This window comes from Lactuca virosa, chromosome 6, assembly GCF_052849685.1.
Source record: "Lactuca virosa cultivar CGN04683 chromosome 6, Lactuca_virosa_CGN04683_v6, whole genome shotgun sequence".
Classification (NCBI taxonomy): domain Eukaryota; kingdom Viridiplantae; phylum Streptophyta; class Magnoliopsida; order Asterales; family Asteraceae; genus Lactuca; species Lactuca virosa.
This window is the reverse complement of record NC_136431.1, coordinates 141,930,852-142,002,940: the sequence shown is the minus strand read 5'-3', so window position 1 is coordinate 142,002,940 and position 72,089 is coordinate 141,930,852. Positions and strand designations below refer to the sequence as shown.

Genomic DNA, 72,089 nt, shown 5'->3' with positions numbered 1-72,089 from the left:
ACGTTTTTATCAAATAATAAATCGACTTATTCCATCAACATTATTCTATTAAAATATTCTAAATATATACATAGGAAAACATATAACGTATAATATTATTATATTAGTAGGTCCGGCCTAATAGGGTGGGCAAGTTGAGCGATGGCCCCGGGCCTCATTACGATTTGGGGCCGCAAAATTAATTCTATTTCTTACTATATATATAGTTTTTGTTAGAGAAATTACATTTGAGTTAGTAGCTGAGGTGGTTGTAGGTTTTGTAAGTAGGCGTGTTTCATTTTAATGATAGACATAAGTTCAATTCTTGTTATAAAATGTTTTTGCTTTTTTACGTCCCTTTTTCTTTTATTCCTTTTTCATTATAAACAAACAGACTATTAAAAACTTACATTTGAATCATGTAGAGCACTTTATTCAGTTTTTGAATTGGAATTCAAATTACAAAAAAAGCCCCTATATTCTTTTTTGTTATTCACAAATCATCCAAATTATAAAAATTATCATTTACAATTTTTTGTTTTTTAACACACCATCCAAACATTTATTTCATTTGACATTTTAGTGTTTTTATGCTCAATTACCATGTATAATGTTTTCTGTTTATTTATGGGAATTTCACCTTCTTTTGATATATAATAACCAATCTTTGTAGATTTGTTGACAAAAATCATATTGATCTAATTTTTATTTTACAATTTTCACCGACATAGGATTTTTTTGTTTTTTTTACAAACATACATTTTTGTTTTTTTGTTCCAAACACCAATCCGACGACGGGTTTTCAAAATGGTTTGATAGTTCGATTGTTCGGTTTTTTAATTTTGTTTTGTCATTGGTTTAACTGACATCTTTTAAACACCCTCCAATTTTTTTTCGTTGTATTATTGTTTGCGATTACTAAAATTTGAAGGGCCTCATTTTTTGTTTTTGCCCTGGGCCCCAAATCGACTTGGACCGACCCTATATATTAGACTATTATATATCTACTTATTATAACATAAAACATAGAATATTACTCTAATAGAATATTATACACACAAAGTTTAATTTTAATCTCATATAACATAAAACATAGAATATTACTAACATTACATTACATAAACTATAACATTACATCTATTATTCTTTAAAATACATAACACAATTGAATGTCAAAATTACACATCTTATATTCTAAAATTACAACTATATTGTCGTATATACTTGTTCATATTTTGTGGCGTGTATTTGATCAGTTGAAGAGCTATCTGATGAGGTACCATGAACTACAGTTTTTTATAGACCTTGTCGTACATTCTTTTCTTTAGGATCAAAAACTCATTTTCCCTTGATTTGGTAATTTTGTCATCTCATCTGCATCAAAAAATAAACCATACTTTTGTTAAAACAATAAACTAGGATGTAAACAATAAATTTTAAAAAATGTTCTAAAAATGTTGTTTCCAACTAAATCCATTTTGTCTAAAATCATATATTACACATTACTTAACAAAAATATTCAAAACAAGTTGCTTCAACAAAATTAAAATGTCTACAATAATATATTACATATTACTTCAATTTTTTTTAAAGAAAGTTGTTTCCAACAAAATCAAAATGTCTGAAATTAGAATATGACACATAATTTTAAAATATTTCACATAACTTCATAGTATATCAAATGCTCTCTGAATATTACACATTACTTCACCTAAAGGTTAAAATCAAACAGTTTAGACAAAATCAGAATATTTAGATAACAAAACCCATATCACTCTATTTGTACTACATCTTTCAATTAAATAATGCAATAACATTTGAACTTAGATTATACTAATAAGAATAAGTAGAATATCAAAACTGAAAAAACCTTTTTACTAAATTTACAGCAGAAGATAAATAATCAACATAATACCTGAAATAACTCATATATGGTCCTCATTGGAATCAAAATGTTACTTTGTTTGAGAACTTTATTTGAATCATTTATCCTCAACTCTTTGGTATTGAATTTTCTAAAAATCTGAAATTCATAGCTAAACATGTCGACAATAAAACTACATCATAAATGTAAAAGTATTAAAAAACAGTTAGACTTTAATGTTATAAAACACTATATCATCTAATGAAATAAAGTTATGAAGTAACATATGACATCATATTAGAATACTTATAATATCAACTTATGAAACATCAGATTATTAAACTTTTCTTCAATATCCAACTAATCAGCAAAGTAGCAATAACATCTAAGATTATATTATAGTTCAGACACCTGTAAAATCTTAGAAAATTCTAAAATTCATATCTAAACCTATATACAATAAACCTATATCATAAAATCTAAAGAAATCGTAAACAATTAGACTTTCAATGTTATAAAACACTATATCATATAATAAAATAAAGTTATGAACTGACATATGAAATCATATCAAAATACGTAGAGTAGCAACTTATGAAACATCAATTTATTAAACTTTTTCTAGAATATTCAACTAATAAGCAAAATAACAATAACATATCATATTAAATTATGGTCCAAACACCTGTAATATCTTAGAAAATCTAGAAAAAAAAATATATGATGTTATAAATTCATTGTTAAATGTAGCTAGAGTACATAATTTCATAAAAAAATGTTTCATAAATCATAATCGTTGAATAATCAGAATCAAAATCAAGGATAACTCAAGAGCATGTAGAATACAAATGCTTGAATTGTTGTTGATTTATAAATCAGAACAACCATATCATAAACCCCAACTACGTAAATCAGAATAATTTTATTACCAAGTTATAGTTGAAGTATAGAAAAAATCAATACCTGTTTTGTAAACTGGAGAATGATCTGGTGTAGAATCCAAATATGAATCTATAGAATGAAGCATTTTTATGACCGATTTAGTATTTATCGTGATGAAATCTGAAACAAATTATAATCACGAAAAACGTGTTGATTCAGAAATAGATGAAAGTTGATCTTGGTGATTATGTTTTCTAGGGTTTTGATTTTTTACAACAACACATAATATCAAGCATAATATATTTAATTTTATATTAAAGCACACATTTCAATTCATAGACTAACAAGATATCATGTAAAAACATTTCAGAATATATAGAATATTTTACTAGAACATACGTTATAATAATTAGAATAGTTAAAATATAGCATAATAACAATCAAGAATATATAAAATAAATATCAATCCAAAATATACATAGTATTCAACTAAAACATACATTATACTTCATACAAGAATTAGCATATCACATAAAACATTCCAGAATATATAGACTTTACTGGAATTATAAATGTTCATGTTTTGCAAAGTGGAGTTTCATCATGTATATAATCAGAATCTGATTGTGTAGAATGAGCCATTTTTGTGATCATTTTTGTGATCATTTTACTGGAATTATAAATGTTCATGTTTTTCTGGCCGTGATTTTGGGGATGTCACACAAGGTCTTACACCAAATGCCACAGGAACCCTCACATGATCTCAGTCTACTACCACAGGAACCCCTCGGGGTCTTCCTTGCAAATGTCATACTAACATAATGCATAATCAATCGACAATCCACATATCATAAAATGGGCCGGCCTTGGTACCTTAGACCCATTGGTATGGTGAGAAGACTCACCTCTCGCGAAGGCTGAACTGACAAGATAAATCGGATAAGTCCCACGCACTGCTCCAACTCAACTGCCTATAATCATCATGTGATTAACTTGTCACAAATCCCAAAATACCATAAACGCCCTCAATGCCAACCCTGGTCAAAGTCAACAGTCAACAGTCAAGGTCAACAGTCCATGTTGAGCTCAACTCGTCGAGTGCATCCAGCAACTCGTCGACTTCCTCCCGAGTCCATTCCACTGAATCTCGAGTCAACTCGCAGAGTCACCTAAGTGACTCGTCGAGTTCATCAAATGTCCAGAAAACCAAAAGTTCATGCAGACCAAAACTATAATCCTTCACTGCACTCATTCAGAATCTCGAAAACGGGTAAACCCTACCCGACTCGTCGAGTCGACTAAGGGACTCGACGAGTTCCTTCAGTCCTTTTGTGTTCAGTCCTTTCCAGTGGGATCCAAGGCCCCAAACTTCAAATCCAACCTCCCCTAGTGTAGTTACCACGTAAACTTGCAAACTTTATGTGCATACAAGGCCTCACAAGGCTAAAACATCAAAACTAAGCTTCCTACAAGGTTTTAGTGCATGGAAAGGGCCTAAGATGGATAAAGTGAGCAGCTTTATGTCATTAGGGTTCTATTTACATTGCCTACTCGTCGAGTTGGGTCCTCCGACTCGTCGAGTAGGTCTGAAGTCCCGCATCCTCATAGTAACCTCTACTCGACGAGTTGGAGCTCCCCAACTCGCCGAGTCCATGCACAAAACCCTAAAAATTAGATAAATTAAATAATACCTGGAACATGTGTTACAAATCTACCCCACTTGAACTAGACTTCATCCTCGAAGTATACTGACCCAAATAAGTCCGAGTAGTGGTCTCGCATCTAATCCTACGACTCCCATGTCCATACGGAGCCCCTTCGGTGCTGCCATTGCACCTTCACTAGCTTCACCTCCTTGTTCCGAAGAACCTTGGTCTTCCTATCTAGAATCACAACAAGCCTCTCAATGTAGTTCAGGCTCTCGTGCACCTGAATTTCATCCAAAGAAACAACTGCGGCCTCGTCGGTGACACACTTCCAAAGCTGTGACACATGGAAGGTGTTGTGAATCTGGCTAAGCTCGTCCGGCGGATCTAAGTGGTAAGCCACCTTGCCTACTCTGGCCGAAATCCTGAATGGGACAATATATCCTGGCCCCAACTTGCCTCTCTTCTGAAACCTGATGACTCCCTTCCATGGCGACACCTGTAGTAACACAAAGTCCCCCACCTAGAACTCAAGATCCATCCCCGCCGGTCAGCATAGCTTTTCTGACGACTCTGCACGACTCGTAGCCCGTCACACACCTGCTGAATAAACTCGATTGTCTTGAGCACCACCTCGGTGCTCCCCATGACCCGATGCCCTTCCTCACCCCAAAAAAGAGGGGTTCTACACCTCCCACCATACAACATATCAAACGGTGGTCGGTCAATACTAGCATGATAACTATTATTGTATGAAAACTCTGCTAGCGGAAGGTATGTATCCCAACTCCCTCCAAAATCCAACACGCATGCTCGAAGCATATCCTCAAGTGTCTGGATCGTCCTCTCACTCTGGCCATCTGCCTGGGGGTGTTACAGCGTGCTAAAATGCAATTGAGTGCCCAGTTCCTCGTGGAACTTCTTCCAGAATCTAGAAGTAAATAGAACATTTCTATCAGAGACTACCGACACTGGAACCCCGTGTCTAGCCACCACCTATCTCACATAAATATCCGCCAACTTCTCAGTGGATATACTCTCAGAAATCGGAATAAAGTGGGCACTCTTCGTCAATCTGTCCACAATCACCCATATGACGTCCACACCCCTCGCTGTCCTTGGTAACTTCGTGATGAAGTCCATAGTGATCTCCTCCCACTTCCACATAGGAAAGGGTAGCGGCTGAACCTTTCCATGAGGTCGCTGATGCTCAGCCTTGACCTTCATGCAGGTCAAGCACCGCTCCACGAACCAAGCGATCTACCACTTCTTGCAAGGACACCAATAACTCAGTCTCAGATCCCTATACATTTTTGTAGCCCCCCGGATGTATAGAGAACTTGGACTTGTGTGCCTCCTACAATATCTTCTGTCTCACTCCTCCAGTCACCGATACCCACACCCGGGCACACTGTGTCATAAGACTTCGGCTAACCCAAACAAACAAGGGATACTGACCCCGAATCCGCTCTATCTTCTAATTCTCTTTCTTCACACCCTCGACTTGTTCCTCCTTGATCATATCCAACAGTGGAGAGTTCACTTTCATCCTTAACCAAACATTCCCAACCGGGGAACCTACCGCCTTGCGGCTCAAAGCATCAGCCACCACGTTGGCCTTCCCTGGGTGGTATAAGATCTCACAATCATAATCCTTCAGCACGTCCAACCACCTCCTCTGCTGCATGTTGAGGTTCTGCTGATCCATCAAATACTTTAAACTCTTATGATCAGTATAAATAGTGAACAATACTCCATACAAGTAGTGCCTCCAAATATTGAGGGAAAACACTACTGCCCCTAACTCCAGGTCGTGAGTGGGGTAGTTCGCCTCATGAGGCTTCAACTACCTCGAGGCGTAAGCGATCACATGCCCCCTTTGCATCAGTACCGCGCCTAATCCTGAGATCGATGCATCAAAGTACACTACCAAATCATCCAACCCCTCAAGTAGTACTAGAATCGGAGCCTCACATAACCTCTGTCTCAGGGTCTCCAAAGCTAACTGCTGATTTGTGCCCCATCGGAATGTCACATTCTTCTTGGTCAAGCGGGTCAAAGGCACGACGATCTTGGAGAAATCCTGGATGAATCTCCGATAGTACCCCGCTAAACCCAAGAAGCTACGAATCTCAGATGCGTTCTTCAGTACTTCCCACCGCATCACAGCCTCAACCTTGGCCGGATCAACCGAAATGCCCTCCTGGTTGATGATGTGCCCCAAAAACTGCACCTCACGCAGCCAAAAATCACACTTTGAGAACTTGCCATAAAGCCTTTTCGTTCTCAGTGTCTCCAATGCCTCCCTCGGATGCTGCTCATGCTGCTCCTTGGTCTTAGAATAGACCATAATATCATCAATTAATACGATCACCGACCGATCCAGCATCAGTCTACACACTCTGTTCATGAGGTCCATGAACACTGTTGGGGCATTGGTGAGCCCAAATGGAATCACCACAAACTCATAGTGCCCGTACCGGGTTTTGAAAGCTGTCTTCGATATATCTTCATCCCGAATCCTCATCTGGTGGTGCCCCGACCAAAGATCAATCTTGGTAAACCAAGACACACCTTTCAGCTGATCGAACAAATCATTGATCCTCGGTAGCGGATAACGGTTCTTCACCGTTAATTTGTTCATCTCTCGATAATCAATGCACATCCTGTGGGACCCGTCCTTCCTTTTCACGAACAGGATCGGAGCTCCCCACGGGAAACTACTCGGATGGATAAACCCTCAGTCTAGCAGCTCCTGAAGCTACGTAGACAGCTCCTGCATCTCGGGCGGAGCTAGCCGATACGGTTCCTTGGCTATCGGAGCGGCACCCGACACCAAATCAATGCGAAACTCCACTTGCCTCTCCGGAGGCACTCCAGGTAACTCCTCGGGAAAGACATCTCGAACTCCTGTACAACTGGTACGCTGTCCAAATCCCTCGGGGTCTCAATTCTCGTATCCGAGATATATGCCAGAAATCTCGTACAACCCCGCTGCCGAAATCTCCTAGCCCTCGTAGCTGAACAGAGGGTTGGACCCTGTGAGGCCAACTCCCCATGAATAACCAGTTATCCCCCACTTGTAGTTCGGACTCTCACCAACTAGCGCTCGAAATCTATCATGGCCCCATTGGCCCCCAACTAGTCCATCCCTACAATCACCTTCAGCCCTCGCAACGGTATGAGGACTAGATCGACACAGAACCTCTCCCCAAGAACATTCAGGACATAGTCCCAATACACCCTTGCAGCACTCACAGTGCGGTCGTCCGTAATCTTCACCTCAAGAGGGGAATCCAAAGGTCCCTGGCGCATCCGGAAACTTCTTGCTAAGTGCAAGAGATACAAACGATCGGGTAGCTCCCGAATCGAACAAAACGTGGGCAGACATACCATTGACCAAAAAGGTCCCTATACATAAGCACAATATACACATAAGCAATGCAATAAAAATAGAGCAGGAAGATAAAATACTTACCATCCACAACGTCTAGCGCTGCCAGAGCCTCCTCGGTGGTCAACTGAAATGCACGGCTCTTCACCGCAGGAGCATCCGTCTTAGCAGGGCGGCCATCAGTAATCCTCAACATGGCGGGTGCAGGTACCGCCACTGCTCCTCCCCCTCCCTGCAACCTCGGACAATCGGCCTTTTTATGGCCAGTCTAGTTGCAGTGGAAACAAATTAGGCCCTTCTTCGGGTAGTCCCTGCTCATGTGGCCCGGCTGACCACACGTATAACATACCGGGCCCGTCCCCCGAAAAGCTTCACCATGAGATCTCCCACACTTGGCGCACCGGCCACGGCCCTGCTGGTCCCTACTGGATGAATCCGAGGTCTTAGGCTTTTTAGCCTGACCTACTGCTGCCGGTGCCTGCTCAGGCTTCTGCTTGGTGCGGAAGTCCAACTCCATCTCCCGCTCACGGGCCTTCTCCACCATCTTATTCAGAGTTTTTCACCCTGTGAAGCTCACAAACTCCCGGATATCATCCCTCGACATGGAATGATACCTCGTCCGCCTTATATCCTCGTCTGTAGCATACTGTGGGATCAACAGTGCTCGTTTCAGAAACTTGGCGGTAATCTCCGCCACAGTCTTGGTGGTCTGTTGGAGGTCCTGGAACTCCATCACGAACCGTTGCACCACAATAACTGGTGCAAACTCCAAATCAAATCGCCGAACAAACTCAGCCCATGTCATCTCAGCCACACCGGCTGCTTTTACCTAACTAGTCACCTCTCCCCACCAGTCTCAGGCTCTGTCTCTCGGCATACATGAAGCAAAACCCACCTTTTCCGCATCAGGGCAAGAACTTGTTGTGGGATTAGATGTCTAAGCCCATAACTATTATTGGTATGTATTTGACCCGACTTGGCATGGTCCATTTAGGTTGCATGGCATCGGAACAACTGGATAGACAAAATGAGAAAAAGGATACTTATGATTTATATTAATATATTATAAGTTCTAATATATTAATATGAAATCATATTATTTAATTAGTATTGATCAAGAATTAATTTAGAATTAATTTAGTGATAAAAAGGAACTAATTAAATATGGACTCTTATATATATATATATATATATATATATATATATATGTGTGTGTGTGTGTGTGTGTGTGTGGTGGGCCAAGTTCATTTAGGTTGGGCTAAGCTTTCATGGATAGTCCATGGAGTGTTTAACCCATGGATCCTATGGAAATGAAAGGTCATGGGTATTGGGGTTTACATGAATTTAACCCTAATCCTCCACACTATATAAAGAGGTCTATGGTTCATGAAATGGGTTGAGTGCTAGACACTAGTGTGTGTACACAAAGAGGGCAAACTGATTTCATGAGTGTGAACCTAAGTATCCTTATTATCTAGTTATTCCAAGGGTTCTTGGTGTTGTCTGAACCATTTGAGGTGCAACACTTGAGGTACTAGGCTCTTAAAGGTTCAAGACTTCAAGCTCCATTAAAAGGTATGTCATTCTACTAGATTCTTCTAGTATAGTTACTTCTTATTATGCTAGTTAGGATGAAACCTTGGAATATTGAATATTTGCATGTATAATAGAGAAAACATAGATCCAAGGTTTATAGGGTTGCATGTACACCATAGGAGTGTTTGAATGCTCAAAACCTTTCAGTGGTATCAGAGTCTAGGCTTGTTTTCAATTATACTTGATGCAACTTATTTTTCAAAACCAAGAATCTGCCCAGACTGAAAACTCGACGAGTTCTGGACAAAAAATCGACGAGTTCATGAGTTAAAGCATGAACTCGACGAGTTCCTTATAGAACTCGACGAGTTGGACTTCCAGTTTGCAGATTTTCGATGTTTTTGGCTGAAATTGGACTAGAATCATTACCCTAAGCTGTTTTTGAACTTATAAACCTGTTTTTTATGTGGTAATGATTATGGTAAACCAATTTCAAGGTTCTTATCAAAATTTCAAGTTTATGTGTGTTTATGTAATTCTTGAAATTGTTGATATGATTGTTCATACACTTATGAGTTTTGGTATATCATAGGAAGTATTTGCAAATTATTGTTAGTTAATTCTTGATCTAAATGTGTTTTTAATGGAGTCCATAATTTGTCCTCAAGTTATGGATTACCAAAAGTCATTGCTTTTAAAGATCCATTAAAATGCATAGGTTACAAAATTGAAGAGTCTTTTTGTTTTATGAACTCCATAACTTGTCCTCAAGTTATGGATGTTCAAGAGTCTCTTGATTAAAGTTTTTAAAACCTTAATTAAACTCATAAGTTATGAAAATCCAAAAGTTTTTGAATAGTTCAAAACTTGCCCTCAAGTTTTGGAATCTGTAAAGTTTTCCCTCATGAATACTTTAATTCCAAGTTAAACCCTTAGAATTTTAAAAGTTAAAATTCAACCCTTATACTTTATAGTATTATAAGTTAATAATATATATATATATATATATATATATATATATATATGTGTGTGTGTGTGTGTGTATAAGAACAAAGTCAGTCTTACCGTTAGTAGGTCTCATTCACGAAGCCGATTTATAAGGGGGGTATAAGGTTACTGCCTATAAAATGGCAGTTTAATGGGTGTCCACTCTCACCCACCGCTTCCTTGACTGGCGGAGGGTCGTTAGCCGAATGGGTAGGACAAGGACTATAATTCTCCCTTCATTATAAGTATAATGATAAATATAAAGTAACTAAACCTTTTATAAATTCTCAATCTTAGTTACTTTAGGAAAATGTGAATTTGGTGCTAACCCATTAAATTACACTTTGCACATTCCTTAAATCGTTAGTGGAGCGTGTGTGGTTAACCGGCACACTAACCTGGATTTAACAAGGTAGGCAAAGGGTAACTTAATGTTTATCATAGGATCGATGGAGCGCGTGTGGTTAACTGGCACATCGATTAAGTGATAAATATTAAGGGTACCAAGTATATTTGCATGGTTATTCACACCTTGTTTGTGATCCTCGGCATCCCAGTCACAAACTTGAGAGGGCACAATCGAGATTTAAACAAGCCATTAAAAAATTCAGTGAATCTCAAAAGATCTAGGAGTTTCAAAACTAATTAAAACCTAATTCCCATTTCGTTTTTCATGGTGGAAATTGGTGAATCGTCATTCACCTACCTTCAAATATTTTTTAGATTAGATTACGGCATCCCTCTTCCAAGTTATAAAATATTGTGTTGGGTCCTAGCCTTAATATTTCATATTGGGTGTTATATTAAGGACTTAAATCAACTAACTTGAATATCTCCCATTGTAGATGTCTGGTTCAGACAACTATGATCTTCCCAAATCCCTTGGAACAAGCTTTCCTAATGAAGATGATGTCCCATGGTTGGCTCGTGGAAATCATACTTCACTTCCTCCACCTCCTCCAATTATTCTCCCTAACCCACAAGTTCTTGAATAGTTCAAGGTCACTCAAGCCCTATTGGCAAGCAAGGTCTATGTGTGCTCACATCTTGGAGATGAAGTTGTTGGATAAGGTGTCTAAGTCCATAACTATTTCTGGTATGTACTTGACCCGACCCGGCATGGTCCATTTGGGTTGCATGGCACCATGCAATTGGATAAACTAAAATGAGAGAAATAACACTTATGGTTTATTAATATATTATAAGTTCTAATATATTAATAATATTATTTAATTAGTTTGATCAAGAATTAATTTAGAATTAATTAAGTGATCAAAAGATAACTAATTAAATATATGGGTAGATTATGTAAATCTTCCATATCTTATATAGTGGGCTAAGAGGCTCCATGGATTATCAAGTTGGGTTCTACCCATAGGATGCTCCATGGGAGTTACAAACCCATGGGTCATGGAAATGAAGAGTCATGACACATTAGGGTTTACATGGTGTAACCCTAGATGTGTCAACACTATATAAGAAACCCATTCTCCACCAAAATCGGTGACACATAAGAAACAAGAGGGCTAGGCCGATTTTAGAAGTGTGTATTCTCTCTAAAGTCATTCCAAAAGCATTTGGTGTTGTGTGAAGCATTTGAGGCATCACACTTGGGGTGCTAGGCTCACAAGGTTTCAAGGATCATAAGCAACAACAAGGTAAGTTATTCTATCTTTCATGCAAGTTAAAATTTGTTCCCCATGTATGCTAGATAGGAATATAACCTTGGAATTCAACTTTGCATGATAATTAGACAAACATAGATCCAAGGTTATTAGGGTTGCATGTACACTTAGGAAGTGTTAGAATGCTCAAAACCCATCAGTGGTATCAGAGCCAGGTTCGTTTGTTGTTTTTTTTTTGTGTGCAAACAGCTTGAAAAAAAACCGTTTTTCTGTTTTCTGCTCGTATGAAAGTTTGCACATTTGTTGCTGGAAATGGACTAGAAACATTACCCTAAACTGTTTTGATGTTTTAAAGCTTGTTTTAGATGGTGTAATGTTTATGCTAATCCATTTACAATGGCAATTATTAAAATTACAAGTTTTTTTTAAGTGTAATTTTTTATTCTTGAAAGTGTTCATATTCATGTTCTTGAACTTATGAAGATTAGATGATCATAGGAATTGTTTGTAACCTTCATGGTAGTTTAATTCATGATCATAATGTGTTTTAATGGAGTCCATAACTTGTCCTCAAGTTATGGAAAACCAAAAGTCTCACTTTTATTAAAGCCATTAAAAGAACACAAGAGTTATAAAAATGAAGAGTCTTCATTTTTATTACTCAATTAATTCATAAGTTATAAGAAATGAAAAGTTTTGGAAGTTTACAAAACTTGCCCTCAAGTTTTGGAACATGTAAAGTCTTGATTAAAACTTTAGTTCCAACCCTTAGAATTTTAAAAGTTAAAATTCAACCCTTATACTTTATAATATTATAAGTTACTAATATATATATGTATAACGTCAAGTCGTCTTACCGCTAGTACGCCTCATTCACGAAGCCGGTCTATAAGGGGGGTATAAGGTTGTTGCCTATAAAATGGCAACTTAATGGGTGTCCACTCTCACCCACCGCTTCCTTGATTGGTGGAGGGTCGTTAGCCGAACGGGTAAGACAAGGACTTATAAATTCTCATTAAAAGTATGATGAATATTATAAAGTAACTAAATGCTTTTATTAAATTCCCAATCTTAGTTACTTTAGGAAAATATGAATAAGGTGCTAATCCATGAAATTACACTTTACACTTTGTTTAAGTCGTTGGTGGAGCGTGTGTGGTTAACCGGCACACTAACTTGGACTTAACAAGGTACGTAAAGGGTGACTTAAGGTTTACCATAGCATCGGTGGAGTGTGTGTGGTTTACCGGCACATCGATTGAGTGATAAACCTTGAGGGTACCAAGTGATTTGCATGGTTACTTCACACCTCGTTTTGTGATCCTCGGTATCCCAGTCACAAAACTTGGAGGGCACACTCGAGATTGAAACATGCCTTTGAAAAGTTCATTGAATCTCAAAAGAATCTAGGAATTTCTAAGAACCAATTAAAAACCTAATATTTATATTTCGTTTTTCATGGTGGAAATTGGTGAATCGTCATTCACCTACCTTTCAAATATGTTATAGCTTGGATTACGGCATACCTCTTCTAAGTTATAATATATTGTGATTGGATCCTAGCCTTAATATTACATTTGGGTGTTTTATTAAGGACTCTCTTAATATCTAAACTAATCTTGTTCTCTTCTTTCAGATGTCTTCAAACAATGCTGCTTCTGGCTCTAATCCTAATGGCTCCTTTACCCTTATGAACTTCTGTGGGAAAGTCACTTTTGATGGATCCAACTTCAATGAATGGATCAGAAACATCAGGATGATTACCCGGTACGAGGACAAAGAATATGTCCTTGACAAGGAGCTTAAGGAGATTGATGAGACCACTGCAACTCCCCAGGAGATCGCTGACTTCCGGGCACATGAAAGGGATGCTACAAAAGTGGCATGCATCATGTTGGCCACCATGACAGCGGAACTCCAAAAGTCCTATGAGGACTTCTACCCTTTTGAAATGCACCAAGATCTGATGGAAAGATACCATCAAAGTGCACGACAAGAGAGGTATGAAATCATATGCTCTATCATAACAACCATGATGAAGGACGGGGAATCCGTCACGAGCCACATGCAGAAAATGCAAAGGTATGTGGATCGGCACGACAAGAGAGGTATGAAAGTTGAGATGTGAAAGTCTTCGATGCCATAACCAGCTTAAATCAGATGTAGCTTTCGAAAGAAGACATACTGCTGGTTTGCCTACAATTGGATTGAAGTCCAAAGTGAACATGTCACCTTTCCTTTTAGATTTCAGTAATATTTCGTTTGTGTTAACATTCAAAATAACACTTCCTTCTTCGTTGAAAGAACTTGATTGCCAGTGCCCACAACAAGTTGAGAAACACTAATCAAGTTATGTTGAAGACCTTCAACATATGCAACACGATTCACTGTGAATTGTCCATTTGTAATTTTTCCATATCCCATGACTTGACACTTTTGATTGTTCCTAAACTTTACTACTCCAGCATTTTTGAGACTTCAAAAATCTCTTAAATTCTCCTTCTTTCCAGTCATGTGACGAGAGCAACCACTATCAATGTACCATTTGTTGTCATATTGCTCGTCACACAATACCTGTAATCAATGAAAAATTTTAGGTACCCAAGGCTTTTTGGGTCCTTGGAAATTAGATTTCAATTTCGAATGAAATGAAGAACTTTTAACCCAATCACAAACTTTGGTTTTGAGACTATTAATTAAGTTCACTTCATCATCTAAAGGAACTGAAACATAAGTGTTTGATAGTTTCGAATGATCACTGACTTTTCCCTTCGCATCTTGAGTTTGTGATTGAACAATCTTCGCTTTTGTGACAGGTCTCCATGTTTTGACTGAGATATTCGAATCCTTAGATGATGAGCTGCCATTCGAAGAAGTATTGACATACTTTTCGTATGCTTCATGAATTTGCTCTTTTGAATATTTATTTGACTGATACATTTTTCCTCTTCCGTCAAGCCAATGATCAATGTTCTTCCTTGAAGTCATTCCTTTTTCCCGTGACGTCCTCATAGTTTCTTTCTTTGTGTAATTAGGAAAATTTGGCTTTTGAGGTACAAAATCAACTTTGGGTTTGGTAACATAAGAGTAAGCATAGGATGTATTAATTTTTGATTTAAAATGTTGACGTTGAAAAACTTTTTGATTTGAATTGGATCTTTCTGAAAAATCTCTTGTTTTGTTAGTTTCAGAAACTTTCGAAAACTTTGTTTGCTTATGTACTTCAGACCTTGTTTGATTTGATTGAGATGATTGTTGAGTTTTTGAAAAAGAATCATTTTTAACTTTGAAACCCTTTTTGATGGATTGTGATTCAGACATCGTTTGAGACTCAATATTTTGCCAAAATATTTTCTTTCGTGCTTGTCTTTTTGAAATGTTGTTTTCCTTCGAAAATTTGTCAATTTGATCTTTAAATTCCTTAGAGTTTAATTTGACAACTTTTTCATTTTCCTTTTCAACACGAATTACTTTCTCTTTTTCAACTTTTGATTTTTCAACCCATTGTTTTTGTGGTTTTTGTCGTTGAAAAATATATGAATTCTTTGTTAAGTTGTTTTCAACTGTGTTTTGATTTGCGAAAAAACCTTCCTCAGTTGTGTTTGAATTATCGTCCTCAACCATCTTCTTGAACTTTGGTTTGATATTCTCAACATTTCCGGTAGTTACGAAAACCTTATTTGGAAAAATGACATTATCTGTGCATTTGAAATTTGGAAAAACCACCGTGTTTGTTTCAAGATAATGTTCACCTTTTTCATTCATCACTTTTTTGAACTTTTGTGTATCACCATACACTTGGTCAACAACTATTCGTGGAATTACTTCTTTCTTTGAAGATTTCTTTTCTTTCGAAACTTTCTCTACATCTTCATCATCACTATCATCAGTTTGGTAATCTTTGAGATCCACGAAGTTCATTTCACTAACTTTCGAAGTTGTGGGAATATCAGTTTCTTTCTCAACTATCAAATCCTTAACTTTTTCTTTCCCTTTAGAATTCAAAGCAACATTAACAATAGACAATTGAGAACAATCAACATCTTCAAGCTCACTAATTTCACTAATATTGTCAGAATTATCTTCAATATCAGCAAAATTAGATTGAGAATCAGATGATGAATTCTCAGTCTTTTTCAAAATGTGAATTTGTTCAGATTTAGTCAAAGTATCATTTACAATGTTAACTAAATCATTCGAATCAAGACATTCATCAACTTTGACAATTCCATATCTATACTTGTCATTCGGAACTTTGTCAAAATCAGCTATTTCTTTTTCACAGTCATACGAAATGTTATCTACCTTAGCTCTTTCATAAGCTAAAAATGGCAGCAATTTTCTATGTTGTTCTTTACTGATTTCGCATGAATGATGAAGTTCAGTTATTTTCCCATATAATCTTTTAGCAGCATTACAGTAAATGTTTCTTTGTGCTAACAACAGTTTATTATCACTAGATAAATTGTCCCTATCAACCATGATATTCGTTATTTGAAGTTCTAGACAATCTATCTTAGTGATTTTCGAATCTAATTTCTTCTGTGTCTCTAGCAATTGCATTGACAGCTTCTTAGCCTCATTGCTAGCAGATACCACAATCGAATCAAAATAAGTAACAGTTTCATCAAAAGATACTAATTCAGAATTATAAGCATGTACTGGAATATTAAAAGATTCAAGAATGTTTCGTACCTTTGTGGTCATTGGTGATTTATCAGCAACTTTTGATACGAAGCATCTTCCATGCACTTCGTATGTTTCCTCCTCTGATTCTTCCTCCATTTTTGCAAACATAGCTCCATGGGTTGGATTTCGCATTTCCTCATCATCTGATCCAGATGACCAGATTTGATAAGTACCATCTTCATCCTCATTCGCATCCTTTGCAACCAGAGACAAATTCTTGGCTTTCGCACAAACCTCCTCCAACTTTTCAGCATAGTACGCCTCATCCTTGACCTTATTCTTTCTCTCATCCTTCTTTCGAAGCATACAGTCATTAGCAAGGTGATTAGCACCATTGCAATAATGACAATCAATCCCATCATCTCCCTTTAGCTTCTTCTCAGACTTTCCCTCAACAGACTTCGAATCTTCAATCTCATCTTTCTTTTTCTCTTCCCCAGCACTTTTACTCAGAAAGTTCCCTTTTGTCTCAGACGACTTTGCCTTCGGATTGAAAGGCTTTTTGAAGAACTTTTTCACACGATTGTTTGAATAAAAGGCAACTGCCTCATCATCTGAGTTCATGATGAACCCTTCATCTTCATCTGAAGCATCTTTCTCAGCATCTTTTTCAGAGATCTTCGAAACCAAAGCTAGTGGACCTCCCAACATAGCCTTCGATTCTTCAGCTATTTCGTTCACTTCGCTTTCATGAGTCTTAAGTTGGTTGTACAAGTCATTCAATGTTGACGTATCAAAGCTCTGTTGATTCTTCACCATCATGCTCACACTACGCCATTCCTTTCGAAGTCCCATAACAAATATCAGATTGAATTCCATGGCTGATCTAGTGATACCATATCGATTGCATCGATATATCAATTCATTAAGACGATCGTAATAAACTTCAATTGTTTCACCATCTTTCTGTCTGAAGTCCTTCAGCTCCACTAAACATTGCTTCACATAATTAACTTTCGTCTTCTCACTTCCCTGAAATTTTTCCTTGAGATTGTTCCAGATTTCTTTTGCAGTTGTACAACTCTTCACGTAGTTGTAAACAACTAGAGGCAAAGCTCCTCTTAGCTCTCTTACACACCTTTTCTCCATCTTTTTCAGACGATCAGATTGATTTTCAACTTCAGAGTTTCCAGAGGAAGAACCAATTGGTTGAACATTCGATGGTAGATTGAGATTGCCAGAAATGCAATTCCACAGTTCTTCATCCAATCCATTGAGATAATCCTGCATACGATCAGCCCACTGATCGTAATACTCAGGGATGAGCATAGGAATTTTGGTGGATGATCCTAGAAGATGAGAAAATGAAGTCATGGAATTCAGATTGAATGACGCCATTGTTGTACGGAATAGATCCTTGAGAATTTTTGAAGAAACTTTGAGAATTTGACAACAAACTGTATGATTCAAATCACAATCACTCTTAGAATACTCGATTCAATGACTTAAGTGCAGAATCGAATCACATACTTAGATCTAAACAATTTTTCACTTTCAAAAAGTGTGGAAACTTTTGAATCAAAAAGTTGACTCAAAAACCTTTTGAACAAAGTGAAAATCAAATCAGAGATATGATTCCTGCTCTGATACCAATTGATGAGACAATGAATCAAGTATTGAACGAATTAGAGAGTAAATTCAAAGTAGAATTGAAAGATTTGAACACCGATGTAAATATGATTTGTTTGGCTCTATTACGCTTTAGCAAATTTTACAGAGTACAATGAATATTCTGTAAAGACTTCGTTACTAAGACACTAGTAACCACTCCTATTTATAGAAGAGAAAAGCGTACAAAAAATATACTAAGGACTAAACATGAAGCTTCGAATATTATGCCCTAGTAAAATACATTATATAAATGTTCGAAGACCCTAAATACAAGCTTCGACTATTACAACATTTCGACCCTAACAGCTTGCAATAAATATCATTTTGCACTCCTTACCATCGTGCTATGATCAATTCAGCATGACATATCACATGAATAAGGAAGAGGTCACACTCAGCAAACTTCAGGGACTCCTCAAGACCACAGAAACAGGTCTTAAGGGTAAGTCGGATGTTTAAACTCCTACTTCAAACTCCGTCCCGGTTTTGGCAATCGGGAAAGGTATAGGGAAGAAGAGGAAGAGCTCTTCGAAGGGTACCAAGGCTAGGACCCTTGATGGCTCTTCTTCAAGTGGAACCAAGAAAGGTTTTGTCACTCCTTCTTCTGACCCTAAAGAGGCTGAATGCTTCTATTGCCATGAAAAGTCACATTGGAAGCGGAACTGCCCAAAGTACCAGCAAGATGTGAAGGATGGGAAAGTTAAACCCAACCATGCAGGTATTTACACTATCTTATCTAATAACCCACCCCATTCTAACTCTTGGGTCCTTGATACCGGTTGTGGTATTCATATCTGTTCTGATTTGCAGGGACTAAGAAGAAGTGAGAATGTGGAGCATGGAAGAATAAACTTAATCATGGGGAATAGGAAAGCTTTACCTGTCACCAAGATTGGAGTTTATACTTTATCACTAAGTAGTGGGTTTAGTTTAGATTTGAATAAATGTTGTTATTCGCCAGAAATGGCAAGAAATATTATTTCCTTTCATGCATTGTATAAACAAGGTTTCACATTTTCATTTGATAATGAAGTTGGTTCGATTAATGCTTTCTTTAATAATGTTCTTTATTTTAAAGCATTACCTTGTGATGGTGTGTATGAAACTGTATCTGTGGTTGATAACTTAGGAAATAATGTATTGTGTATTGATTCTGTTAATGATAATAACTTGGATAAAGCATCATTATGGCATTGTCGTCTTGGACATATAAGCAAGAAACGCATAGGCCAACTCCAAAAGGATGGAGTATTGGAGTCATTTGACCTAAAGTCATATGATAGTTGCGAATCATGCTTACTTGGAAAAATGACAAAGTCACCCTTCACAGGTTCTTGTGAGAGGGGTGAAGGTTTGTTGGATCTTATACACACGGATGTGTGTGGGCCCTTCAAACATGCCACAAGGGATGCTAATCGTTATTATTTGACTTTTATTGATGATTACAGTAGATATGGATATGTCTACTTAATCAAGCATAAGTCAGAGACTTTTGAGAGGTTTAAAGAGTTTAAACAGGAAGTCAAGAATCAATTGGGCAGGAACATTAAGATGCTTCGATCTGATCGAGGTGGTGAGTATCTTAGTTCAGAGTTCCTCGACTATCTTAGGGAATGTGGGATTGTCTCACAATTGACACCTCCCAGGACACCGCAGTTGAATGGTGTAGCTGAGAGGCGTAATCGAACCTTGTTGGATATGGTTCGTTCCATGATGAGTCGAGCTTCGCTACCAATCTTATTTTGGGGGTATGCCTTAGAGACTGCCGCCCATATCCTTAATCTAGTTCCCACAAAGAAAGTTGCCAAAACTCCTCATGAGATGTGGACTGGTAAAGTACCCAAACTAGACCACATTAAGATTTGGGGTTGCGAGGCTTTCGTTAGACGCGAGACTCATGATAAGCTCGAACCTCAAAGTGAGAGGTGTATTTTCATCGGCTACCCACAGAAATCCTTTGGTTACCTCTTCTACAGACCAAGTGAGAATGTGGTCTTTGTAGCTAGGAGGGCTTTCTTTCGAGAGAGAGAGAGTTCATAAGCCAAGGAGACAGTGGGAGGCAAGTTGACCTTGAAGAAATTCAAGAGTCAAGTGGTGAAGGAACTTCAAACCCTAGCACTCAACTTGAGGAGGAAACTTCTGTTGAGCCAATTGACAAGTCTGTACCTCTGAGGCGTTCCACAAGGGTTAGGAATGCACCTGAGCATTACTATGGATTCCATATTACTGCGGAAGGTGATACACTTATCAGTGATGAGACACTGATAGGTCTGGATGAACCTAACAGTTACGTGGAGGCCATGGCAGGCCCTGAGTCAGCCAAGTGGAAAGAGGCAATGGACAGCGAGATACAGTCCATGTATGACAATCAAGTTTGGAACTTGGTTGAGAATGTACCAGGTCGTAAGACTGTAGGGTGCAAATGGATCTTCAAGAAGAAGACCGACATGGATGATAATGTACACACTTATAAGGCACGACTGGATGCAAAGGGTTTCTCACAAACTCCGGGAGTTGATTATAATGAGACCTTTTCTCCAGTGGCCAAGATTAATTCTATTAGGGTTCTGTTAGCCATAGCCACATTTCATGACTATGAAATATGGCAAATGGATGTCAAAACCGCTTTCCTTAATGGAAAGTTGGCTGAGGATGTTTACATGAGTCAGCCAGAGGGTTTTATCAACACAGAGTACCCTAATAGAGTGTGTAAGCTTGAGAAATCCATTTATGGGTTAAAGCAAGCACCTCGCAGATGGAATCTTTGCTTTGATGAGAAAGTCAAGGAATTTGGCTTTTCTAGGAGTGAAGATGAATCTTGTGTATATGTCAAGGCTAGTTGGAGTATAGTTAGCTTTTTGGTATTGTATGTGGATGACATACTACTCATAGGAAATGACATCCCAACTCTGCAGGAAGTTAAGTCCTGGCTTGGGAAGTGTTTCTCTATGAAGGACCTAGGAGAAGCTGCCTATATTCTAGGGATAAGGATCTTGAGAGACCGGAGTAAAAGACTAATTGGACTTAGTCAGAGTACTTACTTGGATAAGGTGTTGAAGAGATTCGGCATGCAGGACTCCAAGAAAGGAGAGTTACCCATCCAGAGTAATGCCAGATTGAGTAAGACACAAAGCCCTAGTACTGAGGCTGAGATAGCAGAAATGAGTCGAATACCTTATGCTTCGGCTGTAGGATCGATCATGTATGTTATGACGTGTACTCGACCTGATGTAGCCTTTGCTTTGAGCATGGTTAGCAGATATCAGGGGAATCCTTGCAAGGCACACTGGACTGCGGTAAAGAATATCCTCAAGTACCTACGGAGGACTAAGGACTGGGTCCTTACCCTCGGTGGGAGTGAAGACTTGAGAGTTGTAGGGTATAGTGATGCTAGCTTTCAGACTGATAGGGATAATTTCCGCTCTCAGTCAGGCTGGGTCTTTACCTTAAATGGAGGAGCAATTTCTTGGAAGAGTTCCAAGCAAGAGACAGTGGCTGATTCAACTTGCGAATCAGAGTATATAGCAGCTAGTGAGGCAGCAAAGGAGGCGATATGGCTGAAGAACTTCATTGGAGACCTTGGAGTTGTACCAGCTATTAAAGAGCCAATGGAAATTTTCTGTGATAGTGAAAGTGCAGTTGCCTTAGCCAAGGAACCAAGGGATCACGGGAGATCCAGACACATCGACAGAAAATACCATTTCATCAGACATCGAATAGAAGAAGGACTCCTCGTGGCAAAGAGGGTATCATCGGATGAGAATCCAGCAGATCCCCTCACGAAGGGACTGACTCGGGTTAAGCATCTCCAGCATGCTCGGAGCATAGGGCTGAAGGATGATATTAGATTTAGTAGTTAGATAACCTTGAAATTTGTAAAGTGTAATTGACATTAGATGATGAATAAAAGGTGTTTTATTTATGAGTAAAGTGTTGCTATCTCTTGTCGATCGTTTACTATATTTCTTTTGCATGTTTTGACTTCCAGAATAATTATGTTTGGTATATCATATTATTCGAACCTCCACAGTCGGTCATATGTCGGAAGTAGGTATGAATCAAGACTGTCATGATTGGTTGCAGTGGTCTAAGTTGTTGGACATGGCTACAACACTCATGAGTGCTCATAAGTTCTGAGCATTGGACTCAACCCACGCTCATTGGAATCACTTCATGGAATTTATCTCGAGTGATCGTGAGACGGTAATATCATATAAGTCTTCAAACCTAGAGATATGATTTGTTACTTATGAGTTGGTTATGCATTGCTTGTACGTTAACGCATTGGTAACTCGATGTTATAAAACGTGCTTTTGTGTATAATTCAATGAGTGGTAGAACAAACATATGAGTCGAAGTTTATCTGTTCCTTCTTGGATTAGAAGCTGATATCTGGGCCCCTCGATGATTTTGTTTTGACCTATGTACCGGGCCCGGTCAGAACTAAGTTGATGTGTTCAATTGAGTTCTATGTCAAACAAATCGGAAATCGGGAAACAAACTGCTGGACAATAAGTAAGACACTGTTCCATGTATTTGTCCGGCTGATATCTAGAACAGAGGATTATATGATCACTTATCTTAAATGGCGTATCATCATCTTCTCAGTTCCGAGAGACCTTGAAAGAGCTACGATTGCCGATCGGTTCCTGAAGTATTGCAGTTATAGTTATTAGACTTATCCAAGTGGGAGACTGTTGGATAAGGTGTCTAAGTCCATAACTATTTCTGGTATGTACTTAACCCGACCCGGCATGGTCCATTTGGGTTGCATGGCACCATGCAATTGGATAAACTAAAATGAGAGAAATAACACTTATGGTTTATTAATATATTATAAGTTCTAATATATTAATAATATTATTTAATTAGTTTGATCAAGAATTAATTTAGAATTAATTAAGTGATCAAAAGATAACTAATTAAATATATGGGTAGATTATGTAAATCTTCCATATCTTATATAGTGGGCTAAGAGGCTCCATGGATTATCAAGTTGGGTTCCACCCATAGGATGCTCCATGGATGCTCCATGGGAGTTACAAACCCATGGGTCATGGAAATGAAGAGTCATGACACATTAGGGTTTACATGGTGTAACCCTAGATGTGTCAACACTATATAAGAAACCCATTCTCCACCAAAATCGGCTACACATAAGAAACAAGAGGGCTAGGCCGATTTTAGAAGTGTGTATTCTCTCTAAAGTCATTCCAAAAGCATTTGGTGTTGTGTGAAGCATTTGAGGCATCACACTTGGGGTGCTAGGCTCACAAGGTTTCAAGGATCATAAGCAACAACAAGGTAAGTTATTCTATCTTTCATGCAAGTTAAAATTTGTTCCCCATGTATGCTAGATAGGAATATAACCTTGGAATTCAACTTTGCATGATAATTAGACAAACATAGATCCAAGGTTATTAGGGTTGCATGTACACTTAGGAAGTGTTAGAATGCTCAAAACCCATCAGAAGTCACCTATTGACAAGTCGGGAGAGTTGGGTGTCAAAGTCTTGAGAAAGTTGGTTGTTCAATCACTTTCTAAGTCACATAGTGAGTTTCCTTTGGGACTACTATGAAACACACTATGACATGACCCTTAATGATCTTATCTATTTGCTTGGTGCTGCTGAATCAGCAATGATTTGGAGGACTGGTAAAGCAAATTTGATTAGAAGATCAACTTCCGAAACGTCCATGGACATTGACAATGGTAACATTGGATATCCAGAAAATCCTTCTCTTCCTAATGGAAAGGGATCGGTCATAGTCAACTCGGTTGACCAAATGGTAAAGAGAAAGGCTAAGTCTGAGATAGTCCCATGTACCATTACTAAAGAGTCCATATGGTTCTACTGCCAAAGGAAGGGGCATTGGTTGTGAAGTTTCCCTAACTACCTAAAGGATCTGAGAGAAGGAAGAATTAAAAAGTTTGACTATGCTTCAGGTAAGTCCACTATCTAACTCTGTTAAGTTCCTAATTGATGATTCTTAATAAAAAAATGTGACGCGGTTACATTTTGATGTTTGGTAGGATCAAGCAATGTCACACCTCAAAACCAGAATGGCAGAAACGTTCTGGGGTGGAGGACGTCATGTGTAGCATCACAACCAATGAATAATAGCAATCATAGCAACACAACCATTACATTGAATACTTAAATGAAAATGTTTACATCAGTTTGAAACTTGTTTGGATTACATCAAATAGATTGTAAAATATAACATAAGACTTATTGCTCCAGCTTCTCAAAATCCAGCAGGTACCTGTCTACTGATTTCCTGAGAATACAAGCAGTTTTGAAAGAATATCAGCATAAAGCTGGTGAGTTCATAAGCATTTAGTTTTTGTGGAAAATGTTTCTTTGATTCTTTTTGAAAAGTGTTCCTAAAGAAAATCCTATATTTTCTTATGAAAAGCAGTTTGAAAGAGTGCCTATTAGTAGAAAGTAAACCATCAGTTTTAGAAATGTCAGTGTTAACCTGGGAAAATCCCATATTTTCCCTAGAAGCAGGTTATCTGTCCTAGAGGTAGAGATGTCGGTTTAGAATTCCCCGATTACTATTAGCATATATAAAAGTAGTTTTATTACTCAAAATAAAACAATGAAGATTAGAGTCCGTAAACCAAAGTTAGTTTATACTTATTTGCGAGTCGTATAACCATACTTGATATGACCTAGAGACCTTTATAACGTTCTTCAGGCGTTAAGCTAAATGACATTTGTTCACCCCATGCGTGCCCGCCTAACTGTAGCTAGCAGTTCGGGTGTGGGATTGTCAGTCCCGAATAGATCTATTCACAAATCTCACGCTCTCCCTCCAGGAGACTCTGGTTATACTAAAAGGATTTATCACTGTACACCTAAGAGTACAGTATTGAAGTAGAGCCTCACAATTCTGTATAATCTTGTTTACAAGCTAGAAACAGTATAAAACAGTAATTATTCTTGAATAAATGTACTTTATACTTCTGAGAAAACATATAACATAAACTAAATCGGCCATAGTTTATATATTCATCCATGAAATCTGATTTGGTAGAAACTGCCTAGAGGGTTATCCCAAACTATACCCATTATAGTTTACTAGTGTTGTTATGGAAAATGTTTTGTAAAACCTTTCTGAAAGCTATGAAGTGAGATTTCCAAAATAACAATTTCCCTTATGCTCAACATATTACAGAAGGGATAAAATATCCGAGTAAGTTATTAAACATGGAAATCATTAAGTTGTATTAATAAGTTTAAAACTTAATAAAATACTTTGAGTTTGGCTTGTATTCCCCCCTGAAAACATTAAAAACACGGAAAATGTAGGGGTATGAACTCACCTGTAGTGAGTGGTTCTGACGTGTGGTTGGAAGAGGAGTGCAGAGTGTCAGGTGTATCCTTGAGCACACAATGATCCTATCAGACACATATAGACATGTATGTGTATGAATTTAGTGTATAGACGACTAAATAAGAAGGGTAACACCCTTATTGGCTAGGAAACTCTAAGATTTATGGAATACAATCACATATGATTGCATAACTAGGGTATATGGCCACCCTATAGAGCTTACGGTCAAAGAGGTATGACCATTGGAGTTCACGGTCCAAGTGTTCACGGTCTTGGAGTTCACGGTCTTAGTGTTTACAATTTTAGTGTTTACGGTCCAATGACCTTACGGTCATGGAGTTCACGGTCTAATGACCTTACGGTCATAAGGTTTACGGTCCATGGGTTTACGGTCATTGAAGGGTGTACGGTCTAAGGAGATACACTAGACCGTAAACTCATCAATCTTGCACAAATGATGGTTTTCAAGGGCTTCATTCAAAGGCATCGGATTCTAGGGACCATGCTTAGCCTTAGGAAGGGTAAAGGCTATAAGAACACCCTTTATACGGGTTTACGGTCTATGAAGATTCATAGGACCGTAAACTCTTTTGTTCAAGCAATAGAGGGATTATCTTAAGTCCAAAATGAAGGATTTAACTCGATTCATGAAGGAGAAGAGGAAACGTACGGTTTTTGAAGGCCAAGAAGGTGTTTTTGGTCCAAACACAACCATGTTCTTGAGGATCCCTTGAGCAAAACTCGAAAATTGTATAGAGAGAGAGAGAGAGAGAGTCTTTGGAGTGTTTAAAATGTGAATTGAAGGCCAAATACTCTATATATATATATATGGTAGAATTCTCGGTCAATGGGGGGGTCCACCTGACCGTAAACAGGTTCACGGTCTACACGAGTTTACGGTTACCTGACCGTAGACTCAAGGTCTCGACCGTAAGCTCCTTTTTGAGGAGGTTTACGGTTGCTAGGTAGTTTAGAACTTAGACTGGCACTTCCAAATGCTAATTCCTTGGATTCACTAGAGTTAGAATACTCAAAACAGGTTCCAAACAGAGATAACTGGAAACAAAATGAGTCTAACACTGATAAATTTGAATGTTTACACAAGTTAGAAATTTCGGGTTGTCACATCATCCCCCCGTTAGAGGGAATTTCGTCCCGAAATTCGAACATAGACTACAAATCATGAATTAGGAAAGAGATGCGGATACTTCTGTTTCATTTGATCTTCGCGCTCCCAAGTGAATTCAGGTCCCCGCTTGGCATTCCAGCGAACCTTCACTATCGGGATGCGACTTTGTTTCGTTCGCTTGATCTCTCTATCCATGATTTCGGCCGGTTCTTCTACAAAGTTGAGGTTATCGTTGATTTCAATCTCATCGAGTGTCCCATGATGTGCCGAAGTCGATGACGCAGGCTCTCAACATATCTTCCAATGTCTGAATTGTTCTCTCACTCTGTCCATCTGTCTGAGGATGATAAGTCGTGCTCATATCCAATTTAGTTCCAAGAGCCTTCTGTAGTGATTGCCAAAATCTCGAGGTAAACCTGCTATCTCGGTCGGAGATAATGGATACAGGTACCCCATGAAGGCGAACTATCTCTTGAATGTAGATCCTCGTGAGTCTCTCTATCTTGAAGTTTTCTTTGATTGGCAGGAAGTGGGCAGACTTTGTCAACCGATCGACAATTACCCAAATGGGGTCATGCCCACTCGGAGATCTGGGTAACTTGGTGATAAAATCCATGGTTATCCTTTCCCACTTCCACTCAGGTATTTCCGGCTGCTGAAGTAAACCTGAGGGCTTTTGATACTCTACCTTCACCTTGGCGCAAGTCAAGCACTTACCCACGAAAGTAGCAATTTCTGCTTTCATGTTTGGCCACCAATAAAGTTGTTTGAGATCCAGATACATCTTATCTGAACCTGGGTGAACGGAGTATTTAGTATTGTGAGCTTCATGCATGACAACCTCTCTGTACCCGCCGAACTTTGGGGTCCAGATCCGGTTCATTAAATAGTACACTCCGTCTCCCTTGATCTCCAAGTTCTTGTCCATTCCCCGCAAGGCTTCATCCGCCACTTTCTCTGGTTTCAAGGCTTCCAGCTGAGCCTCTCTGATTTGCACGGATAAATGGGAATGAATAGTCATCGTTAATGCTTTCACCTTTCGCCCTGAATGCTCCTTCCGACTGAGGGCATCTGCTACCACGTTGGCCTTGCCGGGATGGTAGCGAATTTTGCACTCGTAGTCACTGAGTAACTCTACCCATCTCCGTTGCCTCATGTTTAGCTCCTTCTGATCGAAGATGTGCTGCAAGCTCTTATGGTCGGTGAAAATAGTGCACTTGGTTCCATAGAGATAGTGTCTCCAGATTTTTAATGCAAAGACCACTGCTCCCAACTCTAGATCGTGAGTTGTGTAATTGACCTCGTGCGTTTTTAACTGCCTCGAGGCGTAGGCGATAACCTTTCCTCGTTGCATGAGCACACACCCTAGGCCCTGATTGGATGCATCACAGTAGACAACGAAGTCCTCCGTCCTTTCGGGCAGGGACAAGATAGGTGTGCTGCACAGGGCCTGCTTCAATGTTTGAAATGCAATGTCTTGCTTGGCTCCCCAACTAAAGGTTACACCTTTCTGTGTTAGGGTAGTTAATGGCTTAGCGATTCTGGAGAAGTTATGGATGAACCTGCGATAATAGCCCGCGCGGGAAGGAAACTTAAAGAAAGAGTATGCTGAATCTAATCGCGAAGATGGATTGCAATCGCATGGTTCGAAGATCGGATTCTTGAGCTACTACTTAGGAGTTATGATAGACTGCTAGAAAATATGTAATAGCATAGTTTTCATTTAAATTTGCATTGTAAGGAAAAAGTATTTTCTGCATTTTTAATAAATAAATAAAATTTTGTTTTATTTTATATCTCCTTGCATTGGAATTTATGGAAAATTGATGTTTGTATGTTTCTAGCAATAATGGAAATATGGATTTGATTCTTTCATTTGTGGTAGTGTCTAAATTTACCAAATAAGGAAAGATTCTCATCACCCAAGTTTTCAATTGGACCGAAACTTGGAATCATGCAAGTTGTATGATGAATGAGAATTTTAATCTTTGGAAAATTAAGACTAATTCCTTGTTCACATGTAAATGTGAATCAATTGAAGGACTAAGGGATCGAGTACACATTCTTGTGCACTGGTCAAGTCCATCACAAAAGATCGATAAGGCTATTCGTCATGATTTACTAAATTTTAGTAAATATGGTTATACTTACAAGTTTAAGTATAATTTTGAAGCATTGGAAAAGTTTCGATGTATGGCAGAACGAATGAGAAGAATCAAATTTGGCAGAAAGATAAAAGTTTCTCAAATCTAGAAAAATGGGAGAGTACTTTAGTATCATGTTTTATGATCATCTTAATGATTGTGAGACCATTTTACAATTCATCCTCTAGGTACATCTTAGTGCATTCTTATGGCTAAGAAGAGGAGTCATGAATTATTGAAATGGTTAAATCAAGAAGGTGATACATACTTCGTTCAAAAACAAGTCTTAGAGTCATACTCCAAGATTGTAATTTGAGTGACACATCTTAAAGAAGTTTTATTAACACTTGTCAAATGTAAGAGTAAAATATGTCCTACTCTTGTACATTTGAAATTGGTAAGTTGTGATGTTTTGGTTAAAACAGAGACCAACTTAGGCCAATTGTGTGAAGTTTTGTCTTGATAAGAATCCGCACTATCTCTTGAATATTTATTTGTCAAGGAATTGGTCTTGGCAAGAGAGTCTTATATGTCTAGAGGACAGTGGGAGTCTTAAAGATCTTGAAAAAGCTTCAAGATCTAATCAAGAATAAAAACCTTTAGTTTATCACTAGCACACGACGTGAGGTTTATAACCTATCGTGTTGACATATTCCTATTTCTGTGCCCATTCCAGTTAAAGTTGGCTTTGCATATGAGTTCTGAGAGTTCTCAATTGGTTGCATAACAACTTGGAAGCAATGGCAGGCCCTTGTGCTGCCAGGTGGCAAGAAGTTAAGATTACATAAGTTCAGTCCATATGAGTTTGGATTTGTCACTAACCTTGTCTTGTGATTATGTTTTTGACAAATTCACATGGATAGGAACACATACACCATAAAATCTAAGTGCCATAAGGTTTCTCTCCGATTCATGAAAATGATGGTGAGGAAACGCTTTCACTAAGTAGATTTTAAGTAGATAGCAATTGTGATATTTGCATTCTCAAAGTCGTTAGTGGAGTGCGTGTGGTTAACCGGCACACTAACATGGACCTGTGAGGAATGGCAAAGGTCTAAACAATTGAGACTGTGATTACGGCATCCCTTTTCATAGTTCTGAAATTGTTTAGACACACATGTGTGCTATCTAAGGAAAGGTGTATGATTTTGATAAAGTTTTATCAAAGCATTTCGTATCAGAAGTCTGAACTTTGGTAAGAAAGTCAATAAAGTATTGGTTTCTAGAAGTCCAGCTGATTTCTGAGTACATGTCAAAGCTAGTGGGAGCATAAGTGTTATGTTAATAATCATCATGCAAGTGGGAGTATGATAATTATAATAAGTGTTGCAAGTTAGCAATGTTAATTATAGAAACACAAAAGTTTCAATTAGGAAAAGTTGTTTTGCTATAATTAAGGGAGAGGAAATTATACTTCATTTCAAATCTAAAAGCTTAGATCGTGAGATTTTAATCAAATTTAGTGAAGTATATATATGAATGTTATGTTGGAATGGTTCAACATAAGGACATTCTATATATGGGAACATTATTTGCGTTCTAAAATTCGATTATGATTATGGCATCCCTTTTCATAATCTGAATTATAAGAACATGGAAAATTGAAATAGAAATATTATAGCAAAAGACTGGTCTAGTATCATGTCTTTATGTGAGACATCATGAATCATGTCCCATATGCTTCGGATATAGGATCGATTGCATGTGCTATAATATTCATATGTTCTAAATCCTTCCAAATGCCTATGGCATTAAGAGGGAAAAAGTACTAGAACTGGATATGACTAAAGTGATTAAGTAATTGTCGAGGACAATATAAGGTTTACCAAAGATTGGGTGCTCAGGGACAGTTGGAAGTATGGTGTATATTTTTGGAGAGGACCATATTGACATATTCTGAAAAGAGGCAACTCTTGTTCAGAAGTGATAGTCAAAATGGGAATGTGGAAATGTTCCCATAGGTGGAAGTTATTCTTTAGATCTATGTAAGATTAGGAAACTTAATGCAAGAAGGATGTTTAAAGCAATGTACTTTGAATATGGAACTTCGTTTCCATGGAGTTGATCTCCATTGGAATACTCTGTAATGACTGTTGACAAGTCTTTGTGACTTTGTGCATAATCATTACAAGAGGATCAGTGCATATAAGTTTAAAATCTAACAGATTTCAATAAATGGCAGGAATTTGGAATCCTTGCATTTGCGGTAAGGATTTGGGATTGTGAAATGAGAATCATTGGAATTATGTTCAATCGATCTATTTCACAAGTAAAAGATCACAGACAAATTTAGTGTGCATACTTGGTGTATGGCATAACTAATGTTAGGGAAAACATAGTGTGCATACTTGGTGTATGGCATGACTATTGTTTGGATAAACATAGTGTGCATGCTTGGAGCATGGCATGACTATTATTTTGATTCAAGTATAAAGTTGATTAGTTGAAACATTATACAATGAATAATGTGTAATCAATATGGTGATAAATAAAAGGTGTTCTATTTATATTCATAAGTTCTGAGACCATACTGGATTCGATTATTCTTATGTTTCACTTTGCATGTTTTGACTTCTAGAATAACTAGGTCATTCTTCCCGAATGACTAAGTTATTCAAACCATCCACAGTCGATAATACGTTGGAAGTAGGTATTAAGGCAAGACTGTCATGAATTGGGTTTGTAGATGTCTAAGGTGTTGGACATAGCAAGAGTTGCTACAACATTCATGAGTGCTCCTGGAAAGAGATTCGAGTATTGGATTCAACCCACGCTCATTTGAATCACTTCATGGATTTTATCACGAGTGAATCATGAGACGATAATATCTTATATTCTTCAAACCTAGAGATATGAGTTGTTGACTATGAGTTGGTTATACATTGATGCACGAAAACGCATTGGTAACTCGATGTTATAAAACGTGCCTTTGTGTATGATTCAACAAGTAGTAGAACAAGCATATGAGTTGAAGTTTATTCATTCCTTTTACCCTTGTAGGGATAAAAGCGATATCTGTGGGCCCCTCGATGATTAGTGATGACACCCCTAAGTGCTTGGCCAAGCCTGGACTGATTTGATTTGTTCAATTAGTCAGTCGTCATAAATCGGAAATCGGGAAACAACAGATGGACAGAGAGAATGATTATAATCCATGTCTTAGTCCATATGATATCTAGAATGGAGGAATATATGATCCCTTATCTAATGGACGCGTCATTGATTTGTTCAGAGTACGTCAGCGGCTTTAAGAGCTACGATTGCTAGTCGGGTTTTGGAGTCATACGTAATAATAGTTTTAGACTTATCCAAGTGGGAGACTATTGGATTAGATGTGTAAGTCCATAACTATTATTGGTATGTATTCGAACCAACTTGGCATGGTCCATTTGGGTTGCATGGCATCGGAACAATTGGATAGACAAAATGAGAAAAAGGATACTTATGATTTATATTAATATATTATAAGTTCTAATATATTAATATGAAATCATATTATTTAATTAGTATTGATCAAGAATTAATTTAGAATTAATTTAGTGATAAAAAGGAACTAATTAAATATGGACTCTTATATATATATATATATATATATATATATATATATATATATATATGTGTGTGTGTGTGTGTGTGTGTGTGTGTGTGGTGGGCCAAGTTCATTTAGGTTGGGCTAAGCTTTCATGGATAGTCCATGGAGTGTTTAACCCATGGATCCTATGGAAATGAAAGGTCATGGGTATTAGGGTTTACATGAATGTAACCTTAATCCTTCACACTATATAAAGAGGTCTATGGTTCATGAAATGGGTTGAGTGCTAGACACTAGTGTGTGTACACAAAGAGGGAAAACTGATTTCATGAGTGTGAACCTAAGTTTCCTTATTCTCTAGTTATTCCAAGGGTTCTTGGTGTTGTGTGAACCATTTGAGGTGCAACACTTGAGGCACTAGGCTCTTAAAGGTTCAAGACTTCAAGCTCCATCAAAAGGTATGTCATTCTACTAGATTCTTGAAATATAGTTACTTCTTATTATGCTAGTTAGGATGAAACCTTGGAATATTGAATATTTTCATGTATAATAGAGAAAACATAGATCCAAGGTTTCTTGAAGTCGCACCACCTGATCTCCTATTCGAGCTTATTACCTACTACTGGATCCCTGAGAATACAAGGTAATTTAAAAAGGTCAACATAAAAATGTTGGTGAGTTCATAAGTATATTTGAGAAAATGATTTGTATAACTTTGTAATCACAAGAAAATCTTGTATTTTCTTAAAATAGTTTGGTATGCTTGTGTCCGACCTTGTATTAATGCATGTGTGTTATTGTTTAATAGAATGCCAAAAGTGATTGAAGAGAATGTAAATAAAATGCCCCCAGACAACCCTATGTTGCCTGTAAAAGAAGAAAAGAATAGTCTCCCGTAAATTTCATAATGTTAATTCCTCTAAGTGAGCCGTCATAACCATACTAACTAATGACAATTTCGTCTGTCTTGGCGTTGGTGGACACCGACGGAAAAATAGATTAAGGTTATCGTCACATTAGACTAATGTAGTCTATCTGTAGTGAACAACTCAGGTGTGGGGTGTCATCCCCGTATAGATCTATACACAAAACCCCGCTCTCCCTCCAACAGACTCTGATTATAACTACAGGCTACGATCGTACACTCAATATGTGTTAACCGACACGTCTCACTAGATCCTTAATCAAATTTTACGCGAAGAGAAACATATAAACTCATTCCGGGCCCAATGAACCATGTAAGCAGACCACTAAGTCTCACTAAACACATGATTCATTTTCAGGCCCGAAAGGAATGAGATTCTATAACATGGACCCAAAATATATGTAAAAGGACAACTAAGGCCCATTTCACATGTAAGGTATTTACAAGCCCAAATAGCACGAAATTAGTATCCAATGTCCGGCGCGCATGTTAATGGGTCAGTGAGGCCCAATAAACATATGAATAGTATTCAGGACCTATCAAGCATATTAATGGGCTACTAAAGCCCAATATTATACGAATGGCAAAATTAGTCCGTTTGTTATTTTATTGCTAGTATTAGTTCAATTATTTGTCAAATTGACTTAAAAATACCACTTTTGTAATCATATATATTAAATGTACATAAGTTAACATGTCTAGATTATTTAAAAGTATGTATAAGTCATATAAACTTGCATCTAACAAACGTATAAACACTTTTAGTAAGTTAAAACAATTTTCTGATTTTTGGCATTTACGTCTCTATTTTTAGAAAAATTATAGAAAAATCATTGTAAGTCGAAATTTGGATCCGTCAACTCTGAGAGTTTAGAAAATGACTCTACTTTCTTCATAATTTTTATTATAATTTTTAGTGATCTCAAACCAATGTGAAAATGTTCATCTTCACATACTGGTCCGAAATACTTCCTGAAATGATAGGCAGTTTTGTAAAAATCGTCAAAAATTGTAGAAAAATCGTATGAATGCGTGAGAGTAGCCATTTTAAAGGTATAAACCTGAACCTTTTGCATGTAAAACAGTTTTGAAAAATATTACCATAAAGTTGGTCAAAACAGTCCGTAACTAGACCAAAACTTTTCTGTTAAAAGCTGATTTTTGAGTTTAGGTTATGGGATTTTGAACACAACACTTGTTTTTGCTATTTTGAGTGTATAAATCTCAGATCTGCAAGTTTACATGACAACATATACTTTTCTCATAGTTTTTATGAAGATCTAAATGATAAACTTCATATTTTTAACATATTTTTAGATTTATGAAGTAAACACCACATAATCACCAAATAAATCATGAAAAACACACATAGTCATGCATATACACATAGATCTACACAAAACAACTTGTATTCTCCCCCAAAACTTAGTAAAAACTAAAAATAGGGGGTATGAACTCACCTTGAAGATTTCAAGTGGTAAAATGAGAAGAAAGCAGTTGTTGGACCTAGCTTGGTGTAGTTTTGAAGATCACTCGAAATTGGATGGAGTTCTAAGAGTCATACACACGAAAATGGTGGGCGAATGGAGTGATCTTAAGAACAAACATGAAACAAACACTTTGAGTTTCATAAAGATCTTACCTAGTTTGTGAGTTTTGAAGAAGGCTCCTTCCTTGAAGATGATCTTGAAATTTTTGAGGGAGAATGGGAGGATTTGGGAGTGTTTGGAGAGTAAATTGGAATTTTATTTTTGTGAGTGAGTGTGATGTGTTGTGGCCGAGAGTTTAAGATGGGGAATAGGAAGGATTAGTTTAGTGGTTATTACATGAAAGTTCAACATCTTGAACCTAGATATATGGGGGTTTTTTGCATAGATATACAACATATTTTAATGAGGTGTCAAGTATTAGGATAATCCCCTTTCTTTTTTTTACACAAGTCCTAGCCAAACCCTATAGGGTTTTCGGCCCAAAGGAAGGCCCAAAAGAAGTGTTATCGGCCCAATAAGGTTTAAAAAGGCTTTTGGCCCAATAAGGCTAAGTGAAGAGGTAATCGGCCCAATAGGGCCCAATAAAGAAGTCGTGGCCCAATTAAGGGATTTGGGTCGAAAATTCTTGGGCTAGGGCCCAAAAATGCTTGGATTTGGCTTATTGGATCGAGTTTTTGGGCTTATACAAGGAATTTATATTGTTTAGGAATTCACATCTTAACCTAATTTTCTTTTGCCAGTTGTGACAACTTGTACACTGGGCGTTCTCTATATCCGCCACCCATCGTCGACTAACAATGGGGTCCCTGACCCAGAAAAACTCCTGCACCCCGCACGCCTTGAACTCTCGGAACGGGCCCCGACCTGGCCCGCAACAATATCGGCTCTGAATGCCCTGATCCTCTCCTCCATGATCTCCATCATACCCTCCTTGACTGTCCCAAAGATAACTCTGGTAGCGTCAAGGATGCCCCCTCGTAAACTCGGCTGCAATGAGCTCACACAACCTCTGGTCAATGGGCTCGGTACCATCGCCCGACCCAGATCCAGATCCCGATCCTGATCCCCCAGCTCCATGTCGTGTCACCACCATACTGAACTGCAATGTCATAAATCATAATGATCAGGATATCCAAAAAGGGAGCCTCCCACACCGGTCCTCCTTAGAGCTTCTAGATCGAACATCAGTTCGGGTATAGGTCCAGTGCTTTCAGTAGTACGGGCCCAATACTACCTTCCACACCTACCTGTACCTTCCCCAAGGCTCTATCGGATAACTCCAATTCGTCCCATAAAAAACGTATCCCACAAGCTACAATCATCACTCAAATCCTAGGTTATCCTAAGATTTGCTCTACCCACATCAATCAGACCAATCATAACAGGTTGCCTTTATGCATGCAAATTATACACAGAAAAGGATCAAATAGAATTTCGAATAAGAGATTCTATCGTAGGACCACAACCAGACAAGGAACAGGAAATAAGGCCAAATCAATCATTCTAAGGCTATAAGCTCCTAACCGTATACAATTTTAAAAGCATACACATAGCAAGATCCATACGATTATCATAACTCAAATATCAATATAACATGGCTAACATATTGGGGAATTACTTACTTGGCTCGGCCGATCACGCGCATTGCACTCTCTTCTTTTCCACTTAAAAAGTTTTTAACTTTTATTTTTGAAAACAATTTTACCATTTCCTTAGTTTGAGTCCTGACACACCCGAGAGTGTGCCCGAATCCCTCAAACTAAGGCTCTGATACCAACTTGTAACGACCCGATTTTCAAAAAAAAAAATTCATTTTTAAATAGTCAAAAATACTTTCAATAAACCATAAAATCTCAATACAATTGTTTTCAAATTCTTAACAATAACAATATTATTTCAAATCATCAGTGTCCCATAAAAATGTCGGGGATAGAGTACATGTTGTGCCATCAAGCATTGCCCTTGCCCTTGGGCTCAGTGCCTGAAACAAATCCACAAACTGTAAGCTAATGCTTAGTGAGTTCCCCAGAGCATACCCATACACAATTTACGTAACACATATCATATTAGCTATAAAAGCTTCATATATCACATAAGCCATGCATACAAACATATAAGGAAGCCATGGAAACCCTCCAGTGTCTTACATATAGTGCCACTGGAACCCCCACGTGGTCTTAACTACCTGCCATGGGAACCCCCACATGGTCTTCACTACCAAGCAAATATCATACAAACTAAACATGCAAATATAATAGGATGCCATGGAATCCCTCCAAGGTCTTACACCAAATGTCATGGGAACCCCCACGTGGTCTCAGTCTACTTCTACGGGAACCCCCTGGGGTCTTCCTTGCAAATGGCATACTAACATAACGCATAATCAATCGACAATCCACATATCATAAAATGGGTCGGCCTTGGTGCCTTAGACCTATTGGTATGGTGAGAAGACTCGCCTCTCGCGAAGGCTGAACTGACAAGATAAAATCAGATAAGTCTCACGCACTACTCCAACTCAACTGCCTATAATCATCATGTGATTAACTTGTCACAAATCCCGAAATACCCTAAACGCCCTCAAAGTCAACCCTGGTCAAATTCAAAGTCAACAGTCAAGGTCAACAGTCCATGTTGACCTCAACTCGTCGAGTGCATCCAGCAACTCGTCAAGTTCCTCCCGAGTCCATTCCACTGAATCCCGAGTCAACTCGCCGAGTCACCTAAGTGACTCGTCGAGTTCATCAAATGTCCAGAAAACCAAAAGTCCATGCAGACCAAAACTCTAATCCTTCACTGCACTCATTCAGAATCTCGAAAACGGGTAAACCCTACCCGACTCGTTGATTCGACTAAGGGACTCGACGAGTTCCTTCAGTCCTTTCCAGTGGGATCCAAGGCCCCAAACTTCAGATCCAACCTCCCCTAGTGTAGTTACCACATAAACTTGCAAACTTTACGTGCATGCAAGGTCTCACAAGGCTAAAACATCAAAACTAAGCTTCCTACAAGGTTTTAGTGCATGGAAAGGGCCTAAGATGGATAAAGTGAGCAACTTTATGTCATTGAGGACCTAGAGATGTCCAGATTTGGAACCATATCCTTGTGATAAGTCCAAATCCGAGTATGACATCCTTTTTGGCACCAAAAGTGACCATTTACTTCAAAGAAAAGGAATCTAAGCAACTAAAGATCAAGATAGTGACTTTATACCTCAAGATGGTTGCCAATACATAGTAGATGTCGGATCTATTGCTTCTCTCCTTGCTCCTTCTTCTTCAAGCTCAAAAATCCTTCACAACCACACCAAAATCACTCTCAAAAGCTCTCTATCTCTCTCTCACTCAAGAAGGTGCAAGGCTCAAACTAGGGTTTCTCTAGCTGTAGGAATGATAGAAGAGGCTGCAAATGAGCCATAAGTTCTTTAAATAGGGTACAAACCCTTGAAAATTAGGGTTTCTCTTTACAGTGCCTACTCGTCGAGTCGGGTCCTCCGACTCGTCGAGTAGGTCTGAAGTCTCGCGTCCTCATAGTAACCTCTACTCGACGAGTTGGAGCTCCCCAACTCCCCGAGTCCATGCACAAAACCCTAAAAATTAGATAAATTAAATAATACCTGGAACAGGTGTTACAATTGTTATAGATATATTACATAAATAAAAATCCTTTTACATGGTTCCCTAATCATCAAAATTGAATATTCAATACAAATACACAAACAACCATAGATGCTCAACAAAAACGAGACAACCTGCAAAATCAAATTTATAAACAACTTGATTAACATTAAAGTCTCTTGTATGAAATCTCATTCTATCTCTAATTTTTGACCAACTAGAGATTTAAATAGAACATGAATCCTCATGGTAATTGGATTAGAGGTGTTTACCACTAAAGAAGATGCCAAGGTCCCTCCTCTGGCCCATTATCATAACAGTCCTCACTGGTATGTAGGTGAAAAGATTGAAGATTTGCTGCAAGAAACATAACATTTGGTTGTTAGATTCATGCCAAAAGGGTAAATAACTCATAACCTTGAAACAATTTCAAGTGTTTATAGACTCCTAATAGAACAAATATCCTGCTTCTTTTGCTGTATGGGCACAACTGGAGTAGCTCCAAAGTCTGTCCCACCTCACATTCCTGCTGTTATCAACACAAGATCCGATCCCTTTCAACTGTTGCTGCATATTTTAAAGGCAACATCACATATACGAACATATGATTCAGGGATACAATCAAATAATATAAAAACATATAAATATAGATTTGCATACTCACAATGAAATTGTAGAAGTAAATTAGAACAGAAAGTGAAGCAACTAAAAGTACCTTGATATCGACATTGAAAACAAACACCAACCAATTGTACTGTTTTAAGATTCTAGATTTTGAATGAACTGCTCAAGGAAGAACTTACTCTCAGTTAGTGTTTTTCCCTCATAAGACCATACATTAATTGTGGTATTTTCTTGAGTTCTTTAGACAAAAAATGATAATAATAAAAATAAAGAACCAATGATCGAACTACCACATACATGCATAGGGGTGAAACATATTGAATTTGTCAACTTCCTGCCAGATGTCTGAAAGCTTTTCATACGATAGAAAATTAAAATAAAAGTCACAAAAAAACCTGATTTAAAGCATATAATAGAATAAAAGAAGTAAAAAGCTCATAACTATGGAAAAAAATTGAATTCCTTGACCAGATTGGTAAAGAAACAAAAATATATCAACGTTCACCTTTTCAGCAATGTGGATGACTCGTTTTTAAAATATGGATGACTTCTTTAAGGTTTAAAGACTACTGCTTGCTATAAAATATAGAGGAGAACTTTGCTTGAGAATAAGGGCAATTACGGAAATCATTTTTCCCAACACCTGTTAGATGGTAACCATAATAAGTTAGCAACGATATCAATAGTAAATAAACTACCTATATAGATTATCCAATTTTATGACATTGGAAAAAACAAAAAGAAATATGAACATAAGGTTGTAATCTTTGCTGTTAAACTCCTGAAAGAAAAATAAACTATTGATTTAGGGTTAAATGCTACAATTAGAAAGATTGCAACTTTTTGTAACTTGTAAACCAGCCTCAGCTTTTGAAATATATAATCAAGGTCCAATTTCATGGACTTTAAGAGACGTGTATTTGTATAAAGATCAATTGACACCTCTGCATAACAATGTTCTGAATAGTATTAAATTGTGAATTAAGGATATAAATTTTTACAATCTGTAATGATGTTTCTGAATCATTTACATGTAATTTGTCAACATTTTCCCTCTTATTAACCAAGAGACTGATGACCACAAGAGTAATAAAAGTAATGCTATATCGATACTTTCTGACACAACATGATAGAAGAACACAAACATCTTCCAAAATAAAGATAAAAAAATCTTTTTTTTGGGTGGGGGATTATAAATAGTAAGAGGATGCTAAATTTGGCACAAAAACAAATTCCAATCCATGAGACTGGATAGATAAATGCAATGAATCATTTAGAAAGAAGACCTATGAAAGATTCTCAAGGGTACTACGACATTTTCATGTTGATTGTGGAATTGAAGTACAAAACAGCCTAATTTCCAATCAATATTAATTCATGAACTGGCATAAATAAACGCAAGCATAAAGATAAACATATAAACACACAAACATACACAGAGTACATGTTTGAGTGGGAGGGGGGATGTAAAAAGCATACAGATCGGGAAAGCAAATTCAAAAATCAGAAAGATGCCCCAAGATGCAAAGCACGATATTGAAAGGAAAATATTACATCTAAATTTGATACATATCTGAAATCTATTATTGCAATAGAGCATACGGTAAGACTTTACAAACCCTAAATTGAAACAGGGCATAGTTTTAACATAGTAACACTAAATCGTACCCATACAAACAATCAAACCAATACTTTTATTTTCGAACAAAGAACATAATATGTACAATATTGTTAATTTCATCAATTAAGGTAAAACTTTAACTTCGAATTACCTCTATTCTTCTCATGATCTCATTAATCCTATGTCGGTCGATTGTAAGTGTGGTTGGAATTTATTTAGGGCTCAGATCAAGAAGTTCATCAAGGTAGAGGCGGAGTCGGTGTTTTCTACTTCCCCTTTGTTCCTGCGGCAAGTCAAGTCATTGATTTGATTTCGTGGAGATAAGAAAGAGAAGATGGATTTAGGGCTTCGAAGCACCAGCCACATAACATAGAAAGAATGAAAGAGGATAAACAAATTACCTGAAATCGTGATTCTTACCACAAAATTCATGAGATACGCCAGACGATCGAAGCAGTAGGTACATGGAGCTGATAGAAGGAGATAGAAGCGGCGGTTTGTGGAAAACGCGGCAACCGGACTTAGGGTTGTAAGCGAGTCGAGCTACTCGGAATCGACTCGTTAAAATCTCGACTCGAGATCGAATTAAACGAGCATGAGCCAAGCTCGAGCCTAAATATGAGGCTCGTTTATTAAACGAGCTCGAGTCGAGCTTCAATTCATGGGCTCGCGAGCTTAAACGAACTTAAACGAGCACATATATATATATATATATATATATATATATATATATATATATATATATATATATATATATATATATAGAGAGAGGGGCTCGTTTAGGCTCGATTAGGCTCGCGAGCCCACTAAATTGATCACGAGCCGAGCTCGAGCTTCATTTTAATGCTCGAGCTCGAGCTTCCTCAAAATTAAACGAGCCGACCTCAAGCTTGGTCAGCCTCGGGCTCGGCTCGGCTCGTTTATACCCCTAACTGGACGGACCACTGTCTCCGGCACAAGGCAATCTACAAAAAGGGTTCGTAAAATGGAGCAGTGGAGAAAGCCATGAACAGTAAGTTGATTTTTTTACTTGTGTGGGGCAGCAAAAGGGAGTAAAAAAAACTATTAGGCCAGAGGAAGTGGTAACACTCTTAATACCTTGCCATGTCACTTTTGTTAGTGCCACATCATTTTTTTGTCTTAAAACCTAATTCTTAGCATTTCATAGGGAGTGTTAACACTCCTAGCATTTCATTTTTTTTCTTTTTCAAATTTAATTAATTATATTTTTTTAATACACAAACATTTAATATTACAAAAATTCTATTTTTTTAAATACAAACACTTAATATTTAAATAAAAAATGTTACACTAATTTAAAACATACTGGATTTTGTATTTGAACAAAAAATACTAAACTACCGAAACTTTGGGGACCAAATATGTAAATTCTTTATATTCTTCGCTAATTCTCTTCCCCAATCCAATATCGGGTTTAAACACAGCAGGTTTAAACGCAGCAAGTTTTAACGCAACAAGTTTTAGCAACAAAAATTGAAGCTTCGACACCTCTCATTTGCCAAGAACGGAGGGATTTTTTTATGAATTTGCCAAATGTGAAATGGGATCACCAATCACTGCAAGCCAAATTCTCTTTCTCCTCTCGCTATACTCCTAGCGACTCACCGGTAGCGAGCTTCATAGCGTGCGCTAGGGGCGGTGTGTAGCATGCTTAGCGAGCGTTTTTAGCGGCCGACTCCTTTCAGCCTTAAAAGAGATATATGACCCTGAAATTTTTTATATTTTATATAAATGACTAAATCAAAACTATTAAAAGAACTTTAATAAAAATTGGGGTTTTCTATAAGGACCCCACATTCTGATTTGATTTTTTGTTTTTGTTGTTGTTGTTTTTTTTTTTTTTGTCTTTTTCCTATTTTGTTTTTTTGTTGTTTTTAATTCTTTTTTAATTTATTATTATTATTATTATTAATATTAACCTTATTATTATTATTATATTAAATATTATTATTTTTATTGTTATAAATTCCGCACAAAATTTTAACATTCGGACGACATTATAAATTCCAACGGCTATGTAAAATCGGTTTTTAAATATATTTTTTTATTTTTTAATATTATTATTTTTATTGTTATTATTATTAAAAATTGCGAATAACATTTTATAAATCGAACATTATAAATTTGAACGACTATATAAAATCGGAACAATTCAAAGTTTGTCCCTATTAATTATGGATATTAATTGGTACAGTATTACAATTGTGTGGTGCGATATGCGGATTGAAAGCATTTTAATATTAATATAGCCACTCGAATTTATAATGTCATCCGAATGTTAAAATTTTATGCAAAATTTATAATAATAATAATAATAATAATAATAATAATAATAATAATAATTAAAAAAGAATTAAAAAAACAAAATTGGAAAACAAAATAAACAACAAAAGACAAAAAAAGAAAAAAAAATAATGTCAAATCAAATGTCAAAATTTTGATTTGATTAATTTTAAGGGGGGTAAAAATGGTTAAGGGGGTACTTATAGCACAACCCTAAATTGAGCACCTGGAGAATTCGGGTGAAGCATTCTTTTTGTCTTTGAGAAGGTTGACAAAAATGAACTTTTCGTGTTATATCAGTGGTCCCATCAAGATACTGGCCCCACTGTAAGAAGAGATTATGTGTATCCACTATGCTACAACTCTCGGGTTCTGCTCTATAATGTATAACTAGAAGGAAGTCAATGGCGCCGTTGGCGCTGATTTTGATATCATTGGGAAAAAATAGCAACATTCTTTCAATTATTGTTCACTATAGCATCCTACTTTTTTTGTGTTATTATAACATTGTACTTTGAAAATTCAACCTACTTATCGCAATGTTGAATGTGTAAATGGGTACATTTTTCAAAGAACAAAATATTGAAAGTACAATGCTATAAGTGGGTACATTTTTCAAAGTATAATGTCCTAATAAGATATATATATATATATATATATATATATATATATATATATATATAACTGAAATGATTTTTCAAAGCACAATGTGTTAATCAGAAAAAAAAAATTGAAAGTGTAAAGCTTAAAATAAGAAATAAAAATTTCTTGCATTTAATGCTACAGTAGGGGTATTTTGGTCCAAATTTCTATCCATATCTGACTACAATTCCAAATCTCGTGTTCATGCTACAACTGCTTTTACGTGGAAAAAAAAAACAGCACAAGCATGCATGAAAGGTCCCTGTGTCAAAAAAGATTACCACCAATTACCAGTTTTACCCTTTACCACATCTATGTTGCCAATGAAGCGGTTAAAAGGGTTATTAAAGGCAACGATCATTTTTTTAAGACTAAGTGCTTTATAATTTCTTTTACCGATGATTGCAAATATGTAATTTATTATAAAGATGCAAGTATGTTGCTATTGTATGCAATTTGCCCAAAAGAAAATCAAAACTCACAATTAATTCGGTCCATCCAAGAGTGTGGTTTTCAAGATTGTATAAGACGAGGTTACCTACAAAATGGAATGGAATTTAATAGCTAAGATTAACTAACTTTTTAAGTTATATTTGTATTTAAATAATTTTCTTTTGTTGTAAATGCAATTAAACAAAATCATGTCAGATGTGTATTATCTTGTCGACATTATTCTTTTCAATTGACAATATTTAAGTGTTTTATTGCAATTAAGAGAGAAAGGTTAGGAAGAAAAAGAAAATGATGGGAGAGATTTGAAACTTACTTTCTTCATCTAATTCCAGAAGGTTGTAAGAAATATTAACCTCTTTGTGCAGTTATTTCATCCAATTAAATCAAAACGTTACTTACAAGCAATGTAAATAGTAAGAGTTAACTCCAAAAAGTGTCTGTAGGGGGGAAATGGAAATTTTGCATGCCAAGTAGGATGCTTAACCTGCACAAATCGAATTTTTAAATGGCATAAGATCATGATGTTGAAAATAAAGTCCAACATAAAAAAAGCATATAAATAAAATAAAAGTTTAACTTCCAACCCATTTACCTCTCTACAATGGTACTTACCATTAGACCTTGAAGTCGAGATGAATAAAATGTAAGGATATGAACCATATTAAAACTGTCAAATTGACCATATGCTTTAAGGCTTTAGACAAAGAGTTTAAGCCATTAGATTTTGCACACAATCAAGTCTAATAAGACAAGCATACACACTTAATAAGAGGATGAAGGAAACCAATCTAAACATGGTCGCAACATGATGTTCTTATCCCGTTCGCTCTCGTCATCCTTCTGTGTCACGTTGTCCTTGCTTCATCCGCTATTCTCGAAGCTTCAGGCCTCTTGTTGCTCTGTAGACATGTAACTATGAAGGCAGATTTTTACCATTTAGTTTCACCTGTTGCTACACAATTTTATTACAATAATCATAAATCAAATTATAATAATCAGTTTCTTCAGGTGATTATAATGTAAATTACTTTTTTTTTCAATTAGGATAGTACAGAGTCCAACATGTACTTCTTTAATTCCTCTAAATTTTCCAATTCACAAAAACGATTTTTTACATTTGAATCTTTTTGAACCTGAATGACAATGTTAAATTTCCAGGTGATGTTCATGTTCCCCTTCTTTCAAAAATAAAATCTCAGTTTTTGCAAAGGACTTTCGGTTATTAGATTCTTTGAATGGAAATTAGGATTTTGCTAGTTTAGAGATAATGACTTAATTTTAGATAGAAAACCAAGTGATTAAAATCACATAGTCATGATTTAGGTGTAGACTTGCAATTGAACCCCGTCAAGACAGAGTAGAAAACCTCATGGCTAAACAACAACCCAATTACAGTCACCCTTTGGGCGGTGATGGTGTGGTGGCAGAATCCGGCAACCATTGTTGCCGGTGGAGGCCATGAGTAGAATCGAACCCAAAAAAAAACATGCATGAGGCTAGAAACTTACCTACACGATGTATGGCAGGAATACACACCAAAATCGCAGCTTTATGTAAAGTCGACAGAAGCATAGAACAACAGATGTTCGCCGGAATTGCTACCCTTTCCGGAAAAATCCGCCACAGTCTCATCTCTCACTCCCGTTGTTTCTGTCGCTCGGTATCTCTATCCGGTATATTCACTTGACTGGGAGGCAGGAGGTCGAAATGGAGAAAACAAAGACGGAGAAATAAATCAGAAGGAAGGTAGAAGAAGGTTGGAGAAGGGGTTTCTTGCATTTGTATATGATTGGTGAGGCAAGGCGGTGGAAGATAATAAGGGAGGCAAGTGTAACATTAAAAAATTGTTGTGGCAAATTTTTAAAACCCAGAGAAATTTGTGGCATAAATCTAAATCTAAAAACCTTCCTGTTCACCAACCCTCTTGTGAATATATATATATATATATATATATATATATATATATATATATATATATATATATATATATATATATATATATATATATATAATAGCACCATTTGCACCAGAAGCTGTGAGGTTAAAATGATAATTTTCTTATACAAGTTAATTTCTGATTTGTGAATGATAGGGGGCAAATGTGGCATACCACTTATAGTATCAAAAAGGGTTCACTTATGCAGGGCAACAAAAGGGAGTAAAAAAAGCACAACGGTTTTAGATAAAAAGAAATCAATTTTTTTTACTAACTAGAAAGGTTACCTCTGCTACGCGGGGGCCAGAAGCTTTCAATGTTGTTTCCGAATTGATAAATATGACAGACATAAAAAGTGCAAGGATGAAAAGTCCGGGCTTTGCCCCGGACAAAAAATGTAAAAGTTTTGACTGCAAGGACCAGAAGTGTGAAAATGGCTAAAGAATTAAAGGGGTAGGAATTAGCAACTTTTTAGAAAAGGGATCAAAGTTGTCAAACCGTTAAAGTTTTGTGGTCAAACTTTAAATATTAAAAGGTTCCAAAAAATGTAAAAATATTGATTGCAAGGACCAAAAGTGTCAAAATGGGTAAAGAATAATGAGTAAAGTTGCCAAAAAAATCCAAATTTAGTATTCCTAACTTCCAACAATAATACAGGGACCAATTCTGCCAAAAAAATGGGAAGTTGAATGGAACACAAACAAAAGGACATGAATAAATTAATTAAAGAAGTATAGGGACCGGATATGTAAATGAAGGGACCAAACCTGGACAAAATATGCCAACTTTACTATTCCTTTCTTCCACAACTTTAATATATATATAATAATGACACTGCTCATAAGGAGAGTGTGTTTTAATTATATGTAATGACAGTGTTCATAAGGACAGTGTGTTTTAATTATATGTTTAAATAAGAATAAATAAAAAATTATAATAATATGTAAAGAATTTTATTAATCATAATTAAATTATGATTAAAAATCATAACATAATTAAAAACAGTAATTTATTTTTTTTGGTAAAATATTTTTTTGTATTTTACTACAAAAATATATTCCGTAACTAATTGACTACGAAATATTCCGTAGCCACATAGCTACGGATTTAGATTCCGTAGTTATTTTGAAATTTCAAAAACAACTTAGATACACAAATAACAACTGTTAACCTTTCCGTTACAAGTTCTGTTGTAGATTAGCTATAGATTTTTATTGTGTAGCAAATTTTCGTAACAAAGTAGCTACGAATTTCTATTATGTAACAAACTAGCTATGTATTTTTATTCCGTAACTGATTTTGTAGCCAACTAACTACGAAAATGGATTACGTAACAAGTTCCGTAGCAAACTAGCTACAACCAACAACCATGTAGTATATTTCATAGTAAAATAGCTACAAATTTTGATTTTGTAGCAACAATTCAAGATTTAGCTACGGAAATGCAACCCCGTAGCTATTTCCGTAGAAAAATAGTTACGGCCAACCATTTTGTAGCATATTCCGTAGTATAATATCTACAGATTTTGATTACGTAGTAACTTTTTGTAGTTATTCCTAGTTTAGCTACGGAATGTAACTTCGTAGCCATTTCCATAGCAAAATAGCTACGAAAAGTCATTTTGTAGCACATTTCGTAATAGAATAGCTATGAATTTCAATTCCGTAGCAAGTTTTCGTAGCTATTTAGGATTTTTCTTGTAATAAAATTTTTTAAACTAAAGATACACATTTATACAAAAAGCCTTATAAACCACACAACCACATGAGTATGTCCCACCCATCGAAATTCTTCAAGTGTAGAACCAATTCAAATCGACACAGATCTGGGTTAGATTTAGATCCACACAAACCAAATCGAAAAAAATAAAAACTTACAATAACGATTCTGGAGAAAGATAGAAAGACAAAATGGTGAGAAATAGAGGAGTGGATGTTGGTGCAAGGTTGCGGTACTAGAGACTGCAAAACTGGGTGTGTGTGGAGGTAGATGACGAATGAAGATGTTTTGGAAAGAAGAAGGGAGGAGTGTGTCTGGTTATATTGATGGTAGTTGTAGTGATTATGGGTCTAACATTTGAGAGTGGTGTAGCAGTTGCAATGGTGGTGGTACGATGGCTTAGCAGTTCCAGAGGCCAAACCCTAAAACTAACTGAGAGAGAAAGTTTCTATGAAAGAGGAAACGGTTGAGCAAATCATTACTTTTAAAAGTCAGTTGAGAGATGTTCGATCTATGTGAAATGTATTTGGAACCCTTGGATTGTAGAGAGCGATACATGTGACATGTATTTGGAACCATTGATGTCCCATTCTTCCACTTTACTTTTTGATTCGTGCATTTTATGGTTGTACCTCTTAAACTCGAATCTTAAATTTAAGACATAATGCATATAACCCTTGTACATATATATATATATATATATATATATATATATATATATATATATATATATATATATATATATATATATATATATACTAGTGGGATACCCGCGCGATGCGGCGACATCAGATGGTTCCTTTCAGTAGATAATTTTCATACAATGATTAGTTTCCTTATGGCAGTCACTTGGTTTCATTTCAATTCATAATTTCTAGAATTGATCTATACATATGTTGAATTGATCTATACATATGATTAGTCTTGAATTGATCTATACATATGTTGATACTCCCGAGATGAACTTGAATAGATTTTTAAATACTAAAATCATATATTCTCAAGCAATTTTGTTGTCTTTCATTGAGAGGCTAGTCTTAATTAACTGTGAAAATGAATTGTTATGGAATAAAACCTTGTTATATCAACTTAATAATTCTAGTTATATCAATTTTATAATTCTTAGTGTTATTTCCTTGTTATATCAATTTAATATTATATAAATATTCATCTGGTTTAAGTAGAAGATTCGTACTAAAAAATATATTTTTAGAATATTTTTATATTATATTTTAAACAACATTAATATGTAACTATAATTATTAAATTAAAAAAAACATATTAAATTTAAGTTTGGGTTTACGATTGATTTGAAACCAAGTTTCAATTAATTTATTTTTCGATTTGAGGATAACTCATTGATATCGTTGAATAAAACCTTTCTACATTTAAATATATATATATATATATATATATATATATATATATATATATATATATATATATATATATATATATATAAATTAGTGTTGAAATGTCACATTTTTTTTTCTAAAAACCATCAACAATAAAAATCAACTTATCTACTTTTTATAAATATAAAAATGTTATATTATTTTTGTTGCGTTAAATTTTTGTTAATACGGTGTTTATACTGTTTTCATTTATTCTTGTTTTGTTTTTTCATCATTGAAAATAGAAAATTATAATCATTCCTCGTATTTACATTTTAACTTTAGTATGTTTTAGATAACTTCGTTTACATTTTATTATTTTATTTCGTTACTTTTTATTATTAATTTATATAATAAACATTTTTAAATATGTTTTATTATACTGTAATATCAATAATAAAAATTTAGAAATGCATATGCTATATATTAAAATTTTAATTTTTCATAAAGGGTAAAAAAAATATAAAATTCCAACAATACTTTTTTATTTATACCATGTCGTGTTTCATTTTCTTAAAAAAAATATTAGTTTTGTTTAAAATATATTTGAAATATTGATTTTTATTTTAGTTAGAAAAAATAACATTCATTCTTAGCAAACTTATTTAATTGTGTTTTCTGTTAAAGAAATCTTTTAATGATATAGTTTGTTGTTTATCAAAATTTCGTAAAAGTATGATTCGTACACAATAATTTTTTTTCATACATAACAATTTGTGTATTAAAGTATTGTATTGTACATAAAACATGAATGGTTGTGTATGTATAAAAATAGTAGTGTAGAATTACTTCCTTTTTCAAAAAGAACCCTTTTTCAAAAAAAAAATAACACTCTTTACCCTATAATACTTTTCTGACAGATTAGGTTCTATTTTCAAAAAATATGACAGTTATTTTTAAGTTTACAGAACATTTGTTGTCCATTTTATTTCATAAATAAACCTACTTTAAAATTATATAATATTTTATTATAAATATATAATATATAAACAACCTCTCAAGCTTCCTATCATTTAACAACTTACCGATTTAAATACTTTAATGTTTTTTTATTCAAAATTTATGTACATTTCGAAACATAAACTAATATTTTTTTTATTTTACTTAATTTGTTTAAAGTACACAGATTAAAATTTTAAATTGTAAAAATGTAAACTGAAACTTTGTAATAGATTTGTAAGTAACAATCTCAATAATGTAATTTTATTATTCCATGTATATTTATTGTTTATTTCGTTAATTCCATGTAAAATAAATATAGCTTCCTATTATATATAATTTTGATCGTAACATATATTTTACTTGATTCGTATTTAATAAAAAAACCAATGATAAACAGATTGAGTTAATGAGTAGCCCTACTCTCTCGTTGTCATATTCTTTGCCTCTTTTATAATTAATCCCTAACACAATGTTAATCATCTTCTATTAGAAAATAGAAAAATAAAATAATATTGCATATCATATAAATAAAACCACGTCCAACACCATCTATAGCTAAGCAAGTTAAAGATCTATAACCATGTTGTATAGATTCATATACAACCGAGAAGGACTAATAAAACAAATATTTATCATAGTTTACGTACAATATCCAATTACATAGATGCCGAAAGGGTAGATCAAGGTTAAGCTTCTAACATGCAAGATCCACACATACCAACCTATGCAGACACAAATCTACAAACCCATATACCCATACAAACAATCAGATCTACATACAACAATCAACAACTCATATATTAAAATCTATACAGATGACTCAAATATTCTTACACCGAAAAAGTAAGTCGGTGATGGTGGAAAACCGATAGCGGTGACAACGACGTTGCTGATAACGACAGTGAGTGATTTGACGGTGGTGTAAACGACAATGACTTACCAGGTTCAAATCTAGCTTTTCTTGTAGAGAGGCATAAGGAGGAATGTATAGATGTGAAGGTGCGATGGTAGGGATTTTAAATTAATAACGAAGGTAATAGTTGATGAGTGGGGCTTTTATGGGGTGGTGAAGCATTAGTTATGGCGGTGTTCAGTAATGATATCGAATGTAAAGAGGGAGCTGTGACGGTGGAAGAGTATTTGGGAGGACAATATGGAGGTGGAGTGTCTAGGACTCAAGGAGGTGGCGTCCCATTTTTATATTGTATGGAAATTTGTATTTCTTTTAACTTGTTTGTGATTGGTTATTTTTAAGTGACATTGATCACCATTTTATACCATTAGATGTATTAGACATGAAATAAAAAGGTTAAGATTTAAGCTCCTTAGTTTAAGACTTTGGTCTTAAAACTTAGACTTTGGTCTTAAAACTTTTAAACTTCTTATTATGTATACATTATAAATTAGTATATATATATATATATATATATATATATAATTTTATTTGTTCTTTATTTTAATAGAATTTGTATAGATTTCTTATAAAATTATTTTTATTTTTTAAAATTAATTATCTAAAACCGGGTTCAAATCTAGCTTTTCTTGTAGAGAGGCATAAGGAGGTATGTATAGATGTGAAGGTGTGATGGTAGGGATTTTAAATTAATAAGGAAGGTAATAGTTGATGAGTTGGGCTTTTATGGGGTGGTGAAGCATTAACTATGGCAGTGTTCAGTAATGATATCGAATGTAAAGAGGGAGCTGTTGTTACACCCCTAAACCGGAACGGCGGAAACGTATGAGGGCGGAGGACGTCATGCTCAGTATCATAACCATAGTGAAGAAAGTAAACACAACCATCATAAATATAATTTAAAAGGTTACATCGTTGCAAAAATACATGTTTCCAAATAAATTACATATGATATCAAAATAGTTCAAAAGAAATTTGCGCCTTAGCGTCTTGCCTTCAAAAATCTTGTGGTTACCTGTATTACTGAATACCTGAGAATACAAGTTGTTTTTGAAAGAGTATCAGCATAAAGCTGGTGAGTTCATAAACAGTTTTATGAATGAAAGATGAATGTTGTTCCTTAAAGTTTGTTACAAGTCTGTTTCCAGAAAATCCCATATTTTCTAAAAGGTTTGTTGTAGTCTTATCTGAACCAAGACTTAGTATATGTAAGTAAATCGTCATAATTATGTGTGTGGTTTTATATTTAAATAAAACTCCTTAAATTCCCGTGAACTGTGTTTTGTTAATTCCCCATGTGAGTTGTTATAACCATGCTAAAACTCGAAGGCCTCGTACTCGACGTTCTTCAGGCGTCTGAATGTTATGACATTTGTCACCCTAGACCTGCCGGTCTAGCTGTTGCAATCAGCTTAGGTGCGGGTTTGTCAGACCCAATATAAATCTATACACAACTATCACGCTCTCCCTCCAAGAGATTCTGATTATAACTACAGGACTTTTCTGTGGTACTTAAGAGTATCCTGAAGGTGAATGACTCACAAATTTATTCATTAACAAGTTCACATAATTTGTAAGAAAATACCCGTTTTGTAAATCGATTGTGTTAGTGTTTCTTTGTTAAGCGAAGTGTTCAAACTATACCTATTATAGTTTATCAAGAGTGTTTTATGTTTAATGAAACCTTGTTATGTATGAATTTGTATTTCAATAAAATGACATTGAAAATACTAAGTATAAGTCTTACACACCTTGCTCAGCATGTTACAAGGTGAAAATAACTCTTAAACCAGTTTTGACAGTTTTACCCTTAACTGTCACTGTTTTTTAGAGTATTTATAGAAAAATCATCGTAAGTCGCAAACTGAATCCGTAAACTCTGAGAGTTTGGAAAAAGAGTCTACTGTATTCATAAATTTTCCTATAATTTTTGGTGGTCTCAAACCAGTGTGAAAATGTTCATCTTCACAGCTTGGTCCGATTTTGTTGCTGCTGTGACAGGCAGTTTTGTAAAAATCACCATAAATTGTAGAAAACTCGTATGGAGTTGTGTAAGTAGTCATTTTAAAGGTATAAACCTGAAATGTTTGCATATTAAACAGTTTTGAAAAATATTAAGTTTAAGTTGGGTAAAACAGTTCGTGAACAGGTCATAACTTTTCTGTTGTAAGCTGTCAAGTTAAGTTTTAAATATGTTTTGGTGTTTTAACTTGTAACTTGTATTCCCCCCCCCCCTCCTGAAAACTAAAGAAAACTGGAAAATTTAGGGGTATGAACTCACCTTGAGTGATTTCTTGAAGAGTGGAAGGTCGAAGACGAGGAGTATCAAGTCAAGAACACTTGATGAACACGTGAAAGCTTGGATGATCCTAAGGACGATTCTTTGGTGTTAAAATATGTGTAGATGATCCAAGAGTGTTAGGAAAATATGGAATAACACTTGAGTTTAGATGAAATACTTACCAAAAAACACTTTCACAGAGTGGTGGGAAGTAGAGAGGAAGAGAGGCTTTCTTGAGGGATTAAGAAGTGTGTAAGTTTGGAATGATCAAGGTAAACCAAGAAATCCTCCAGGGATTTCTTTATATAGTGAAGGTTGCTGGAGCAATTTGCAAGTTGAAATGATGTTTACCTTGGTTTGTGTGATGTGGATAAGATTGGGCTAATGAGAGGATGACACATGGAGACAAGTGGGCACACTTGACCCACTTGTGGTGTAGGATATTCTTCTTAATGTAAAATAATGATTTATAATTAATAAATCCTTGAGAAATAAATAAAATATGAGTTTAGGGAGTTTAAAATGATAAAAATATGAATTTGGTGAAAACTCCCCGTCAAAAACGTAAAAAATGGGCTTAACAGGCGAAAGTTGTCGAAAACCGGGAATTAGGAGCGAACCTGCGAGGTTCGGTCCTTAGGAGATGAGGACCGAGAGAAAGGAAAAGGAGGAACCGAAGGGAAGGCTCGGGTCCGAAGGCTGGGTCTCGGGTCCGAAGGGTGAGAGGGAACCAAAATGGACCGAGGGCTCGGTTCATTTCGGGTGTACTTGAGCTTTGGTCCTGCTGACTTCGGTCCAGGTGAAGTTCGGTTCTATGCAGTTCGGTCCTAAAGGGGACCTTCGGTCCTGAGTAGTTCGGTCATCAGAAGCTTCGCTCCTTAAGAAGGGTTTCGGCCCTAATTAGCTGTTTTTCAGTATAACTCCCCGATTCAAGCGGTTTTCGGCCAAGTTAAGGGTTGGGATGACCCGGTTGACTATAAAAAGTTGAGAGAGATTTTGAGAGAGATTTGGGAGAGATTTGGGAGAGATTTAATTTTAGCCATTATTATCGTATAATCTTGCAATGCAAGGTTCGTGAACCCCGTTATTCTTCGTTTATGATTGTTTTAAGTCCCCAAAAGGGTCCATAGTCGTGTTTTGATGCGTTTAACTCCCTTTTTAGGGTTTTTACGTTGCTAAACACATAGATTCTCCGAGACACTTGAATTCTTGACATACAAATGCACATTTTTATACATAGAATAACTTTTAACATAGAATTACTAGTTAAGTTCGACCGGTTTGACTTGTTGACTTTGACTTGAATTTGACGGTTGTCACATTATCCCCCCGTTAGAAGGAATTGTGTCCCGAAATTTACATTTTGAGTGGGACTTCAAGGGTTGGGGAATAGATGTGGATACTTTAGCTTCATTTGGTCCTCACGTTCCCAAGTAAATTTGGGTCCTCGCTTGGCGTTCCAGCAGACCTTTACGATGGGAATGCGGCTTTGTTTCGTCGACTTGACCTCTCGATCCATGATTTTAACAGGTTCCTCTACGAAGTGGAGGTTCTCATTGATCTCAATTTCTTCCAAAGGAATGACAAGGGTCTCATCAGACAAACATTTCTTTAAGTTTGACACATGAAAGGTAGGATGAACGTGGTTGAGTTCCTGTGGTAATCATAGCTTGTATGCCACCGGGCCAATCCTGGCGAGGATTTCGAATGGGCCGATATACCTTGGATTTAATTTCCCACGTTTTCCAAAACGTATTAATCCCTTCCAAGGTGATACTTTTAGTAGTACTCGATCCCCAACTTGGAACTCCAAGGGCTTTCGTCTCTTATCCGCGTAGCTCTTTTGTTGGTCTTGCGAAGCCTTCATTCGATCTCGAATTTGGACAATCTTTTATGTTGTTTCCCTTATGATCTCCGGGCCAGTGAGTGCGCTGTTAGGAACTTGCCCTCTTGCTAGTTGCGTATCGCCCACCTCAGCCCAGCACAGGGGTGATCTGCACTTACGGCCATAGAGGGCTTCGAACGGAGCAACTTTGATGCTAGTGTGATAACTATTATTGTATGAGAATTCGATAAGGGGTAGATGAGCATCCCAAGCTTTACCAAAGTGTATCATACAAGCTCTTAGCATGTCCTCTAACGTTTGAATGGTCCTTTCACTCTGCCCGTCGGTCTGTGGGTGGTAGGCTGTACTCATGTCCAGCCTAGTTCCCATGGCTTTCTGCAGTGACTGCCAGAACCGTGACGTGAACCGACTATCTCTATCGGAGATAATGGATATCGGTACTCCGTGAAGTCGCACGACTTCTTTAATGTAGATCCTTGTCAGTTTCTCCATTTTGTCGGTTTCCTTTATCGGTAGGAAGTGTGCGGATTTGGTTAATCTGTCGACGACTACCCAAATGGTGTCAAGTCCACCCGTTGTCTTAGGTAACTTGGTAATGAAATCCATTGTGATCCGCTCCCGCTTCCACTCGGGTATCTCTGGATGTTGAAGTAGTCCTGAGGGCTTCTGATACTCCACCTTAACTTTGGCGCAAGTCAGGCACTTGCCCACAAAGGTAGCTATTTCGGCTTTCATGTTCGGCCACCAATACAGCTTCTTGAGGTCTAAGTACATTTTGTCTGAACCGGGATGCACAGAGTAACGAGTTTTATGAGCTTCGTTCATGACAACGTCCCTGAATCCACCAAATTTTGGTGTCCAGATTCGGTTCATGAGACAGCGAACTCCGTCATCCCTGACTTCAAGATTTTTGTCCATTCCTCTCAACGCTTCACCTGCCACGTTCTCGGGTCTTAAGGCTTCTTCTTGTGCCTCTTTGATTTGTGTGGACAGGTGTGAATGGATGGTCATGGTTAACGCCTTTACTCGGTGGCCTGAGTATTCCTTTATGCTCAAAGCGTCTGCAACCACGTTAGCTTTTCCCGGGTGATAACGAATCTCACATTCGTAATCATTTAGTAATTCCACCCATCGTCTCTGCCTCATGCTGAGTTCTTTCTGATTGAGGATATGCTGAAGGATTTTGTGATCGGTGAAGATAGTGCACTTAGTATCGTAGAGGTATTGTCTCCAGATTTTTAGGGCGAAAACTATTGCTCCCAGTTCAAGATCGTGCGTCGTGTAGTTTACCTCATGTGCCTTCAGCTGTCTTGAGGCGTAGGCAATGAATTTTCCTCGTTGCATTAACACACATCCTAGACCTTGGTTTAATGCATCGCAATAAACCACAAAGTCCTCGGTTCCATCTGGTAGGGACAAGATCGGAGCATTGTATAGGGTTCGTTTCAGCGTTTGGAATGCAGCCTCTTGCTTATCCCCCCAGACGAAAGTCACCCCTTTTTGAGTCAAGGCGGTGAGTGGTTTTGCGATTTTGGAGAAGTTTTGAATGAATCTTCGGTAGTAACCGGCGAGTCCTAAAAATTGTCGGATTTCTGTGGGTGTTCTTGGTGCTGACCAACTTTTGATTGCCTTGATCTTTGAAGGGTCCACATGTATTCCTTCCTTGCTGACTACATGTCCGAGGAAATTCACTTCTCGAATCCAGAATTCGCACTTTGAGAATTTTGCGTATAATTTCTCCGCCCTCAGTGTCTCCAGGACTTGACGTAAATGTTGGCTGTGTTCTTCCTTACTTCGGGAGTAGACTAGTATATCATCGATGAACACAATCACGAACTTGTCTAAGTAAGGTCGACACACCCGATTAATCAGGTCCATAAATGTCGCGGGTGTATTTGTTAAGCCGAAGGGCATCACTACAAACTCGTAGTGACCATAGCGCGTTCTGAAGGCTGTCTTGGGAATATCCTCCTCTTGAACTCGTAGTTGATGGTACCCTGATCTAAGGTCAATCTTTGAGAAGAAACTTGCTCCTTGTAGCTGGTCGAAGAGGTCATCGATTCGAGGCAAAGGGTATCGGTTTTTAATGGTAAGTTTGTTTAATTCACGGTAGTCGATGCACATACGGAACGATCCGTCCTTTTTCTTGACGAATAGGACTGGTGCTCCCCAAGGTGAGAAGCTTGGCCTAATGAAACCTTTGCTTAGCAGTTCGTTCAATTGACTAGACAATTCCTGCATTTCGGCTGGGGCTAAATGGTATGGCGATTTGGCTACAGGGGTAGCTCCAGGAATTAGGTCGATTCGGAATTCGACTTGTCGAGCAGGGGGCACTCCTGGAAGGTCTTCCGGGAATACGTCGGGGAAATTACAGACCTCCGGAATGTCTTTGATGTTTTTCATTTCTTGCTTCTGGTCTACGACGTGGGCTAAGAAGGCGTGGTACTCCTTGCGGAGGTACTTTTGAGTCTTGGCAGAAGAGATGATATGAAAGTTCGAGCTAGGCTTGTCGCCATAGACGACGAGGGTTTCTCCATTTGGCAGATTAAGGCGAACGACCTTTTCGTGACATAGGATTTCAACATGGTGAGGGCATAACCAATCCATGCCAATGATAACATCAAAACTTTTTATGGTGACCGGCATAAGGTCGATTTGGAAAGAGTGATTGTTTAAGGTGAGTGTACACCCGGTGTAAATGTCGTTAGTGTTCTCTGTTTTTCCGTTAGCCATTTCTACGGTGAACGTGTCTTTTAGTGTTTGTGGTTTTTGTTTAAGTAAGCGTTTAAATTGATGGCTCACGAAGCTTTTCTCCGCGCTACTATCGAAAAGAATGCATGCGTATGTATTGTTGAGGAGAAACGTACCGGTGACCACAGTTGGATCTGCGACGGCTTCCTCATGACCTATCGCCGGTACTCTACCCACTTCACCAGAGTTAGGGTTTCTTGCTTTCGGGTAGTTACGCTTGAAGTGTCCTGCTTCTCCACAACCATAGCAGGTTCGAATTGCTCCGGCGTTGGCAGCTTGCGCGTTTTGTTGGACTGGAGTTCTACAAAATCGAGCGGTGTGCCCCTTTTTGTTACAGTTGGTGCAATGCATTTCACGGCATGCGCCGTTGTGGTGAAAGTTGCACTTGGGTAGGTTCCCGGCGTATTGCCTTATCGGAGTTGGGTAGATTTTATTTTAGATTATTTTTTTAAGAAATAGTTTTTATTTTGATAGTGGTTAAAATTGTATGATAGTTGTTTATCCTAATATTTAAGATTATTCATTTAAAAAATAACAATAAAACTTCTTAAAGCTGAATAAAAAAAAAAGTAAAACACATAAACGAATGATGTAAACTAAAAATACATAAAAAAAACAACATTAAATAATTATATCTAATGTTTAATAGTTATCTATTGTTCTATTTTAATTTGTTTATTCGAGCAAAACATAAAAAAAACGTTATATAATGTGAAGGGACAAAACGTTAAAAAAAAACAATATTAAATTGTATATTCGAATAAGGCGTTAAAAATATTAAAAAAAATTTAAACCACAAAAACAAAGATAAATAAATAAAGGTAAGAATAAAAAATAATATGATATATATATATATATATATATATAATTAATTTGAAAAAAATAAAAATATTTTTATAAGAAATCTATACAAATTCTATTTAAATAAAGAACAAATAAAATTGTTAAATAATAATAATAATAATAATAATAATAAATTGCTAAAAGAAAATGAAAACGAAAAAAGAAAGGTAAATTAGTCTTTTTATATGAAGCATCATGGATGCAACCTATCAATTTTTAAACTTAAGGATCAAAACAACAAAATATGACCAAAGCACACACATCATTTCTTTAATTTACTCTATTTATGGTTAGAATTTGTCTAAAGGACCAAATTATCCAATAAAAACAATTGAGGGACTATGACTGCAAATAAAGAAACCTTTAGACCAAACCTGAAACTTCTCCAAAACCACATACATCATTTATTAATTTACTATATTTTTTTATGATGCATGGGTCATTTTGTTTAACTGATCATACAGCTATGCAATTTTATTATCGCCCAACGGAATTGAGATTGAAAAGAATGTGATGAGGATTTACTGTTTTCATTTGGATTCTTTATTTTTTGGCTGTTTTAGCAAGTCGCATTTTAAAAATATTTATTACCAAGATATGAATAATATCCAAGAGGTGTGTCGACATGTTTTTTACAAATTAGTGGGAACATCGGTATGGGAGCTGTTATTCCTATTATCAATTTATTAATTCTACGTCCTTCATTACTTTTTTACTTTTTTATGGAAAGTTAAAGTAACATTATTTCCGTAAGAAATACTTTCTTTATTTATATATATATATATATATATATATATATATATATATATATAAATGAGATTTTCTATAAGCGTATTCTCATTTTTCAATCTCATCCATCCTGATTTGATATTTTGTCTTCTGTTGTTTATTTTTTTGTTTTTTTCTTATTTTGTTTTTTTCTTGTTGTTTTTAAATCTTTTTAATTTATATTATTATTATTATTATTATTATTGTTGTTATAAATTTTCGTACAAAATTTTAACATTCGGACGACATTATAAATTCGAACGGCTATATAAAATCGGTTTTAAATAATTTTTATATTTTAATATTAATATTATTATTGTTATTATTATTATAAATTTCGAACAACATTTTATAAATCGGACATTATAAATTCGAATGACTATATAAAATCGGAACAAAAGCAAAGTTTCTCCTTATTAATTACGTATATTAATTGTTACGGTATTAAAATTGCGTTGTGCGTTATGCGGCCAAAAAAACATATGTTCAGTATGGTGTACAAAACAAAAATTGTTTGACAATACAAAAAAATATTACGGCTAATAAAACTTAATTAATGGAAAGAAAAAAACATATGTTCAATATGCAAAATTGTTATTCAAGTTCGTTTGTACAATTTATCTAGTTTACTGTTTAGATTTAGTATACTTTTATTCTCAATTAAAAAATGAAAAAATAATTATATATATTATGTACTCTTGAATTAAAATGTATCGATTATTTGACTTAATAAACAAAAATATAGTTCCTCAATAACACAATCATTAAATAATAATTTATCGATTCAATGAAATTGCATAGTTGTACGGATAAGCTTTATATATTTTATTTTAACTTAAATATTCTTTGAAGTAAAACAAGTTATACTTGGTTTTTATTAATAAGTTATCTAATATTTGATTTAAATAAATTTTCTTTTTCGAGTTATACTAGCACATATGCTGACGGTGCCGAACTGAACTATTATTATCGCCTTATAGGTACCGGTTCAGCACTAGCACAAATACCGACGGCGTCGAATTCTAAATTTTGTGATTTTAGAATACCAAATATCATCCTAAATGTAAAAATATACATTAAACAATGTATTCAAACTAAACCTGAAAAAGATTAAAATATTTTTAAATCATAGAAACAAAGTTAATTAAATAAAAAACAGTAATAAAAAAATAAGATTTTTTCTTTTATAAAAAGAAAATCTATATTAAAATAAAAGAAAAAAATATAATGATTATAGTTTTAATGTGAACTAGATTCCTAACCCCCGCTCCGCGGGGGGCAGAGGGTATCAGAAAATCACTGCAAACATTGATAAGTGTAGAAGACGATTAATATGCTTATAGGGTAGATAAAGACAGTAAGTTATAAGGAGGAAAAGCTAATATTCATTAAGTGATAAAGCTTGTCGATTACAAAAGAGTCTGAATGACATTCGATTACAAAAAGTGTAGGAAGGGTTTCTTGTTAATGGTGTGCGGTGGTCTTCAATGATTTTGTTGCAGATGTCTGTTGCCGCACTCATGTTGTCGTGCATGCTTTGGAAAATGTCCAGCATCAGCACAGTGTCCTTGTCGAGGTCGTTGATGAGCGATTCCGTGATGACAACATGTCTGTACGACATTTCCTCAGGAGCTTCTTGTATCATTTTCTGTCTTGACTGGTTGATGCTGGTGAATGTGTCTTGGACCAAGGCTAACAACTCTTTCATTGTTTCCAGCTGGTTCTGCAGTTTCTGCATAATGGCTTGCATATTTTGTGTGTTGTGTTTGTTGGTGAAGCCGATGAGTTTGCTGTGGGACTTTATAATGGAGTATTGGGGTTGTTGGATGGTATTAATTAGGGACAATTGATTACTTTTCTGGGAAGTAATGGATATAGGGTGGCTGCTGTGACTTTTTTTTCCTTTAATTGATAGATGTGATTGTTGGGTTTATGTGTGGTATTCAATTAGCAATATTTGCCCAGATCTTTGACTGCATGGGGTCAATTTTAGTAACTTACCATTAATTGAGTACATTTCTTTTGGTACTTACATTTGCGTTGATTGGTATGTCAGAGAGCATATATCTGTGTATTATTATCTGTTTCAATTGTTTATTATTGATGTGGAACAAATATAAAATTGATACTATTAGACAATGAAATTAGTAAACTTAAGTTATTTAAATTATATATTTGAAATAGATAGTGGTTGTTTTGTATCTGTAACGGATAGAAAGCGAACAACAATTACTGGTGCTGGGATTTAGGATTCACTTTTCTCATTTCTTTGTCCAGGTTTAAATAGAATAATATTTTGTAACAATTTGTTTTTCTTACAGGGTATATTTGTCTTTTTGTCCAAAGTTGTTTTTAGGTCGGGAATAATTGTATTGTTGTATATAAGTGAGTTATTAATTAATAGAGGAAGGAAATTAATTTTTTCTTCTAGGACAAGCATGCAAACAGTGTGACTAATTATAGTTTCGGATAGCAGGATGTTTTGATGGAGTGTTTATACATAGGATACTTGTTTATCACATTTGTTACAAAACGATAATGATATCATTCGAAACAAAACATGGGGTTGAAAGTGCAGCTTTGTGGTATTTACTATTTGCTGCTCCGTTTTTGATTTTTTGCTGGTGGTGGGCCTGTGATAGGTGAATTGGAAAAGTGTTACCATTCATTGTGGATAATAATTTTTTTTTATCTTAGATATTGGTAGATTGGGTTATTACTTGGTGGACTGAAGGTGAGAGCACGTGCGATGGATTGAGGAGTTATGTCTTCTTCAGTTGATGTGTTATCTTTTCGCATTCTTGTCATCTGTGATAGGGCTGGTGTTGTCGGAACAGGTGGCTCTGGTGTTGTTGTTGGGTCATGGATGTCAATTATCATGAAACGGATGTTGTCAGGTGCTGATGCCCTCAACATTTGGATAAACATTGTTTTTGTTTGTTCTTTTTGATCGGTGATGGTTGCAGGCAGTCTGTTTCTATTTGTGTGGGGGTTGTCGGATATGTATTTGTCAAGTGATGAGTTTAACAGCTTTCGACATGATGTTTCGGATACAACTGCAGGTATGGTCTCTGTAGTGTCGGTAATGGTTACTGTCAATTTGTACCTATGGATATAGAACAGCTGTAAATTGTGTAGTTGGTGAAGAATTGTTTTTTGTTTGATTGAGTATATACTTACGTGTAGTTTGGTTTTTCAGTTATCCCATGTGCACTGCAGTACCAGTCATAACCTCTTCTGAAAATCAGATCTTTGCAGATCGGACATGTTGCTTGGTACCAGGTGTTTTGGAAGTGAAAGTCCTTGATTGAAGCTTGTACCATGAATGTTTTATCCTATAGGCAAAGGTGACCTGGTTGTGGGAGTACAAAATGGTGTGTATTTGTAAAAAGTTGTATTAGTGCTATCATCTTACCAGCAGATCAGATCGGGTTTTCAGTTTCATGTCATGTAAGGTTGAGTGGGTTCCAGATGGTGTCGGCACTGGCCTTGAGGGTCCTGTGAATCTGAGGTCGTATACTTGTTGATATATGATATCGATGATATGAAGGATAATATTGTTCTGTAATGTATGTCACTTACAAATTAATCAGTGTTGTTGTCTCCGGTATATCTGGATTCACATAGATATGTGTAGCATGTGATGACCCATGTCGTAATGCTCCTGTATGTAAGTTAGTTGGTGATTAAGGGCATCAGAGGATACAATGTCATAGTCATATTACATATATATATATATATATATATATATATATATATATATATGCTAGTATGTAGAAGAGGATACCATTAGATTTTGATGGTTTTAGGTTTGTTACTGCAACAACGGTTGGCGTAGCCGCATGATCCGGGGCGGCACGGTTGAATTTATGTGGATTTGTTATGCATTCTCTCCATAGATTGATTGCGAGGTCACTACCACTATTGAAATTTTGGTTGTTTTTGGTGCTAAACAGTGATGTTAGAACTTATAAGTGTAGTTTGATGGTTATTATATATACCTTTCATCTGTGATAATAAGTAAGACAAACGGTTCCTTATTTGTTTTCGTGCAATCTCTTATATTTGATAGAACACCAATGAAGTCTGTTTAGAAGGAAATATAAGTATGTAAGAAGTACTGGTACTATGAACTTGTTTATTGTTAAGAATACCTAGATAATATGGTGGTGTTTCTCCGAGTTCTATCAGATGCGACTTTGAAACAAAGCGAAACCAGTTTTTTGGAATTGTTGTTGTGTCTGGAATTGGTTGTATGATAGACTTCAGACCAACATCTATGTAGATGTCATTTTCAAGAACCTTTTGATACTTGTCTAACGCTGGGCAGCTGTAATCAGATATGATATAACACTCTGAAACATTAAAAATGGATTCAATGTAGCTCTGATTTGTTCGCTGTCCAAGAATTTGAATTGCATCAGCCTGTACGAACGGATTATTATAGTGTTATAATCAGTGTTATTAGGTGTGTTTTTGGGCTTAGGTAGTCATATTATCTGGTAATCGTATATGTTTTTTTAACAAAGAAAGCAGTTCTTTTCATCAATATTAAAAGGCAGTTGGTAATGATTTGGTTGATATGAAGTTTAATTGCATGAAACTTCATGTTCAGAAACTGTTATTGTTGTATTCTTATAAACAGGCATCGCATGCTGGTTGGTACATATTTCATTTGCTGATTTTTTTTTCAATTTTCAACCCATTTGTTGTCATATGTTTTGGTAGGAACTTACAAATATGTCAACAGCCAGGTACCAGGTTTCATATTGGCGGACATCGTGCTTCCGTTTGCGTGGAATTCTAACCTGTAAGGGCCCTCCGATACCTTCAGCTTTGAGTTCTGAGATAGTCGTCATCATTTGTGTGGTCTCGCTAATATAAGAAAAGATATGGAGGTCAGTAGTATATCCAGATGAATATAAAAAAGTGAATAAATATGTAAAGAGTTTTGGAATAGCAAAGAATGTATGAAAAAAGTAAAAAGTAGTAAGGTTCATGAAAGGCAGGACAGGTAGTGATACTGTAGACCTCGATTGAAATAACTTTATGCAGTAGATCTTTAAAGACAACATTTTTTGTTATGTTGGTTTTCATTGTGTCAGTGTTGTTTATTAGTATCTTTATGGAATCCGGTGATGTTGCTCGGGAAAGGGCAACGTAAAGTTGTCCGTGTGCGAAGACAGGCTGTGACAAGTAGATACCAATTTTACGTAGTGATTGCCCTTGACTCTTGTTGATAGTCATTGCGTAACAAACTTTAACTGGAAACTGTTTTCGCGAAAAGATGAATGGCAGATCTGATGACTTATGTATGAACTTTATGCGTGGTATATATACACGTTTTCCGATGGATGTACCGGTTATGATTGTGACTTCGATAACAGTTGGTAACAATTGTGACACAATCATACGGGTACCATTACATAAGCCTTCTTTTTGATTTATGTTTCTTAACATCATTATCGGACAGTTGACCTTAAGTAAAAGGTCGTGTGGTGGTATTCATGGAAAGCTTAGTTGGTTTAGGTATTCAATTGGATAGAGCCCCTCCAAATCCGATGTATGTTTTCCATTTGGCTGCATGGAGTCTGTGCTATTGTATACCTTCGCAGCTGTTGTGACCATTTCTAAAACATGAGTGTTTATCTCATCTGCTGAATCGTTTGTGGGAGAAACTATTGCTCTTGCTGAAAGGTCTCCTGCAGTCGGCTGATTAAGTGTACCATCCCCATAGACAAAATCTATTAAGGTTTGCAAGGAATTGGAGGAAGGTGAAATTAGAAGTGAAGGTGGAATTTGTATCCAACTTGTGTCCCGTGGGTCATCTTTGTCAGGTACACCTATAAGTCCATTACCAATAGCCAACAGCCATGTGGCAAAATCCGATGAGGACATTGTACCGTGAGGTACTGCATCACAGGACTCTAATCTCATGTTCATATGTAAGAAGTGAATACTAAAGTATGTCCATAAATACGAACTTGGTAGAGTTAATGCTATGATTTCGGAACGTGTACTCTTTGGTAGAACAGGAAGAGTTTGGCGGAAATCACCACCAAGGAGTATAGATTTGCCTCCGAATGGTTTTTCGTCGCAATCCAGGACATCTCTAAGTGAACGGTCCAAAAATTCAAAGCACCTTCTGTCACTCATCGGTGCCTCATCCCAGATAATGAGTGTTGTATGCTGCAGAAGATCTCCAAGGAAGGTGCGTTTTTTATATCACATGAGTTTTTGTTGTTTAAATCGATAGGTATTTTGAACCTTGAGTGTGTAGTCGTGCCAGAGGGTAACAAAAGCGATGCGATTCCAGAAGCAGCAACAGCCAAAGCAATCTTGCCAGTCGACCTCAAATGTGAAAGAATAGTTGTCCACAAAAATGTTTTACCAGTACCACCGTGTCCATAGACAAATATTAGTGTTTGTTTTTTTGTCTTGTATGGAAGTAACAACTTTGTTGTAGACTGATCGCTGGTCACCGTTTAGCTTTGGTAGGAGATCATTGTGCTGTTTCAGTAGTGCTTCCTTGTCGTAGCTCATTTCTTCCAAGAGCAGTCGATTTCGTAGGACACCAATCATATCCATTGACGGAACTGGAAGGCCAAAGTCTGCCATCGATTTTGATGGGACCACCGAGCGGAGTGTATCTTCTAAATCATGAAGCAGTTGTTGTTCAACTATCTCTGCAACAGAAGCAACTGTCTTATCTGGTATTTCAGTTGTGAGGCAATGTAAATAGTCGTCTTTCATCTGATCACACGCTGTATTCCACAGCAAAAGTGGATTGCTAACCTCACAGAATAACAGTAGATGACAGAAAAGCGATCGTAGTTGTGATGCAGTTGCCCAGACTGAAGCCTCTGTGAAACATGTCAACCACTCGATATCATCACCTATCAATCCAAGTGCATTACAGGCAGCTCTGAAAGTTGGGTAAACAGCACCAGAAACGGTACGCAAGTCATCAAACGATGTACATCCTTTCTGGTGACATAATAGCATCCGTAAGTAAAATAATTCCCCACATGTCGGATGTACAAATACAAGCCGGCCTACCGCTTTTGATGATTCATAAACCCGCCGACCCCAACTCTTACTTGTTTTATCCCATTTATAACTTTTTGGATAATCAAGATATGTCAATTCATGACCTTTAGGGTCCCTTGAGTTGCTTTCGAACCATCCAAGTAGCGTTGTTATGCTGGAAAATGGATTAGATAAAATCTCGGGTATGGAGCTGTCCCCTTTGAAGATCAAATGTTGCATGTTTTCTTCATGAACGGTTAGAATCTGAACAGGTGGATGTCGATGATGTATATTGAAGTCCAAAATCCGCCATGCTGCCTCATGTGGACATATATATCGCCCATCCAAAAAAATTTGGACTTCATTTATAGGACGACTATCTTCATTTGCAGATCTGTAAGAGCTATCAGTAGGCATTGAACTGGATGATCCATGGGAAGATTCTGCCTTTTGGATACAATATCTAACACGGTCTGGACCTTTAGAAATATACTTAAATAGGTACTTAATCATCATGCTCCAGCCACAGTACTCAACATTAATATGCGCACGGAATCGTGAACAAAGCCTTTTGTTGTAGGGCACAATATATCCATTGTCAACAATCTGTTCATATTGGTTAGTGTAGTGCGCAGTTGAGCTACGTTTGTACCGTACATATCCATCTGTGTCAAAAAATGTACCAGGAAGAAATGGCTTAGGGAAGTGTTTACTGCATTTACCATCTTTCATACATGGAGCCTTTTGGTTAAGTGGTCCACATGGACCATGGATCATACAGCTTGTTATCGTCTCGTATAATTCTGCCTCATTAACTGGATCTGGCAGTTCAGCTGTGATATACATGTCAACATCACTTCCTATTTTTATCCGATCTGACACTGACACCCACACCAAGGTATGACAATGAAGAAGTCCTCTTTTCTAGAATTCAATAGTATAGAGATCTGTGATAATGTAGAAATTAAATCAATTAACACTTGTTAATACATTTGCTATAAAAGACGATATAGGTATAAACATAAATTTTTTTGTAAAGCATGAAATATTTAAATCATAACAGACTGAGAGCAGCAAATTTGTACAAACAGCCAACAGTATTAGACTGTGAGAAAAAAAAATACTAAAAACGAACACATAAAATATACGTACAAACGTAACTCTTAAACAGTTATGAACAAAATATGAAAAAAAACCGTAAAACAGGAATTGCAAAAGGTAACGTAAAATGGAACAGCTACAATGAACAATCACACATATTCCATATAACACATGGAGTGAAAGTATAAAAATTTTAAGATAATGAATATGTCGTTACAGACGTAATCGAAGAAGAGGCAACAAAAATGTAAGTTACAGATATAGTAACGGAAGGACAGATAGAAAATAAGAGTAATGAATAGAATCCAAACAGTGTTAATATACAGTGGCAGGAAACAACAGATAGATAGAATTTGTAGGAACAAAAAAAATTAATAATAATAAGAAACAACCGCATACACAGGTCATAGCAGTAACATATCCAATGAGGGGTAATTTTGGGAAAAGAGACAAAATATATAAAAAAAATAAAAATAAGAAACAATTGCATACAGAGGTGATATGAATTCAGGGGTAATTTTGGAAAAACAGAGAAAATATCAGAAATACTTATGTATGAGTAACCTACACTATATCAAACCGTATATTATATAAAAGGGGAGTTAAGTTTTGTGTAAACAAATTAAAATATGATAGTTTCTACCATACAGGGACAGGAGCAACAACTAATCCATAAAAAAGTAATTCTGGAACCACACATAGTTTGTACCACAAACAGATAGAAGTTATAGGAATCTAAATAAAAAAATAACAATAACAAACATTAAAATGCAGAGGTGATATCAATTGAGGGCTAATTTCGGAAAAACAGAGAAAATATTAGAAGTGCATATGTATCAGTAACCTACTCCAGAATAAACAGTATACTATATAAAAAGGGAATCAAATTTTCGTTAAACAAATGAAAATACAATACTTTCTACCATACAGGGGCAGCAGCAGCAAGTTATCGATAAAAGGCTAATTTTGGAAAGACACATAATCTGTACTACAAACGGAAACAATAGGAAGCTAAAAAAGAAAAATAACAACAACTAACAATAATTTTACATTTTGTTTTATTAATATATTTATAATTTTTAAAACGTTATTATTTTTGTATATACACATTCGACAAATCCTATTTATAAATTTACACAATTCGTTTACAATTGAACTTGATTCTCCAACCTTTTGTCTGGAGCGACATCTTTCTAACATACCTAATACCACGAAAGGGATATTATTTTATTTTAGAAAAGAAACCTTAGAGGCTGCAGCACCAAGATATCAATAGAAGGGTAATTTTGAAAACACAAAAAGTCTGTACCACAAACGGATACAATAGGAAGCTAAAAAAATAAGTAACAATAACAAACAATAAAATGCAGAAGTGATATCAATTCAGGGGTAATTTCGGAATAACAGAGAAAATATTAGAAGTATATATATATATCAGTAACCTACTCCACAATAAATGGTATATTATATAAAAAGGGAATCAAATTTTCGTAAAAGAAATGAAAATACAATACTTTCTACCATAGAGGGGCAGCAGCAGCAACTTATTGATAGAAGGGTAATTTTGGAAAGACACATAGTCTTTACCACAAACGGATACAATTTATAGGAAGTAAAAAAATTAATTACAATAACAAACAATTGCATAGAGGGCTGGCAGAGTTAACATACCAATTCAGGGTTAATTTCGTAAAAAGAGACACAATATCAGAAATACATATGTATAAATAAGCTAGTGAATAAGAAACTGTATATTATATTAAAGTGGAAATAAATATCCTTTAAACAAATGAAAGTATAATACACAACTGATCAGAGCAGTGGAAACAGTAGAAACGTGTAATTGTATGCCAACATATATATATGAAAATCAGGAAGAAAGTCACAAAATATGATATATATATATATATATATATATATATATATATATATATATATATATATATATATATATATATATATATATATATATATATAATTAAAGGGAAAAGAACTACAATTCACTTGTAAAACACTAAATTAACATACACATAACGAGAACATACATGCTTCAACGACGCCAAACGTTTTGTCTTCCTTAAGAAACCGGATAAAGTCATGAACTTTGATATTGAAGACCCTACCAATGATATCAGCTCTACTATGGGGATCGGTCTGATGATGTGCATCCATATAGCGGGTGATCTCTGGCCACTTCACATTGCATGTAAACGTGATAAAGTACTGTGGGTTGCCATAGATCCTACATATGGAAAGGGCGTCTAGATAATGACTGTACATGAACTGGGGACCACCAATAAACGATGCAGGCAAGAATATACGTTTCCCAACAACAGCAGCCTCTCGATTCCCCTTTCAAAGCGCATCATAGAGACCACTAACGTAATCAGACCGAAGATTTGCTTGATGTTTTAGAATGTACTCCAAACGGCCTTCTTCTATACATGTATATGCATCTACTAAATACTGTTGGAAGAGACGGGATGAATTTACAATTGGAGACCAGATATGTTGACGGGCATGGATGTAATATGCATAATACATATTGACAGTAAGATTTTGAGCAGCTGCACCCCTCTGATTACGAACGGGGTGACCAACCCTCTTCACCATATGGAAACAAAAGGGGGTACTGTAAAGGCATATAACTCGGGTGTAGCTTACTGATACGTTGGGGACGACCAGATTGTGAGTGGACTATAATGTCATATGTGGTAGCTGTCGTGTCATCACCACTCACAATACATCCCAACGAACCTGCTGAGGGCAGATCATACCTACGGTCAGGAACAGTGTTAAACAATCGAACCGCATAAGACTGTAAATTACTTCCTTCGGCCATCTGTTTTGCAGTCTTGAAAGTCTGCACATATTCATTATTAGCAGCAAAGAAGTCAACCAAAAACCTGACAACAATTGGGTCCAAATTGCTTCCTTTACGATCATCAAAAGCCCGCAATCGATTTTCCACTTCGTGATCTGTATCAAACAGGTAAAGCTGCAAAAACCTCGGACCTTTGACAGGATCAGGAGACAGAGAACCAATCTTGTGACTGATCTGACCTGATATCTTAAAAACATAGGGACCCCGACTATCATTCACATCCTCATCAATATTAGCCCCAAAGGAAGTCATGGAAAACATACTGTTATAGGCCCTAATATCTTTTAAAAAATTTCGACTTTCATACAACGCAATAAACGGAGCTGGAAATGGAGAAGGATACGGAAGAACAACGGTGCCAGCTCTACAACAATGGGTGTACCGTGCGTGAGCAGCGGTAGAGACATTAACAGCCCTCTCGACATACTAGAATAATGCACCACAAAATTCACATACCCAACCGCAATCACCACAGTCGTGGTACTGGGGAAGTACAGATAGTCGATCTAGACGCCGATACTTTCGTCGACCACCAATATCAACACCACCCGACGACGACGCAGTGTCATGACGGGTCCGTTTGGCCAGAACCGCCATGATATGGAAACAGGAGCAGACAACGGCAACAAACGAACCAAAAATAGGAAAAAAATTATGGAAAAGAAGAAGAACGGACTAATTTTACCTTGATGATACGAAGAGCAAAATCCATACACTGTTGCAGATGACGAAGAGAAAAATAAAGACAGATGGAAAAGAAAGAAAGATAACGAATCCAAAAGGAAAATATCAGAAAGAAAAAACACGTGGAACTGGGGAATAAATGACACAAAGATGCCAAACATTAAAATATTATTTATCCCACCTTTCTTCACCAACCATATTAATTGAGAACTCCCAATAAATGAGTTGAAGAAAACGGACAACACAACAATTTCACAAAAATATAAGGAAACAAATATGAACATAGTCCAGGGGCGAAATTCACCAACCATATTAATTGAGAACTCCCAATAAATGAGTTCAAGAAAACGGACAGCACAGACAATTTCACAAAAATATAAGGAAACAAATATGAACATAGTCCAGGGGCGAAATTGACAAACAAAGCCTACGTTTACTGTTCTTTTTTTTCATTTCCTTAATATATATATATTAATGAGATGGCATGATAATAATTAATTAATAATTACACTAAAAAGTAAATTATTGTCAAATGATTATGGTTATTTATGGAAAAAAAATAGATAGTAATCATTAAAGGATATGGATAAGTATAAAAATGATATGAATAAATGAAACCTATCGGTATACACATGTTGAATTTAATAAAAATTTCTGACAAATATATTATATTGAAAATGATTATATTATGAGTATTAACTACGAAATAATAATTATTAGAGTAACCAATGACATCTTTTTACGACTTGCATGCTAATAAAATTAAAGGTAAATATCGACTTTGTGTTACTTTTAATTATTTTTATGACAATTAATCTAAAAAATACTTATTTGATTATTATTATTTTTTTAATGTTGGTTATGCTAATTATTTAAAATATTAAAAACTGTTAGGAAAGTTGTGGATTTTAAATAAATGTTAATTCACGTTTATATTTATTAGCTATTTAAAAAATAAC

The 72,089-nt window shown here is 36.1% G+C and overlaps 2 protein-coding genes and 2 long non-coding RNA genes across 14 annotated transcripts; all 4 read right to left on the bottom strand.

The window, feature by feature from the left end:
• Positions 1 to 36,671: 36,671 nt before the first annotated feature.
• On the bottom strand, positions 36,672 to 41,300 carry LOC145122677 (uncharacterized). 7 transcript variants are annotated; one of them, XR_013714700.1, is made up of 8 exons: positions 41,041 to 41,299; positions 40,791 to 40,922; positions 39,524 to 39,661; positions 39,316 to 39,370; positions 39,110 to 39,177; positions 38,667 to 38,961; positions 37,991 to 38,528; positions 36,673 to 36,758 (listed from the first exon to the last, which is right to left on the bottom strand). It is a non-coding gene; the product is annotated as an uncharacterized LOC145122677 (long non-coding RNA). The 7 variants fall into 7 exon arrangements; XR_013714701.1 differs by having other exon boundaries at positions 36,674 to 36,758; positions 39,316 to 39,363; XR_013714697.1 differs by having other exon boundaries at positions 36,672 to 36,758; positions 39,110 to 39,370; positions 41,041 to 41,300.
• A 210-nt stretch (positions 41,301 to 41,510) lies between these two features.
• On the bottom strand, positions 41,511 to 45,811 carry LOC145121234 (uncharacterized). 5 transcript variants are annotated; one of them, XR_013714551.1, is made up of 6 exons: positions 45,547 to 45,811; positions 44,631 to 44,990; positions 44,352 to 44,522; positions 44,068 to 44,123; positions 43,170 to 43,333; positions 41,511 to 42,366 (listed from the first exon to the last, which is right to left on the bottom strand). It is a non-coding gene; the product is annotated as an uncharacterized LOC145121234 (long non-coding RNA). The 5 variants fall into 5 exon arrangements; XR_013714549.1 differs by having other exon boundaries at positions 41,513 to 42,366; positions 43,170 to 43,320; positions 44,352 to 44,990; XR_013714550.1 differs by having other exon boundaries at positions 41,513 to 42,366; positions 44,352 to 44,984.
• A 19,126-nt stretch (positions 45,812 to 64,937) lies between these two features.
• LOC145121963 (uncharacterized) lies at positions 64,938 to 65,330 on the bottom strand. The gene has a single exon (XM_079057642.1). It carries the CDS (start codon positions 65,328 to 65,330, stop codon positions 64,938 to 64,940), a length of 393 nt encoding a protein of 130 aa, XP_078913768.1.
• A 489-nt stretch (positions 65,331 to 65,819) lies between these two features.
• On the bottom strand, positions 65,820 to 67,307 carry LOC145121962 (uncharacterized). The gene has a single exon (XM_079057641.1). The coding sequence runs from the start codon at positions 67,305 to 67,307 to the stop codon at positions 65,820 to 65,822; it is 1,488 nt and encodes a 495-aa protein (XP_078913767.1).
• Between the last annotated feature and the right edge of the window lie 4,782 nt (positions 67,308 to 72,089).

Coding starts and splice junctions, on each gene's coding strand:
- LOC145121962 (XM_079057641.1), bottom strand. CDS start 67,307: ATGTATATCACAGCTGAACTGCCAGATCCAGTTAATGAGGCAGAATTA.
- LOC145121963 (XM_079057642.1), bottom strand. CDS start 65,330: ATGTCCTCATCGGATTTTGCCACATGGCTGTTGGCTATTGGTAATGGA.